Below are 72,089 nucleotides of genomic sequence, written 5' to 3' on the forward strand. Positions count from 1 at the left end.
GGCATAGAAAATGCAGTTCGAAGGCTAGCTGGCTTGACTTCAGGCTCCATCTGTGGTTTATGAATCAAACAAATAGAGACAAGCAATTAAACTAATCGCTCCCCAGCGGAGTCGCCATTTTTTTATCGGGAAATCTAGTGTCTATTCAGAGCTGCTAGTCCCACTAAGACGGGTAGCTATCTTAGAAACAAATAGATTAAAGTCACTTGTTTTTCCTTTACGAGAGAGAGATGAGAAAGAAGCAGAGAGTACCAACCTCAGTCTTCCGCTTGGCTCCTTGCTTGTTTCCTTTCTCCTTTGACAGAATCTCACCACTGCTTCCTTACTTGTCCCGCTTCAAAGAGCACTTGTAGATTCACAGCAACATAATACCATCAAATCATAGAGATCTATCACTGTAAAAAACATAGGATCATATATATATTTACCATACAAATGCATATATCAACACAATATTCAGAGATACACAAAGATATGGAGGAAAACTCAAATAGATTTATTAATAAAAGTAGTAGAAGAGAGAATTACAACCACTTGGTCTGACTTAGTGCCATCCTCCTAGCATGAAAGCCCTCTTCACCTCATACAAATCAAGATCACCCAACAATGTCTTCAAAGAGAAACCAACAACACTTCCTTGCAAATTACAAAATTCCATCCTTTGGATCTCTTGGATTAGGGATCCATATATAGATGTTTACAGGAGAGTGAGTTAGCTTCTGGATTTTGATTAGTGTCATTTCACTGATAGTTCTTGGTTCCACATGGAGATTTTAGATCCCTTACTCATCCCTGGGCGAACTCAAAGAGGCAAGTGTCAAATGAGCAGTTTCTAGAAGATTCTCTGGTTTCCACCTAGCAAACTGCTTGTGCCATTTTTTTTCTCTCGCTCATCGCACCCTATAGAAGGGATTTCCAGTATGCATCACACTTTTTTCATGTCGCAGGTGAGATGCATCGCACCTTTAGCACTGGGCAGTTTGTATGGTCCTACTTTGACCAGTTCTGAGTAGTTTTTCATGGAGAACATCTGGGAGATGATGTAATTAGTTGACCTTGCTCCTTTAGGGTATGAAACAACACTTTTGGGGACTTAGAAGCCCTTGGTTTATGGACATGTATGATTGGGGTTGTAGTGCCCAAATATGTCTATAATAGGGGGGGATGCTAGCCCCTGCTGCGCCCAACGCAACGAGGGGGGGCTTCGCCCCCGGCTTAGCTACAGGGGATAATCATGGAAAGAATATATCACAACCCAACATTCTTCAAATTGTTTTTTTCTTTCCATAGGTGGCCGCAGGAGAACTTAGTCATTGATCCAACCCTGAAACACCCATTGTTTATGTACACCAAGAAAGCTTCTCATTGCTAACAGACTTTGTCAATGCATTTACATTATTCTTCAAAGTTTCCACCTTTACCAACAACACCTTTTTGTCTTCTACCATATCCCTCACAAAGTGATATTGAACATCAATGTGCTTTGTCTTTGAATGATAAGCAGGGTTCTTTGCCAAGAAAATTTCACTTTGGTTGTCACAGTCTATCCTTATATCTCGCTGTAATAACCCTATGCTTGAACACAATCTCTGCAAACAAACTTCTTCCTTGCTTGCATGAGTGGCTACCATGTATTCTACCTCTGTAGTTGATAGTGCCACTACAGTTTGTCTCTTACTTATCCAAATGAATGCACCTCCAAATAAGTTAAACACATACCCACTTGTAGATCTTCTCTAATCCAGATCTCCAACCCAGTCTGCATCAACAAAACCATGGATGTCCAAAGCTATATCCAATTCTGGTCTTCCTTGGTAGCGCAAACCATAATCACTAGTTCCACGCAAATACTTGAAAACCTACTTCACTTTTGTCTAATGCTCCTTCGCTAGTTTTGACATAAACCTGCTCAATACTCCCACTCCATGTGCAATGTCTGGTATATTATAGACCATTTCATACATCAGGCTACCGATTGCACTTGCATATGGAACATGGGACATGTCCTCTTCCTCTTCTTGTGTCTTGGGACATTGTTCAACAGATAACTTTACACCTACAGGAATAGGAACCTTCACCTGTTTACTATCCTGCATATTAAACCTCTGTAGTATTGTCTCGACATACTTCATCTGGTTGAACTAGAGCTTCCTCTTTGCTCGGTCTGGTTTCATTTCCATGCCCAAAATATAATTTGCAGCACCAAGATATTTCATGTCAAATTTGGAGGACAATTTGGTCTTCAAATCCTGGATAATTTCTTTGTCATTTCCAACCAGTAGCATATCATCCACATACAAGACCAGATAAATAACATAGTCACCAATTAATTTAGAATACACACAGTGATATTCTTTTCTTTTGGTGAAGCCAAGTCCCCATATAAATGTATCAAATTTCTGATACCACATCCTTGGTGATTGTTGTAACCCATATAGAGAATTTTTTAACTTACATACCAGTTCTTTCTTACCATTCACTGCAAAGCCTTTAGGTTGCTTCATGTAGATCTCTTCTTCCAGATCCTCATGAAGAAATGTTGTCTTCACATCCATCTGTTCTACCTTAAAATCAAAAGTAGCAAAAACAGATAAAAGTAATCTAATAGAAGCTACCTTGGCAAGAGGAGAAAAAATATCACCAAAATAAATACCTGATACCTTGGAATAACCTTTTGCTACTGACTGAGCTCTGTATTTCTCCACCTTTCCTTCTGCATTCATCTTCTTCTTGAACACCGATTTGTTGCCAATGGGTTTCCTTCTAGCCGACAACTCCACCAGATCCCAAGCCTCATTTTTGTGCAAAGATTCCATTTCATCATCCATGGCCTCTTTCCAAAGTTTTCCATCCTTTGAATCTACTGCTTGCTTCACAGTTCTGAGATCATCATCAATAATAGATAAAGAAAATTTTGAATAGAAAACAGATGGACTATACCTTTTTGGCTACCTTCTTTCTCGGACTGATCTTCTCACAAACAGAGTTTGTGGCTCTTCATCTTCTCATTCCTCTTATGTTGTAGAGTCTGATTCTTCCTCCTTTAGCTCAAACTCTATCTTCTCATGTTCCTTTGGTAGGAATTCATGTTTAATAACATATTTCACCTCTCTAAACACCACATCCCGATTATACAGAACCTTCCTTGTTACTAGGTTCCAAAGCTTATAACCTTTTAAACCATCCTTATACGTAATAAAGATGCACTTTTCAGATTTATTATCCAAATTTTTTCTTTTCTCCTTTGCAACATGTACATATGCATCACATCCAAATACCCTCAGATGTGAAAGAGAAGGTTTCTTACCAGTCCATACTTCTTGTGGAGTCTTATACTCCAACATTGATGAAGGTGATCTGTTGACCAGGTAACATGCAGTCTCCATCACCTCTGCCAAGAATTCCTTTCCTAACCCGACACCACTGAACATGCTTCTTGCCCTTTCCATCATTGTCTTGTTCATTCACAAATCAATTTTTCTTAGGTGTCTATGGAGTAGTCCCCTGTCGTGCTATACCACACTTATTACAAAACTCTTCAAATTCATTCCTGCAAAAATCTCCACCGTTATCTGTGTTCAACATCTTTATATTCTTCTCTCTCTGGTTTTCCACCAGAGCCTTAAATTCTTTAAACCTGTCAAAGACTTTTTATTTATTCTTGAGGAAATATATCCAATTATTCCTTGAGAATTCATCTATAAATGATACATAGTACGTAGAATTACCCAATGATGGAACCGACATAGGTCCAAACACATCATTGTGAACAAGCTGTAATATTTGTTTCGCCCTCTTACCACTAGAGGGGAAACTCACTTGATTTTGCTTCCCATATACAAAATTTTCACATAAATCAAAATCCAGAGAGCTATTAGACATACCTTCTACCATATCTTTATCATGAAGTATTCGAAGGCCCTTCTCTCCAATATGTCCAAGCCTTTGATGCCATAACATGGTCTTTTCTCTAGGGACCACTATATTTTTTTCTCCACTTTCAGGAACCACAGAATTGTTGCACCCATCAATAACAATGCTACCTTGCAACTTGTACAGAGTTCCAATATGAACTCCCCGCATCAACAACAGTGCTACCTTGCAGCTTTTATAGAGTTCCAGTCTAAACTCCCTGCATCAATAACAGTGCTACCTTACAGCTTGTACAGAGTTCCAATCTGAGCTCCCTGCATCAATACCAATGCTCCTCGAACCATCTTGCAGGTATCTTTCTTAAACACTATTTTTACACCTGCACCATCCAACTTGTTTACAAAAATCATATTTATGGCTAATGTAGGAATATGTAGAACACCCGGAAGTGTTCTAATCCTTCCACCTTGCAACTTCAACTTGGATTCTCCGCGACTAATTATTCTAGCCTTCCTTTCATCCCCTAAGAAGACATCACCACCATTGTATTTATCATACTCATAGAACCACTCTCTATGAGGAGTGAAGTGAAAGGATGCACCTGAGTCAATCAACCATGCCTCATGATATACATGTCTACTTGAAGAAGAAGCCAAGTACACATTCCCACCTTCATCTGAGGTGGATTTTGCCTCTACAGAAGGAGCATCATTAGATCCATTTCGTTTCTCAGGAGCTTTAGATTTACAGTCCCTTTTGTAGTTCTCTTCGTTTCTGCATTTCCAGCACACCTTTACAGGTTTTCTTGGAGATTTAGATCTCCCACTCGAGGAGTTAAGTTTTTTATTATTTTTTTATTTATTATTTTTTATGGTACAGTCCTCGTACATACAAGGCATCATCATTTTGGCTCTCAATATTTTTCCCTCTCATCTCCTCCGTTAGCGAGTACAATACTATATCATCAAACTGCAACTGCATTGCTACTTATTGCAACAACCAGACTATCCCATGAATTTGGTAGAGAACACAACAAACTGATGCACTTATATTCATCTAAAATTTTAATACCAAAAGATAATAACTGGTTTACCACAATATTAAATGTGTTCAGATGCTTTGTCACCGAGTTTCCATATTTCATCCTCAGGTTATACAACTTTTTCTGTAGGAGAAATTTATTCACCAAAGACTTAGATTTGCACAAAGTCCCTAACTTATCCCACAAAGCCTTTACCGTAGCTCCCCCTGATACATTTAACAATATTGAATCTAATACATAATCATATTGTGATTTTTTCCTTCCGATCTAACTTCCATTCTTCATCGAACATTGTCATTGGTTTAGTACACCGATCTATTATGATCCGTTGATATTTATCCACCAATAGATCCTCCATCTTGAGTTTCCACAACACAAAACTTTGACCATTAAATTTATTGATCTTTATCTTTCGACTGCTCGCCATATTATTTCACCACAAGAATCGATCTCGCAAATCTCCAACTGAACAGGGTATACCATAAGCCCAAGAAAAACCCCTCAGCAGCAAAGGCATCCCCTTGAAGCTAAAACAACCCTGATACCAAATGTAGGTTTTAACCCTGTACAAAAATTACCTGCATACAAATGCTAAAAATAGAAAATAAACAATGGTGAGAGCATAACACAAACAAATACACATAGATATTTTCCCCTGGATCCCAAAAGCAAGACTACCAGATTGATTTTTCATTATGTTCCTTTTAATTTTACAATACATATATATATATACATGCCGAAGCATCCATAAACTCTAATCCATTAACCCTAGATTAGAACATAACCATAGTTCCCTTAACTGGATCTACAAAATACCACGGATTGAAAAACATCATGTGTTATAGACATTTTTGTGCCTTACAGCATTGAGCATGAAATGTCCATAATCTAAGGGATCCAAAGTCCCTAAACATGTTGTTCCTACCCCTAGAGGAACAAGGCTAACAAACCACAGCAATTCACAGAAGTTCTCCACCTGAAACTGCTCAAAAACAAGTCAATTCAGGATCATGTCAACTGCTCCACTGACCATCTGCGCTGAATGTCAATGGCTCCACTGGCTACCTACGCTGAATGTCAACTCCAACACTGGCTACCTGCGCTGAGCGAGATTGGACATGTGGCAGACTCATTCCTCAAGGTGTCAATGCCCAGGAAGCTTCCAAAATGACACTTGCCTCAGGGAATTCGACTGGTGATGAGTAAGAGGTTCCAAATCTCCAAGTGGAAGCAAGAACCTCCAAGTGGATTCAAGAACTGAGAGAGGGAGAGGACACTAGCCAGATCTCAAGCTGACTCATCCTCTCTCCAAAACATCTATATATAGATCTCTCCTCCATGAGATCTAGAGGTTGGAATTTTGTTATTGCAAAGAATTGCTGTTGGTTTGAGACTGGAATCATTGGGTGCTTAATGCTTTGAAGGGAGGTGAAGATAGGAATTCCATTCTACTGGGAAGGAGATGCTGGATTGGAGCCCTCTGGGTTGTATCTCTTCCTGAACCTTATTATTTATCAATAAAGCTATCTTGGTTTTCTCTTATATACTGGTGTATTTGTATGATTGCATTAGTGTATTTGATTTACTTCTAATCCTGAATCATTTATGAATATGAATATTTGCCTTTGTGTTGTGTTCTTCTGTTGTCGCAAGTAGTTGTTCTCCTGTCGCAAGTAGTTGTTCTCTTGTGATCTCACAGGAATCAAGTAGTTGTTCTCTTAGGCGAGCGAGGAGGCAAGTAGCTGTGAACACCCAAAGAGAAGAGGATCTAGATCGAGGGACAAACGGAAGACACCGGTAAGTCCATTGATCTCCCCTCTTTCACATTTCATAAAGGAAGAAACTAGAATAGATGTCTCTGTTTGTTGCTAAGGCACTGTCACACCTTAGGTGGATAGGATCGTCCTGCATAGGCATTTTTCCCCACAACAAATTGGCGACTCCACTGGGGAGATTTGTTTTAGTCATTTTATTTGTGTTTCTATCATTGTTTTCTTCATAGACTCAACAGCAACAATCGAACTGCTTCTGCAAAGTAGACTGTTGCTGCCTTGATCCTTCACTGGATTTTGTCTATGATCTAAACAATGGACTGACAAATGATTTGATGATCCTTTGTGATAGTCTTTAGTACCCTCTCAAAGCATCCCTTTGATTATACCTTGCTTGTGTTTCTGATTTGGCCTGAAACTGTTGATTTTTGAGCAATTTGTGACCCAGAACCCAGGAGAAACGAGAGTTTCTCCTTCAGCGCAACTGCTGTGAAGGCAGTCTGCATTTCAACGCAGGTCCCGTGAAGGCTACCTACGCTGAATGTCAAACCCACAGTGTTGAGGTTGCGCTGAACCAGTTTGGCCTTGTGCAGCTGGGGTTCTCTGCTCTCTGTTGCCCTGTTTTGATCTCTGTTTTTTGCAGCCTTTAACCAGCATAGGTACCAGTCTGATAACTCCTTTTCTTTGCTTGAATTCCGCCTCCTTTTGTACAAAAAGACTGTGAGTGTTTTTATGTGTTTGTGGCGTCATTTACAGTTTTCCTTTGCATGAGTGAAATAATCATCCTGTAGCCCTTGATTCAGATCTGATTGATTGTGATCTTAGGAGAGAGTTCATTGGCTGTTTGCAGTTGATTATACATTTGCTTTTGCTTATTGGTTTGAGTTTGTCTCTTTTAAGTGTCGAAACAAGTATTCATTTCAAAAGTCGAAAAGTGTTGTAATCTCTTCTACCCTTGTTGATTTCGAAAAAGTAAACTTGTTTGTACTTGTCATTTAAAAGCGAATTCAAAGTTGTACAAAAAGCTTTCTTTGTAGGCATCAATACTAAGAAAGCGGAAAACAAACACCTGCATTGTGCATTTGCATTTTGATAAGTTTGCATGTTTGATTTAGGAAAAGAGTGCATTAGAGTGTGCTGATTGGTCTTTGAGAAAAGATGGTGTCTTTCTTTTCCCTTAGTAGCTAGGATTTTCAAAGTTGAAAAGATAATAAAGCTTGCTTATCATCTTAGACTGCATTTAGGAATTGTACCATACATCTCGTGGTGATCCTGAAAGGCAAACTTCTAAAAAGATCAACTTAAAATAAACTGAATGAACCTAACAACGCTTTGCAACATAACGCACAACATAGAGGTCTAGGCTAGAGATGTGTTCCGGCGTCGTTAAGCCTAGTGACTGTCGATCTCGTGGAAGGTGGGTGATTCCTCCTGAGGGACGATAGCGCTAGTACGGATTGTGCTCCCACGTACCGTCGTGTATATACTGGGAGACCCCTATAGGCATATATCTTTTATCCTTAGGAAGCCGTGTCGGCCGCCCTACTGATCGCAATGCACTGAACACAGCATTCAGGAAGATCGACCGCCCGTACCTTAAAAAGTATTCTGCGGTTTTGCGAAAAGTTTGGCACACCCTCTGCCTAGAACTCCAGAGCAGTTTCTTTTGGCCTTTTTCAGACTCTATAACAGAAAAAGTCCATCCGAGCATTTGTCACTTCGGGCTCGTTAAAACATCGAAGGAGACTAGAGTCATCTTTAGCTTTTTCTCGACTCTTTAAAAGTGAAAAAGCAAGTTGTGTCTAAAGCGTCGTTAACAATTTATTTTAAACGAAACAATCACCCTTTATTCCCGCGTTGATCTTTAGGTTGAAAAGATGGAGCACACCAACCAAGGAATTCCCCTTGGTGGAAATCCTAGTCCCTTCTCCTCTTGGGGAGATGTTGGTGTGCCCCACATGGCCACATTGTCGCTTCCAGGACTGACAATTGGCCTACCAGTCTGGCTCTTTTCAACCAATGTCGTTTAGAACACCACGATTCCTGAACAGTCGAGTCAACAGTTAGATCAGACAAGAATTTCCCACCAGCCTTCCACTTCATCTTCCTCTCCTCCTTCCTCTTCGCTTGATGGAACTGGTAGAAAAAAAAACCGAGTTCCTAAGGAGAAGAAGGAGAAGAAGAAGAAAGAGAAGAAGAAGAAGGAGCCTAAGGCGACTGGGGGAAAACAAGTGTCATCTGACAAAAATCCACACACCACACTCGCAAGGCCTAAATCGCCATGCGTCATATGCAAGGGAGACCACTTCCATAGAGATTGTCCCTGTATCCCCCGAATACTAAGGGACTGGTCCCCCCGTTTGCACAATTCGGTAGCATCGACCTCTGATAGCCATGTCGATTGCTCACCGTCAACTAGTGGGAGTGAAGCCCCAGGACAGAGCGGGAAAGCTAAATTTCCCTGCAGACTGTGTGAAGGCGATCACGCCATCCACCGTTGTCCCTTCTTAGACGAGGCAAAAAGAGTTATGGAAGATCGCCCGATTTTACGAGCGCAACTTCCTCCTGGATATCAAAGACTCCTGCCAAGTCCCTCGCTAGTTGAGAACCTGGCTGACCCACCCAGGTGGTCAGCCGAAGCACCTGTCATTGAAGATGAACCGTCTGAATCCATACCTGACGAAAGTCTAAAGGATGAAACGGCAGTTGACCCAGTTTTGCCTTCAGAGGCTCTATCTTCGAATGATACCGTCACAGAGGAGAATAAAGATGACACCGTACAAATTCTCTTCATCAGCACTGACTCTGATGAACAAGGGGGCAATGCCACCATTCCTTTATCACAAGAAGGAAGTTCGTCAAAGTGATATCTGGCTGTATACTCGGTCCCACCACCAAGCAACCTGGTTGTGTCCTTCGACTGGAACCAACTAGGCAGACCCCGCTTGCCAGCTAGCATACCATTCAGAATTATTGTCCAAATATACAGAATGGTAATGGCTGGCACTATCATTGATGAAGGGGCATCTGTGAGTATCCTTTCCTCTATTGCTTGGAAAGCGCTTGGTTCGCCTGTGCTTTTGCCTGAAATGAGAAATCTATCACGCTTTGATAAAGGAACCAGTCGACCTTTAGGGATCCTCCCCAATGTGCCCATAACATTGAAAGGGAAGACTGTTCAAATGAATGTGATGGTCATTCAAGGACCCTTGGATTATAACCTACTCCTTGGACAAGACTATATATATTGCATGGGAGCCGTCGTCTCCTCACTCTTTAGAGTAATGTGTTTTCCGCATGAAGGAAGAATGGTCAAGCTCGTGGACCAACTTTCATTCCCTGGATCACGCATCGCAAATAGTCATATACCATACCTAAATGATCTATTCACGCAAGAAGTGTCTCAACCCACGGTCCGTCCTCCTGATGAGCGCGAGTAATCCAGGAGGATATGACTGGAATCCAGGGGGCATGCGTCCTGGTTTGCTTCGGCAGGAAAACTTTGGGTATATGGTAGGTTTCCGCGGAAGAATATGACTAGTCCGTACCTCGTCCGTCTAGGAAGAGGGTTGTTCTAGAATAAGATTCTTTTTTCAAAGTTATGTGAGTTGGCGGGCATCGTCACTCACCGTTGGTAGACATCGCCGAAGAAGTGTTTTATTCGTAGCCGCGAACAAAACAATCTTTGGGTAACCTGAAAGAGGTAGGCCTCTCTCGGCAAGACAAATGTTTTGGCGGAGGTGAAGTAGAGGTAACCTTGAAATCGTACTCTATGCCTGGGGGCATGCAAACCTTTTGGAGTGCTAGCAAGGGGCGGCTATTTTTTTTTTAAATTTTTAGGTCCTCCCTTTAAACCTGTAGGTCTAACCCTTTAAACTCGTAGGATTAGCCGTTTTCGAACTTGCATAATGAAAGGATCCGGGGCAAAGCTTGCGTGAGATGAAGCTCCATAAAAAATAGCATCTCCAATGAGACACTCTTATCATATGACTGGTATATACGAGCAGTTTTAGCATAAAGTTCATGCTCGTTAAAAAATAAACGCAAGATCCGAGCAATTTTAGCGCATAGTTCATGCTCGTTAAAAAATAATCATAAGTTTGAGCAGTGTTTTGGCGCATTCAATCTCTTTAAAAAATGAACCTATTCTGGTAAATAACCATTGTGTACGTAACCTTATCAGCCATTAAAGCCTTGGTCGTGTTTGCACCGTCATCTCCACTTTTCATTTGGCCGATCGTTCACCTCCATATGATTGTTTACCCATTTTGAGGAACAGCTGCGAAGAGTGATTTCACCTAGCCATCCTTGTGACACTGCCATGATTGGAAAATTCCAACATGTACCTGGAATCAGCTGCTAACCCTGTTCATCACTCGTTCCTCAAAAGACGAGTCTTCTTTAAGCTCTTTTCAACTGACTCGTAAAATATGAAAAGATTGCCGAGTTTTGGCCTTCCAACTCGTTAAAGCGACCGGAAGTGCTATCCCTCCTCTAGATTTTAATCTTTTTGGACCTGAGGGATTATTGCACAAAAAGATCGAGCGCTTGTTTGTTCGGCTCGTTAAAACTATCGAAAACTCATCCCTTCTGTATTGTTTTATACTTTTTCGGAGTTGAGGGATTAGATGACGAAAAAGGACTTTTGGAGTTAACTTTATGTACCTTTTCAGACTCTCTAAAAATGAAAAGGACCGAGTTATGTTTGTCGTTAGACAGGTTAAAATCACTAAATAGCGACAAACATGTCTTTAGACGAGAACGAGTTTCACTATCGCAGGTTATAGAACAAGCATATGTTATCCTCCTCAAGCTTGACAAAAATAAAGAGGTACTGGTCAGCAATGACTGGGGAAAAATTGGGAGAAAATCAGGAAAACTTTGATGGTAGCAAGTCGCTCTTGAACATGACACTTTTCCTCCGTACCACAAATCGGGTTGGGTTGTTTCATTCACCGGTCACATCACCATGGTCTCGCCATACCATCCATATTTGGGGTAATGCTACCAATCCATCACATCAGTGTCGCCATATGTTCAAGAGAAGTCGTTCAGAAAGAGTCAACCGGGTCCCATCCACTGCCATACATTATCCTTCATCCATTCATGACCGCCACCCTGAATCATATGTGACAGATCGTTTTCACCTACATTAAAATCATTAGCTCTGTTCTGTGTCACCGATGTGGGATTCATTAAGGCCCTCCTTTGACGAATCGGTTCTTGTCGACATCAGCTCATTATCCAAGTAGTTGATCTAGGAACAACACCTTCAGTACTTTGAAGCTTGCATGCCTCAATGGCAAGTTTCTCACTTCCGGCGACAGGTATAGATCAATGACCTTTGACCAGAAGATTTTTCGTGGTGTTCGACGCCAAGTCCTTTATTCACACCACGTGAATTGTACTGCAGTACCTTGAGGGTCATTATCATTATCGGTGATTCCTCTCGCGCTTGTTAACATTTTACCTCATTGACCGGTAATCAAGCGATGTCTTTCCATGTTTGACTTCAGCACAATTCTCACATGGATCGACTTGTACTTAGAGTGAAGATCGAACAAGTTTGAAGACCCCGGATCTAGTTTCATCCATCTGGGTTGCGATATATATTCAGGAAAGATAAAAACATTTGACATGTACATCATTGCAGCAGATGATCATCCTACCCAAAGGATGATAATTTCACCAAAATTATCAGTCTACCATCAGACGATCGTTTGTTCTATGTACAAAAATGAATTTATAAAGCTGAGCATGGGAATGCCCGCCTCAGCTAGATCATGAAAGCAGTATGAATCATAATGTATTGTATTGTATCTTATTACAGGTCTCCTCCCAGCAAATGGATGAACTTCGGACCCTCTTGGATAAAGTATTTCACCCGATAAACGGCCTCATACTTTAGGGGGCAACTGTTATAGACATTTTTGTGCCTTACAGCATTGAGCATGAAATAACCATAATCTAAGGGATCCAAAGTCCCTAAACATGTTGTTCCTACCCCTAGAGGAACAAGGCTAACCAACCACAGCAATTCACAGAAGTTCTCCACCTGAAACTGCTCAAAAACAAGTCAATTCAGGATCATGTCAACTGCTCCACTGACCATCTGTGCTGAATGTCAATGGCTCCACTGGCTACCTGCGATGAATGTCAACTCCAACACTAGCTACCTGTGCTGAGTGAGATTGGACATGTGGCAGACTCATTCCTCAAGGTGTCAATGCACAGGAACCTTCCAAAATGACACTTGCCTCAGGGAATTCGACTGGTGATGAGTAAGAGGTTCCAAATCTCCATGTGGAAGCAAGAACCTCCAAGTGGATTCAAGAACTGAGAGAGGGAGAGGACACTAGTCAGATCTCAAGCTGACTCATCCTCTCTCCAAAACATCTATATATAGATCTCTCCTCCATGAGATCTAGAGGCTGGAATTTTGTTATTGCAAAGAATTGCTGTTGGTTTGAGACTGGAATCATTGGGTGCTTAATGCTTTGAAGGGAGGTGAAGATAGGAATTCCATTCTGCTGGGAAGGAGATGCTAGATTGGAGCCCTCTATGTTGTTGGGAAAAGTATCCAATACGGAATGACCCTATCCCACTCTAAGGGTGATAGTACCTCAGCAAAAATCAAAGCAAAGCTATTCGAGATTACTTCTTTATGAGATGTAAGAGAGGGGAGAAAGAGATCCACTAACCGTTGTATTCTTCTAATGATTGATCCAATCTTCTCTCTTTGTTGCTTGCTCCCAGCTCCTTGCTCTTTCACTGGCCGAGCTACACCAAGATTCTGCAAAATGGCAAGAAAGGGAAACTACAAGAAGCATACATTCATAATTGATTCAAGGATTAGAATAAATCAAATACACAAGTATAGCAATACACCATTGAGACACATGCATATAGAAGAACCTCAAATGCTTTATTAATGGAAGAAGTAAAGTTCAGGAAGTAATACAACCATAAAAGGCCCAATCCAGCATCACCTCCCAGCAGAAAGAAATCTCCTCTTCACCTCCTTCAAGCAAATCACCCAATAGTTCTATACTCAAACCAACAGCACTTCCTTACATTCACAAGATTTCAGCCTCCCTAGACCTCATGAGAGAGCTCTATATATAGGAGTTTTGGAGAAAGGATGAGTCAGCTTGAGGTTGGCATGAAGCTGACTAGTGTCCTCTCCCACTTCAGTTATTCTTTAGTTCTTGAGTCCACTTGGAGGTTCTTGCTTCCACTTGGAGATCTAGACCCTCTTACTCATCACCAGTCGAATTCCCTGATCCAAGTGTCATTTTGGAAGCTTCCTGGGCATTGACACCTTGAGGAATGACTGTGCCACTTGGCCAAACTCGCCCAGCGCAGGTAGCCTTCTTTGCAGTTGACATTCAGCGCAGGTACACAGTGGAGCAGTTGACATTCAGCGCAGATGCTCAGTGGAGCTGTTGACATGATCCAGAATTAGCTTATTTTTGAGTGTTTTCAGGTGGAGAACTGATATTTAGTGCTGTGGTTTGCTGACCTTGTTCCTCTAGGGGTAGGAACAACATGTTTAGGGACTTTGGATCCCTTAGATTATTGGCATTTCATGCTTCATGCTGTAAGGCACAAAAATGTCTATAACAGTTGCCCCCTAAAGTATGAGGTCGTTTATCGGGTGAAATGCTTTATCAGGAGGATCCGAAGTTCATTCAATCGCTGAGAGGTGACCTGTAATAAAATACAATACAATACATTATTTTTCATTCTGCTTTCATGATCTAGCTGAGGCGGGCATTCCCATGCTCAGATTTATAAATTCATTTTGGTACATAGAACAGACGATCGTCTGATGGTAGACTGATAATTCTCTGCTGAAATTATCATCCTTTGAGTAGGATGATCATCTGCTGCAATGATGTACATGTCAAATGTCTTTATATCCTGAATATATATCGCAGCCCGGATGGATGAAACTAGATCCGGGGTCTTCAAACTCGTTCGATCTTCACTCTAAGTACAAGTCGATCCATGTGAGAATTGTGCTGAAGTCGAACATGGAAAGACATCGCTTGATTACCGGTCAATAATGTAAACCGTTAACAAGCGCGAGAGGAATCACCGATAATGATAATGACCCTCAAGGTACTGCAGTACAATTCACGTGGTGTGAATATGGGACTTGGCGTCGAACACCACGCAAAATCTTCTGGTCGAAGGTCATTGATGTATACCTGTCGCCGGAAGTGAGAAACTTGCCATTGAGGCATGCAAGCTTCAAAGTACTAAGGGGGGTGTTCCTAGATCAACTTCTTGGATAATGAGCTGAAGTCGACAAGAAGCGATCCGTCAAAGGAGGGCCTTAATGAATCCCACATCAGTGACACGGAACGGAGCTAATGATTTTAGTGGAGGTGAAAACAATCTGTGAAATATGATTCAGGGTGGCGATCATGGGTGGATGAAGGATAATGTATGGCAGTGGATGGGACACGGTTGACTCTTTCTGAACAACATCTCTTGAACATATAACGACACTGATGCGATGGATCGGTAGCATTACCCCAAATGTGGATGGTTTGGCGAAGACCATGGTGATGAGACCGGCGAATGAAACAACCCAACCCGATGTGATATGGAGGAAAAGTGTCATGTTCAAGAGCGACTTGCTACCATTAAAGCTTTGAGGTTCTCCCAATTTTTCCCCAGTCATTTCTGACCAGTACCTCTTTATTTTTGTCAAGCTTGAGGAGGATAACATATGCTTGTTCTATAACCTGCCCTTTGGGCAAGCCCATCGCTATGTTTTAACGAGCCTAGCGATAGGGAAACTCGTTCTCGTCTAAAGACAAGTTTGTCGCTATTTAATCATTTTAACGAGTCTAACGACAAGGAAAACTCGGTCCTTTTCATTTTTAGAGAGTCTGAAAAGGTACAGAAAGTTAACTCCAAAATTCCTTTTTCGTCATCTAATCCCTTAAGTCCGAAAAAGTATAAAACAATACAGAAGGGATGAGTTTTCGATAACTTTAACGAGCCGAATAAAACAAGCGCTCGACCTTTTTGTGTAATAATCCCTCAGGTCCAAAAAGATTAAAATCTAGAGGAGGGATAGCTCTTCCGGTCACTTTAACGAGCTGGAAGGCCAAAACTCGGCAAACTTTTCATATTTTGCGAGTCAGATGAAAAGAGCTCAAAGAAGACTCGTCTTTTGAGGAACGAGTGATAATCAGGGATAGCAGCAGATTCCAGGTACAGGTTGGAATTTTCCAATCACGGCAGTGTCACAAGGATGGCTAAGTGAAATCACTCTTCGCAGCTGTTCCTCAAAATAGGTAAACAATCATATGGAGGTGAACGATTGGCCAAATGGAATGGAGGTGGCAGGTGCAAACATGACCAAGGCTTTTTATGGCTAATAACTCTACGATCACAGAGATTATTTACCAGGGTATGTTCATTTTTTAATGAGCTTGAATGCTCAATCTTATGTTTATTTTTTAACGAGCATGAACTATGTGCTAAAACTGCTCGGATCTCGCTTTTCTATTTTTTAACGAGCATAAATTCCGCGGTAAAACTGCTCGAAATACCAGTCATAAGATAAGAATGTCTCCTGTGAGATAGCTATTTTTTATGGAGCTTTATCCCACGAAGCTATGCTCCTTCTCATCCTTTCTTTATGCAAGTTCGGAAATGGCTAATCCTACCAGTTTAAAGGGTTAGACCTACAGGTTTAAAGGGAGCACCTAAAAATTTAAAAAAATAAATAGTCGTCCCTTGCTTGCACTCCAAAAGGTTTGCATGCCCCCAGGTATAAAGTAAAATTTCAAGGCTGCCCCTACTTATCCGTGAAAACATTTGTTTTAAAGGGTGAGGCTTGCCTCTTTCTGGTTACCCAAAGATTGTTTTGTTAACACCATCAAACGAAAACATCTCCTCGGCACTGTCTACCGAAGTAGACAATGGTGAATGACCTTTGTCAAACAAGTAACCTTAACAAAAGAATCCTATTCTAGAACAACCCCTCTTCCATCCACGGACGGGGTACGAACTAGTCATATTCTTTCGCGGAAATTCTGCCTTATACCCAAGGTTTCCTCTGCCCGAAGCAGACCAGGATGCATGCCCCCTGGGTTCCAGTCCCATCTTTCCGAATCACTCGCACTCATCGGGAAGGAGGACTGGGGGTGGAGACATTTCTTGATTGAATAGACCATTCAGGGTTGGTATGTGACTATTTGCGATGCGTGATCCCGGAAATGAAAGTTGGTCTACGAGCTTGACCATTCTTCCTTCGTGTGGAAAACACATTACTCTAAAGAGTGAGGAGACTATAGCTCCCATGCAATATATATAGTCTCGTCCAAGGAGTAGGTTATAATCCAAGGGTCCTTGAACGACCATCACGTTCATTTGAACGGTCTTCCTTTTCAAAGTAACAGGCACATTGGGGAGGATCCCTAATGGTCGACTGGTTCCTTTATCAAAACCCGAGAGATTTCTTATCTCAGGCAAAAGCTCCGGGGAACCCAGTGCTTTCCAAGCAATAGAGGAAAGGATACTCACAGATGCCCCTTCATCAATGATAGTTCCAGCCATTACCATTCTATAAATTTGGACTATGATTCTGAATGGTACACTGGCTGGCAACCGGGGTCTGCCTAGTTGGTTCCAATCAAAGGACACAACCAGGTTGCTTGGCGGTGGGACCGAATACACGGCCGGATATGACCCTGACGATGTTCCTTCCTGCGATAAAGGAATGGGCGCATTTCCCTGATGCTCATCAGAGTCGGTGTTAATGAAAAGAATCTGGATGGTGTCATCCTTATTCTCTTCGGTGAGGGTGTCATTTGAAGATGAATCTTCAGTGACGGTGTCATTTGAAGATGAAACCTCTGAAGGCGGAACCGGGTCAACTGCCATTTCGACCTTTAGACTTTTATCTGGTCTGGATTCAGTAGGTTCATTCTCAATGACTAACGCTTCAGCTGACCACTTGAGCGGGCCAGCTGTATTTTCAACCAATGAAGGACTTGGCACGAGTTTTTTGTATCCAGGAGGAAGTCTCAACGGTGAAACCGGGCGATCTTCCAGAACTCTCTTTGCTTCGTCTAAGAAGGGACAACGGTGGATGGCGTGATCGCCTTCACACAGTCTGCAGGGGGATCTTGCTCCCCCTCTTTGTCTTGAACCTTCACTTTCGCTGGTTGACGGTAAGCATTCAACATGGCTATCAGAGGTTGATGCTCCCGAACTGTGCAAACAAGGGGACCAGTCCCTTAGTATCCGGGGAATACAGGGACAATCTCTATGGAAATGGTCTCCTCTACATATGACACATGGCGATTTAGGCCCGGTCTGTGCTGTGTGTGGATTTTTGTCAGATGTCTTTTGCTTGCCCCTAGTCGCCTTAGGCTCCTTCTTATTCTTCTCTCTCTTCTTCTTCTCCTTCTTCTCCATGGGAGCTTGGCTTTTGCCGGCTCTACCTTGCGAAGATGAAGGATTGGAGGAAGAGTTATAGGAAGTTGAAGGCTGGTGGGCAGCTCTAGACTGATCTAACTGTTGACTCGACTGTTCAGGAGCCATGGTGTTCTGAACTACATTGGTTGAGAATAGCCAAATAGGCAGGCCAATTTCCAGTCCTGGAAGCGACAATGTGGCCATGTGGGGCGCACCGACTTCTCCCCAAGAGGAGAAAGGACTAGGATTTCCATCATGTGGAATTCCTTGGTTGGGGCGTTCCATGTTCTCAACCTACAGATCAACGCAGGAATAGGAGGTGATTATGTTCCGTTTAAAATAAAATTTTATAACGACGCTTTAGACACAACTTGCTTTTTCACTTTTTAAGAGTCGAGAAAAAGCTAAAGATGACTCTAGTCTCCTTCGATGTTTTAACGAGCCCGAAGTGACAAATGCTCAGATGGACTTTTTCAGTTATGGAGTTTGAAAAAGGCCAAAAGAAACTGCTCTGGAGATCTAGGCAGAGGGTGTGCCAAACCTTTCACAAAACCACAGAATACGTTTTACGGTACGGGTGGTCGATCTTCGTGAATGCTGTGTTCACTGCATTGCGATCAGTAGGGCGGCCGACACGACTTCCTATGGATAAAGGCTTTGTTCCTATAGGGGTCTCCCAATATATATGCGACGGTACGTGGGAGCACAAGTCCGTATTGATACTTATCGCTTCACCGTGGAGGAATCACCCAACCACTCAACGCTAAGATATCACGTTTAACGACGCCGGAACACGTCTCTAGCTTAGACCTCTATGTGTTTGCGTTATGTTTCAATGCGTTGTTATGTAAATTAAATTTATTTTAAGGTTGATCTTGTTTAGCAGTTTGCCTTTATGGATCACCACGAGATGTATAGTAACACTCCTAAATGCAGTCTAAGATGATAAGCAAGCTTTTCAATCTTTCAACTTTGAAAATCTTAACTACTGAGGGAAAAGAAAGACATCATCTTTTCACACAGATCATAGAGCACACACTAATGCACTTTTTCCTAAATCAACATGCAAACTGTCAAAATGCACATGCACAATGCAGGTATTTCTTTTCTCTTTCTTAATGTTGGTGCAATACAAAAAGAAAGTTGTTGTATAACTTTGAATTCAATTTCAAGTGAAAGCAAACAAGCTTGTCCAAAATCAAAAGACACCTTAAGATTTACTTGTTTCAACACTAGAAATATATAAATTCAAACCATATGACGAAAGCAAAAGCTCAATCAGCTATGAACAGTAAACAAACTGACTCTTAAGATCAAAACGACACTTATCACAGGTCTAGATCTAAGAGGTCACAGCAAGACTAGTTCACTTTTCGTTATGGTAAACTGCAAATGATATAAGAAATACACAAAGAACAAATACAGTTTCTTTATACAACCGAGGCGGAATAGTGGCAAGGAAAGTTGGTTTCAGATAGGTACATTGACTGGTAACAGGCTGCAAAAACAAGGGTGAAAACAGGGCAATAAACAGGAGGGAACCCCAGTAGCACTAGGCAAAACTGGTTCAGCGCAGGTAGTACACTGGCAGTTTGACCTTCAGCGCAGGTAGCCCCTTCGGGAACTGCACTGAAATGCAGACTGCCTTCACAGTGCCTGCACTGAAGAGATAAACTTTCGTTTTTCTCAGTTTCCGGGTCACAGATTGCTAAAAAATTCACAGTTTTTGGCCAAATCAGAAGCTATCAGTCAAGTACACACTAAGGGATGAAAAGGAGGATGAAAAGCTATCACTAAGAGCTATTTAGAGTCCTTGTGGATCAGCTCTTCAAATCATAAACATGCCCAGCAACTGAGCTAGAGTAGCTGCCCTCTACTTTTCATTTGAGAGATCCAAATGCAGTTCGATTCGGTACTCCCTGTGTTTATGAAATGAATAGCAAAAAACACAAACAACCAACAAGATACGATCCCCAGTGGAGTCGCCAATTTGTTGTTGGGAAAAGTATCCAATACGGAATGACCCTATCCCACTCTAAGGGTGATAGTACCTCAGCAACAATCAAAGCAAAGCTATTCGAGATTACTTCTTTATGAGATGTAAGAGAGGGGAGAAAGAGATCCACTAACCGTTGTCTTCTGCTAATGATTGATCCAATCTTCTCTCTTTGCTGCTTGCTCCCAGCTCCTTGCTCTTTCACTGGCCGAGCTACACCAAGATCCTGCAAAATGGCAAGAGAGGGAAACTACAAGAAGCATACATTCATAATTGATTCAAGGATTAGAATAAATCAAATACACAAGTATAGCAATACACCATTGAGACACATGCATATAGAAGAACCTCAAATGCTTTATTAATGGAAGAAGTAAAGTTCAGGAAGTAATACAACCATAGAAGGCCCAATCCAGCATCACCTCCCAGCAAAAAGAAATCTCCTCTTCACCTCCTTCAAGCAAATCACCCAATAGTTCTATACTCAAACCAACAACACTTCCTTACATTCACAAGATTCCAGCCTCCCTAGACCTCATGAGAGAGCTCTATATATAGGAGTTTTGGAGAAAGGATGAGTCAGCTTGAGGTTGGCATGAAGCTGACTAGTGTCCTCTCCCACTTCAGTTATTCTTCAGTTCTTGAGTCCACTTGGAGGTTCTTTCTTCCACTTGGAGATCTAGACCCTCTTACTCATCACCAGTCGAATTCCCTGATCCAAGTGTCATTTTGGAAGCTTCCTGGGCATTGACACCTTGAGGAATGACTGTGCCACTTGGCCAAACTTGCCCAGCGCAGGTAGCCTTCTTTGCAGTTGACATTCAGCACAGGTACACAGTGGAGCAGTTGACATTCAGCACAGATGCTCAGTGGAGCTGTTGACATGATCCAGAATTAGCTTATTTTTGAGTGTTTTCAGGTGGAGAACTGATATTTAGTGTTGTGCTTTGCTGACCTTGTTCCTCTAGGGGTAGGAACAACATGTTTAGGGACTTTGGATCCCTTAGATTATTGACATTTCATGCTTCATGCTGTAAGGCACAAAAATGTCTATAACACTGTGGGTTGTATCTCTTCCTGAACCTTGTTATTTATCAATAAAGCTATCTTGGTTTTCTCCTATATACTGGTGTATTTGTATGATTGCATTAGTGTATTTGATTTACTTCTAATCCTGAATCATTTATGAATATGAATATTTGCCTTTGTGTTGTGTTCTTCTCTTGTCGCAAGTAACTGTTCTCTTGTCGCAAGTAGCTGTTCTCTTGTGATCTTGCAGGAATCAAGTAGTTGTTCTCTTGGGCGAGCGAGGAGGCAAGTAGCTGTGAACACCCAAAGAGAAGAGGATCTATATCGAGGGACAAACGGAAGACACCGGTAAGTCCATTGATCTCCCCTCTTTCACATTTCATAAAGGAAGAAACCAGAATAGTTGTCTCTGTTTGTTGCTAAGGCACTGTCACACCTTAGGTGGATAGGATCGTCTTGCATAGGCATTTTTCCCCACAACATCGTGCCCAAAACCATGTGAGAAATCCATGCACAAAACCATAGGTAGATTCGCCCACCTAACATAGGATCCAAAAAAAGATTTCATGGGGTACTTCCCTGAACCCTGTAGAGGGGGGCTACCGTGCCCATCAAACACCTGTACAAGGGGTAGTACTACCCCCCGACTTCACCACACACAATGAAGGGGGAGCTCTGCCCCCCCTCTAACCCCTTATCTTAGCTATTAGGGTTAGTCGTGGAAAGAATCTAACACAAACCAATAGGATATAACAATAGTAACATTTTAGTGCAAGATTTGTTGGTGTTTGTGCTAGATATTAGGCCTACAAGGCCTCCCAAGTAAAGTGAAGAAGTCTCTCTCTTTATCGAAGTTGAAAGGACTCTAATTCACCAAGGGAACCCTCCACACATGAGAAAACTAGGGCAACATAACAACATTACAATCATACACCCATATGTCAAGAAGGATCTCATTTGGTCAAAGGAGAAGTCTACTTGAGCAAGGGATAGAAGAGGAACATCTCATCTAGAAGGCTCACTCAATAAAGTTCTATCTCTAGACAAGAAATAAAGAACGAGGGCAAAGTGCCAGAAGGAGGAAGCCTATGTGCTAAGGAACAAAGTGAAAAAAAGAGGAGAGGACTTGACTTATGCTTGAAGGACATCCTAGTCAAGGGTATAGGGTTTGGGAGTGATTAATAAGAAGCTTCAATAAGAGAAACTTATCAAAGGGTTTTCCTCTCTAAGAGAGAGAGGTTTTGGCCTTGGCAGAGAGCCAACATTTGTGTTCTTGTATTTATGTTTTTGGTAGTAGTTTGATGAAACACACACACTAATAATATGAATAATATCAAGCTAAGATAATTTCAAAAGTTCTTGACAAATTTGTATCAAGCTTAAGAAGAATCACACTACACATAATTACCCTAGATTCGTCAACATGGTATCAGAGCTAAGGTGACACATCGAGGAAAGGGAAACTCAAGAACCCTCATCAAGGAAAGGCATCTACAAGGTTAAAGCATCAAGCCAAATCTACTCAAGGACAAGAAGGCCTACCATCTATCATTCATCAAGGAAGACTACAAAGCAAGAAGAGGAGCCTTACATAAAGGCACCTACAAAGCAGAGCAGATAAAAGAGGGACCTACATCATCTCTAAGTCAACAAGAAAAATATTATCATCAAGTCAAGTCCTCTTGGAGAAGAAAACTTGAAAAAATCAAGATCCTAGGAAGGCAAGCCATCAAGTCTTCAAGGAGAAAGAAAATCCACTACATCTCAAAATCTATCAAGTAAGTATATGCCCCCTTGTAAATATACATCAATGTATTTTTGCAAGGAAATCAACAAATTGGTAGGCACCAATAACTTTCTTGCATGGAAGAAGAGGTTTGGTTTACTTCTCAAGGAGAATGAACTCCTAGAACATGTCAAAGGGAATATCACTATCCTTGCTAAGGAAAAAAATCAAGCCTTGGCGAAGTATAATAAGTAAGAAACACAAACTCAAAGGATTCTAATAGAACCAATCAAAGACTCTCTAATTTATGTCCCCAAATTTGAAACATCAAAAATAATTTATGATAAGCTAGTAGAGCTATTTTTGGTATCCACGGGCAGAGAAGTGATATATCTAAGAAATAAGTTGTACAAGATGAGATATCAAAGGAAGGAATAACTCCCTACTTCATCAAGATCTTTGAAATGAGGGATCAACTTCAAGAGCTTGGGGAATTCATGTCTAATAGAGAAATGACAATTGTAGTACTCAATGCTCTACTTGAGGACTGGGGCAACTTCACATCGAGCATATATACCAAGAAGGAAGAAACTACACTCAATGAAATGTGGTCTCTATGCAAGACAAAGGAAACTAGACTTAAAGAAAAGGAATATGTGGAATCAAAGGAGAAAGCATTGATTACCATGGCCAAGAGAAAGGGAAAATTTAGCAAATTTGGTCCATAAGGAAAAAACAACAAAGACATGTGCGAAATCCAATGTTATAGATTCCAAGAATATGGACACTACAAAAGGAATCGTCCTAAGCTTAAGAAGGAAAACAACAACAAAAGAAAGAGGGAAGAAGCACACATGACTCAAGAGGTGAAAGAAGAAGAAAAGAAGCAAAAGAAGCAAAAGAAGGAAGATCCTCCAGATCTCTACTATGAATAAGTCAAACTCTTTACTTCAAGTATTCTTTCAAGATTTTGAGTAGGATATGAGCATGTAGGAATAACATAAAAATTGCATGGCTAGAAACATTTTCTAGAACTTAGAAGCATGAAGTACTAGAGTTCTAGATGCTCATGAAGAAGTAGCATTTATAATGACAACAAAATGCATGATTATAAATGTGTTCTAGAATATAAGAGCATGGTAGATATAGCTCAATATATGCATGTAGAAGGAGCATACCTAGTACAGGACTTCATCCATGATGAAATAAAATCAATCATGATTAAGAATCTTAGAAGACTTCAATCATCAAACAAAAAAGAAAAATTTTCAAGGAAAGGGTCTTATTTATGGGCCAAAATGTACCACCAACGACTAAGGGATCTCCCCGGTGTGAAGTCCCAATTAGACCTTGCACCATTTGGGATAGGAGCCCCATCCGATATGTGGGCCCGACTGCGACCATGAATGTTTTCTTCTCTTGTTTACCAAATGAGAAGTTGCCAGAGTGGGGTAGTAATGAAATGCTGCGGTAGTGAAACAAAATCAGCCCAAGGTTGACAAATAATAGAAAGAGGTGAAAACAATTCACATCAATGATAAGAAGAGATAAATGATGAGAGGGATTAGTGAGCTAAAACCCCACCATACATAATAAACAGGAACATGCTGAAGGTCAATTGCGAAGTAGTTCATAATAGGTCACCGACATGGCAAGGAACATGTAAACAAAAATTCGAAAGTGAAGCATACATGTAACCACTATGTATCAGTACATAACATCTTGCGTATATGAAAGCACACATACAAATATGGTGAGGTACTAGACAACTAATACAACCACCATGAGTAAGCATGGGAATCACTGCCAAAGATAAAAGAAAATGTCTTATTAATATGCTGCAACTTCAAATACATATCATGCAATTGGTCAATACCAAATAGTGGAACATGGGCTATTCATACCATTACCCAATGCTAAAACCCTAGCCCAATTTCAATTCCACTCTTCTAGATACCAAGAGATGAGTGGCCCTAGCTCTCAAACATAAACCATCTTCTATATTGGCCTCAACTCAAGTGATAAAGTCCTCTTCTATGAGGCATGAGGACACATTTAAAGAGGTTAGGTGATTGTTCACCTACCATGACCCTTGACGTTCCCACATGCCCTTTCGGCTACCCTCCCAACTCTTGAGATTCCCCACTTCTTTTTCAAGCCAAGAATGATTGTTACATGCACACATCAGTCCCAACATCATCGATGATATAATGGTGGGTGAAATTTACAATATGATGAAAAAGATAGGGTAGGGATGTAGAGGTTTATTGGAAACCCTAGAATGCTTAATGCCCATATCTCAGAATGATGCAGATGCTTGGTCCTAAAACTGACTTTTTTTCTTGCTACCATGGTTCGCTCTTATTCATTAATCTTCTAGTGATGTGCCTTTGATTTTACTGAAAGGCTCTTGGAACTTGGGAGGGCCCATATGGCCTGCTGAAGGAAACCTTAGTTGTGCAAGCTCCATGGGGAACCCTAATCCCTTTGTGTAGACCAACATTATGTGCCTTTCCTTCCACCACGCAGAGGTAAGATAGCCTGAAATCACCTATCTCATCCTTGTTTTGCACTATCACTTGTGGACTTTCCTTCAAAAATTCTCTTTCCCCTTTTCCTGCCATGGACTCCTTGGAGCTAGCTTGACTTCAATATCTGTTGTTGACCAAGATCATGCATTTCTACGACATTGATACCTCTGGTCCTTTTAGCAATCAATTTGACTTAAGTGTTAGCATAAATGGTAGGGATCTGCCTCTGCAACTTTGGTCCTAGACATGTGCACAATCATTAATTAAGCATCAAGAAAAAATTATTCTGACAAAATACAATTAATAATGAACGATAATTCTTAGCCTTGAAATTGTTTGTGATTTCTTGGTCACAAATTTGTGCATTTCTTTGCTCCATGTCATGGGATCAAGGTGGCAACAACAGTTTCTAGCTCCTTCGAGCCCATTTTTCAACATGCCTACCCCATCATATGTCACATAGTCACATCCAAGTATAGGTTTCATCTTTTATCTGCTTTCATTGAGGTCTAAGAATGCAATGGTGTGACCTGGGAAAAGTTGCGACTATCTGGAGGTGGCACAGTCATGTGTTGGCCATATCACACTTTTGTAAGCCTTCCTTGGTAATTTAAATGCAACCTGTGACTTTGGGAGGGAGAGCGATCTACAGGGTAGCCTAGTCATAATTTGTTGATATGGCACAACCTAGGATTATTTACCTAGAATAAACTACGACTGAGTCAACTAACTGAGCAGCAACCACGTTTGGGGAATGCAATCTGATCACAATCAACAGAGTCACACCATGAGTAGGTCGCATCCTCCAAGTTTTCGGGTGTGAACTAGAGATGCGACTTGGGAAAGTCGCATAGTCACCATCCAAAGCAAGTCGCACTCCCAATGCATTTGTTAGAACTGAGATTTCATGACCTGTTTGAGAGGGGATTGCTACCTTTGGGGCTATTGGTCGAGAGTCAGAGAGGTCACACTCTAGTGGTTGGGAAAATTTGTGAATTGACCACTTATGAGGATACCCAACTCGATCGAAGTCACGGGGTCACATCGAAGCTTGAAATTTGTTTGCTGGAGATCACTTCTATGATTTTCTCAGGCGTTTCTCTCCTATTCGTCTGAATCTAGCATTGCCATAAGCTTCCTGATTACATCATTATTTCTTCATTCCTGCGATTCCCATGGATATTTTTGCATGCATGGCAGTGTCACGTGACTTTATTATTTTAATGGCTTATTCGACCCTGAGTCTGATCCGCTTTCCACCACAACTGTATTTCCGACTACCATCCAATGTGATTGGATTATAGATTCTTCCATCCAAGGCATATGTATTTCCATAAATGGTCCCAGTGCTGGTGTTCCCCAAATAGCTACCAAAATTGTTCGAAAATTTGTTGTATACCATGAAATTCATGTATTTGAGGGCGGGTTAACAGTTTGGTGGTCCAATGAAGGCCATGTAGTTTTGAGTTCTAGCCCAGACAACTTAACCATTTGAGAGCATGGGAAGCCTTTGAACCAAAACAATAATGTGTTTTCTTTGTATAGGAGCAGTGAGATATAGGTAGGCGAGGTCCTGAATATCTAAAGGCATTCCATGTAATTCCATAGTTCAACTATAATAGTCGAATCGATCTCTTATGCTCTGGTGAACCTCTATCACATTGTGCTCAGTCACGATCTCCCTTTGCGGCTTGATATTCCCTTTGAAGAGTCAAATTTGGTGGTCAAATAAGACCTCCTAAATGCATAACATTTTCTTTTACAGGTATGGTTTGAGATTTATTCCAAATGCATCATTTGGGCCACCCATCATTGACTCCATCATCACCTTCTTGATGTCCTTGAGTGCGATGCATGTCCTTCCGTTGTTTTAATGGGAGGAATTTTAACAACTACCCCATAATGAGCACTTTCCTAACTCCTTGTATTAGTGCCTAGGTTGAGATAAAGATGATGGAAAAGTTGTTTCTACACACACACACACACACATATATATATATACAACAATCAACGTTATGCCCAATGTATATATGTATATTAACAAAACACTCTTCCATTCTTACATTTCCTTGTTGTCAAAACCCTTCAAGTTAACGTTTGACATTAGTTTTTTGGTAAACAGTTGCCTCGTTGGATATGTGCCTGAGCCACCTCCCCTTGATCCCTGCAGAGACGGTGAAACAAAACCAATCAATTTACGTAAACAACATAGACATGTATACATTTGCATGTGGAAGCATGGAACTTAATGAAAGTCATGGAAATAATTCATTAAAGAAACATGCATCCCAAGTATTCCAAATTAAGGTGTCATACATTGTATGGTTGAGTGAATCATGCTTTAATTTGGAAATCAGTTTGAAATTCAAGCACCTTAATAGGCTTACTAATTACAAGCAATCATGGTATTATATGAGGCCCAAGGTAATTTCCTACTCATAGGATAAACACCAAGAAATATCTGTTAACACGCATCTTAGAGAGTGAGGACTAACTCAGAACATGGTTGGACCATCAATCACACATTCCAGAGTTATAAGGATGTAAGGGAAAGCTATAATTCCCATAGACCCTAATTCATATGCTGAGGTGAAGGATTTGCTAAGGGCCCAAGGAAAATGCGTTGCTCCACGATGATACCATGTGATTCCGATGAGAGTATACCCCTAGAGGCATGCGAATTTGGTGACAATAGGGAGGGGATAACTCTTCTGAAAATCTAGGGTTTCTCCCAAACCCTAATATTGCCACTCTTATGGGAAGCCACCTTGAATGCATGCTTGTTCAAATATAGGACATCCACTGATTACAATGCGTATCATGTGAAGATTAGTTTTAAAATCATGAGAAACTCTTAACACATCAATGAGGCCATTAACCTTCGAAATCCTAATATGATCCTAAGGCCTATATCTGAGGCAATACATGATGCATGAAACATGAGTGGAAGCACCAAAGGGGTTGGATCGGAAAGGTTGTGAGGAGAGAAACTAGTTGGGCATCTTATCAAAACCCTAGTAGCTTGGGGAAAGTGGTGGGGTACTTTAAATTTTGAATATGCCCAAAAATTTGGGTGGTGTTGTAGCAGCTACAATAGGTCTTTAAGATCTTATGATGGAATATTCAAAATAAGGTTCATGAACCAAAGCAGATGTATCATTGGGAGTCCCATTCATCGGGTTCAAGAAAAGGATAATATGCATGCAAGCTAAGATGAAGTAAGAAGGACCACACCAAGGATAACATAATGAAGCTAAGATGATCAAAGGATAATCAAGATGTGGTATGTATGCATCGAAGTTTAGTCATGTTTTCATTGTATATTATTGAGTCATGGGAGTAGTTCTATAACATGATCAATTATGAAAAAATCTTTTCACCAAGGACATGCTCGAAGTCATGTACTACATTGCAATGACGGTGAACAAAAGGATATGCTCACATAAGGAGTATAAGATTGCTAACCAAGAAGCAAGAAGAAATACTGACTAAGCAAGCAATGAATAAGTTCTTTCATAAGGAGCATAAGGTGGTTGACCAATCTATCTAGAAGAAGCAAATGAAGAAAGAGATCAAACATGTGAAGAACACCATGATCACTGAGAATCACTATCTGACAAAAATACTTTGAAGATATATCGTGAAAGAAGGAAGCACAAATCTAACAAAGGAAGGAAGGAACCTTGAAATCTATGAAGGCCTTAGAGATATGAAAGATGTAGATAATTTATTCTACTCTACAAAGATGTCGTGATGAAGTAGCCATTCTACAAAAGAAAAAACAATGTTAAAGCAATATCAGGATAAAGTCATGATGGGCTACTAGGTCGAAGAATGTAAACAAGAAAGTACAACAAAGCATCCATGAGAAGTGTATTCCAAATGGAAAGATGAAAAAGGAGTATCTAGATGACAAGAAAACCTAATGTATGACAAGAAATCCACTTTCCACGAAGGAAGCAATGTCATGACAAACCAGGAAGGAAAGTGATCAACGGATGGTGCCCTACCTATAAGAAGTTCAAACAAGGACTTCATGATATCAAAGAAAGGAAGGAGATCAAGTAGTTGGAGGACCCACGAAAAAGAAGTTTTTTATGATTGAAAGAGTCCATAGTTAAGAGGGAACTCTGATAAGTACCTTATCAAGAGTGAGTTTTGGATCACCCCTGGTTACAAAGGAGTGACAATTGTGTTTTTTCATTTCATGTGTCATGCACTAGACCAAGACTAATAACTGTAAGTCTAGATAAATGCCATGAATGGAAATGTAGACACAAGATAGACACAACATTCTTGTCTTCAATTGGGAAGAAAGAATGGGAGGGTTGGGTAATCATCTGGCATCCGATACTCATTGAGGATTTGTAGGGCATCCAAGACAAGAGTAGGCAAGAGGAATGATATTCTTTGAGGGATGGGAACCCAAATAAGAATAGTCCTAGAAGGTTATACTCAAGAACACCTGGGTGGGTATGTACCTTGAGAGACAATGACTAAGGTGTCTATAATTCATTGGTCTTGCCAAAATTATTCTATGATCTATTGATGGATAGAGCTGTCAGTCAAGGCCTTGCTGCGTAAATAATTTTGGTTATTATGATGCTATAATAAATGGGTTTCAAATATGTACACCTTGTAATGTTGTATGAATACCTCCCTAGTTAAGAGGAGTGTTGAAGGAAGTATAACTAGGTCCGGTCTTCATAAATGTAAGTTTGACTTTTGTATTTATTGAAGAAAAGAAAAATTAATTTCATAATATTTGTCAATGAGTTTCTTGCTCATTGTATTAGGTCAAGCACATGTTTAAGTGCTTCTAGGAAGTCAAGAGTTAATGTATTTATGTAAGACCCTTTGAGGGCATGTTACATTATTAATAAAATAATATAAAGGTCAAAGGAATACCTCCAAGAAAAGTCCAAGTCCTCTCCATGCAACAATGCCATCCAAATGAAGCAAAACAAAGAAAATAATGAAGATATGGTCAAGTCGTCTTGAAGACGAAATGCCAGCCTAGAGGATGGACAACCCTCTATAAATAGATGTTGTCCACTCCCTCATAAAGCGTATAACGCAAGCTATGAAATCAGTGAAGGTGGAAGTCAATAAAGTGAAGGGAAAAGGCAAGTCTAAGGGTATCCAAGACAAGCGAAGAAAGGAGGAAGAAGGCTGAAGTTTAGGGATTGTTTATAGGGCTAGAAACTATCACACATGTAAGGATAAGAAGGATAGATGGTGGATTAACAAAAGTAACATTTCAGTGCAAGATTCGCTAGTGTTTGGGCTAGCTATTAGGCCTACAAGGCCTCCCAAGTCAAGCAAAGAAGTCTCTCTCTTTAGAAAAGGTGAAAGAACCCTAATTCACTAATGGTACCCTCTACACGTGAGAAAACTAGGGCAGCAGAACACCAATACAGTCATACATCCATATCTCGAGAATGATCTCGTTTGGTCAAAGAAGAAGTATAATTGAGTAAGGGTTAGAAGAGGAACATCTTATCTAGAAGGCTCACTCAAGGAAGGTCTATCTCTAGACAAGAAACAAAGAAGGAGGACAAAGTGATGGGAAGCAAAGTGCCGGAAGGAGGAAGCCTATGTGTCGGGGAACAAAGTGAAAAAAAGAGGAGAGGACTTGACTTGTGATTGAAGGACATCATAGTCAAGGGTCTAGGGTTTGACAATCCTCAATAAGAAGAATCAATAAGAGAAACTTATCAAAGGGTTTTCTTCTCTAAGAGAGAGAGGTTTTGGCCTTGGCAGAGAGCCAACTTTTGTGTTCTTGTCTTTATGTTTCTGCTAGTAGTTTGATGAAACACACACACACTAATAATAAGAAGAAGATCAAGCTAAGATAATTTCAAAATTGTTTCACAAATTGTTATCAAGCTTAAGAAGAATTACGCTATAACTAATTACCCTAGATTCTTCAACAGAAATCACAAAGCACTGAAAGCACAAACCTTGCAACATGCACCATGACTTGATCCCGATGGGTTTCCACTACTTCGAAGGGAAATCTCAACCCAAGCCTTCTTCAACATTTCATAGAAATCTATTTTTCCATGCAATCCCCTGCATCATATTTCCATAAACACATACTTGTTAATGCATAAATAAACATATCAATATACCAATTACCTTACCTTGTTGTACTAAACACATTGTCGTGTAACTAAAAACATACACATATCATCTCTCAGGGGACTCCAATTCCTCGATGATTCTAGCCATAAATGGAAACCAACTCTTACACCTCTCAAATACATGTTCCAGAATATAGCACAAATCCACATAATGTCAGACAAAATCAAGATTAAGAAGACTTCATGTATTCATGTAAAGCATTCATTAATTTGGAATTGAGGTTTCCAATCATAGCCAAAGGAATTCTCACCCATTTCCTCTCTTTTACCTTTTTCATTACTACAATTAAGTCTTATTATGTGTTGTCACATTACCCAACTGTTAGTTATATAAATAAATTAACTGTTACCTTATCATGCTAATACCAAGCATGTTTCCTTGCAACTGTTCACACATGTCAGCACATGTTCCAAAGATCAAGACAACATATCTATTAATTTGAAATCAACATTTACCAAGACTAACAACCACTTCATAATCTACAATCAAATCATAGTCATAAATCATAATACTACCACTAGCACCCACTTGCACTCAATTACATATCATCTATCTTAGCACATAATGTGTTAGTACAACCATCTTAAACAAGATCATTCTTCATACAATTTTATAGAAACATACTTATATCATGAAATTGATGAGAGATTCAAAAAGCCTGTAAACATACCATGTTAGCTAAACCAAATAGATGACATAATCAAACTCATACCTTAATGTATCTGAGGGGAAGTTATTACATCATGATACATATAACATCAAGATCTTAACTACAATGACCATAATCGTCATGTGTATGACCACAATGCATATAAAAAAATTAACTACCATGCATGACTATCCAATGCATGTGCATATGACCACATTGATCAACTAACATCTAACATGCATGTAACTACAACCACAATAAAATGACAAGAACGTACTTAACCATAATGCTTATAACAACCATTAACCAACATACCTACATGCCAAACATGCAAACTTGTATGATGGTCTGATCTTACATCGAGGTCCAGTGTTGTAACCTTACTCTAACGATCTACATCTCTTACTCCATTTCATCCTACATATCAACATCATATCATAATAACAACAACATGATGACATAAGCATGCATCACAGACACATTGACAATCAAATATGTATACACATCAACCACATCTACCCTAAGTTCTAATGCTACAAGATATCTCTAATACCACACTATAACCATCCCTCCAACTTTTACTCAATTTCATTGGTCTTCCAAGGTAAACATGAGACAAAGAGTGGTTCCTACAAAACGACCTCAAACCGATAACTCCCAACACCCCTCAGGGATACAGGACACTCGTGGGCCAAAGTACCACCCTAGGTGATCAAACCTTAAGTTGAGGTTGTATTTATGAGAACTTAACCCCTAAAAACATGCATGACAAGGCATCCATGTGGTTATAAGCCTCACACTACAAGAAAAAAAAATCTTGGGTGTGGTTGTGACCCAACTTGCTCAATTTTGAGGTTGTGGTTCTGAGATCTAAGCCACAATTCCAGGCCAGCCTCTAGACGACTACCCAAAACTGCTCGAGGCTTGTCAAAGTGATAGATGGCATAATTTCAATTCTATTCATACAAAACTTATATAAGAACTTGAGCTAACCATGCCTAACCATGACAGTCATTTTGTCAAACATATGGTTAACATGTAAGTTATAGGTCATGAATGCATATCTCATGATAGGAGTGTAAAACTTATATGAGAATCACCAGAAAGGTCTAATTCCCTCTCATAATAGTTTCAATATCATTTTTTAGTCCATGAATTCATCATCCATTCATACATTCATCAAAACATGTCAAGAGTTGTAGACAATATACATCATATAACTTGCATATAAGCAAAAAATAACTAGCATAAAAACCAATAAATAACCAACATATGAACCATGGAAACTCAGTCATAATGTCACCATCATAAGCAATACATATGCTCATAGATCACAATAGAAAATATCTCATATTAACATATGAAAATGCCAACTAAGTCAAGGACTTCCACATACCACCTAACCACAGATTGGGCTGAACCAAATATGACTTTTATCCAATCACCCCCGCAACATAATTTAAGCATGAATGTGGGATCTCATTGAATAAGCCAAATAAAACCAAACTAGGGCTTCTATAGGCCAAACCACCACAACCCTCAAGTAGTGATTCCACCTCAAGGTCAAACATCACTAAGACCAACACGATCTATCTCTACACAAGTTATTGAGTTCTCCAGGAACTAGTAAGTCAATGCACAACCTTTCGTGGCTCTAGTGCATTTCTCCAAACCAACTCTAGGTACTAAAAAATCAACCCACCAAGGGATCTAGAGAGTTTGTTCCAACCTAGGCTCCAGGAAAAATAACTCTACTCATGTTTTTCTAGGGCTTCCAAAGCATTTATTCCAACCCACAACCATAAGGAATTATGAGCACCCACCAAAGAAACTATCAAGTGGAAAAACCCATGTTGAAGAATCTAGGGCACATGTAGTTAGTGAGATTCTTCTTGACTTGATAATTATTTGTGAGGCTTTTTAATTTTATTATTAGAAAAATATTCTCGTTGAAATTATTAGAGTGTTTGTTTCTTATTTCATCAAATAGCTATCAAAAACAAAGAGACAAGAAGACAAGATGTTGGTGTTCTTCCAAGGAAAAAACTTCTCCCTCTTGGAGAGGAAAACCATCACATAATTCTTCTTATAGAGATTCCAATAGACGAACACCAACACCATGACCCTTGACTATCTATGTCACTCCAAGACCAAGACACCAATCCTCTTCTTTGTCACTATTGAAATCTTCTTCATCACTGTTGCTTCACTAAGGTCACCATTAGAGTAGTACCATTGTTGCACCTTCATCTAGATGATTGCTTCCATTTTACTAAGATCATCACTATGTCAACTAGATCTTTATACCGGCCTTGTCTTAATCGAGATCAAAACAATGTTGAAAAATCTAGGGAAATTGGTATTAATGTGATTCTTCTATATTTGATAACATTTTGTGAAGTGGTTTGACAATTTATCTTAGCTTGATCTTCTTCTTATTATTAGTGTGTGTGTTTGCTTCATCAAAATGCTACCAAAACATAGAGACAAGAACACAAGATATTTAGCTTTCTTCATGGGCTAAATCCTCTCCCTCTTGGAGAGGAAAACCCTCACAAAATACTTCTTATAGATATTCTAATTGACGAACACCAAGACCTTCACCGTTGACCTATTATGCCACTCCAAGACCATGGTTCCAATCCTCTTCTTGTCACTGCTAATATCATCATCATTGCTCCACCATTGAGACCATCACTACTACACCATAGAGACCTTCATTACTGTTGCACTAGGACTACTCCTTCATTGAGATCTTCATCTCTACTGCACCAATGCTACATATTCATCGAGGTATTTGTTATAACAATGAGATCTTCATTATGAGGTACATATATGATATTTGAACTGAGTTTTTCCTCATGATTGCAACTATGCTGAGGTCGTGACTTACTTTCGATTATATGCCACATCGAGATCCTCCTCATGAGACGATAACTATGTAACTATGAGATAACATGGATAATCCACATCACACATGATTGTGTTAGGTATTCCGAAAAAGAGATCATGATGTCCATCCGAGAAACATAGGACTGTTGTCCTCATATGATATTCTGAGCCACTTAATTTATCTGAAATACTGTCCCACTGGATTTTATCCAATATGTCTGCTCCCTTGTACCTTGTACAAGATTTTAGAGGTTCGAGATACTATTATTCTGTAGTGGAAATTACAGTCTTGGTTCTTCTCCGAATCATGTCAAAAAAATGTGAGTTTCTGCACCTCCGAAGTTGCAGAGATCTGAAATTATCTTACTATAATTCTAAACTTTACACACCTATTTATAGTGGTTTGAACTTGTATTTGAGCCGACATGACCAAGTTAAGTGTTGTGTCATTTATATGAGACGACATGTAAGCTTTTAGTTGTTTAATTCATTTTTGCATACTGACATGATGTTATCTTCATCATTTTTCTTGTAGACTTCTTTATTGAAGAATGATGCTTGTCTTGGAGGGCTTCTTGACACTACTTAACCAATGCACATTAAATAAAAGCTCATAAAGAGATTTTTAACATAGTCTTGACTCTTTGACTTTCCTATACCTATGGAATGAGAAAGAAACCCACTCATATAATTATATAAAAATAATATATTTTTTTCTTGACAAGTACAAAGAGCAAAATTAGATTGAAAAATATCGAACCTAGTTACACTTTTATTCAACACTCCCTCTTAACTAGGGAGGTATTTACAACAGTACTTGGTTATTCTCAATCTGAATATTTTCTCATAAGAAGAATCAAATTGGTAATTCCATTTGTATAACATCATATCAATCAACATTGTCATAGTGGAAGGCCTTGACTAACAAATCCATTTCTCCATGAGACCATGAGCTACAATGCTGGTGATACCAATGATTTATAGACACATTCATCATTTTCTCTCAAGGTACATACCCACTCGGGTGTTCACTGAGTATGACCTTCTAGGACTATTCTTATCTTGTGTTCACAACCCTCAAAGAATATCAATCCTCTTGCTTACTCTTATCTTGGATGCCCTACATATCCTCAAAGAGTATAAGATGCCAGATGTTTACCCAATCTTCCCATTCTTTCTTCCTAAGTGAAGATAGGAGTGTTGTGTCTATCATGTGTTTACTTTTCCATTCATGGCCTTCATCCAGAATTATGGATGCTTGTCCCGGTCTAGTGCATGACACATGATATGGAAAAACATAATTGTCACTCCTTTGTAATCAGGGGTGATCTTAATTCAAACACCCTCTTGATCAGGGACCTATCAGAGCTCACTCTTATCTAGGGACTCTTCTATATATCAACAACTTTTACTTTGTGGGTCCTTCAATTGCTTGATCAAATTCTCTCATTGACGTCATGAAATTTAGTTGAGCTTCTTCCTTGTAGAGAAACAACCATCAATCACTTTTCTTTTTATTCCGTCATGTCAGTACTTTCTTCATGGAAAGTGGAATTCTTGGTGCATATCTAGAACCTTCTTAATATGGCTACTTCTTCCTCATCATGTTTCTTTCAGGAATTTCCATCCACCACATGAATGCTAGTTGTACTTGTACTTGCAACTCTTGTGCCAATAGCCATGCATGAACTCATCCAGATATTATTCAAGAAATAAAAACATAACATTAAATCAAATTGTACCTTTCGAGATGGCTCTTCATCATGAAATATTCCTATAGGTATCAAAATCCTGCATACATGTTGACAGATCTCCCAAAAATATCCATTGTCAAGGGTCTTCATATTTTTTAGACTTTCATCAGAGTCTTCATATCTTTCTAGGAGATTTCCTAGTCAAATATTCTTGGTATTTTGGGTGTTGATCGCGTTCATCATGGTTGCATATCTCACAATCTCTTCCTTCCTCATAGATTCCATTTCCAAGAGATTTCAAATATATTTTCTTAGTCAACTACCTTATACTTCATATGAGGACATATTATGTTGATTTCATCTAGTGTGACTTATGCCTTCCTGCATTGTTTCAGAGGAGAAAATCCTTTTTCTCTTGATCATGCTACTCAATATAGAAGTAATGATCCATGCTAACTACAACCATATGACATGACATCATAATACTAAATAAAAGCGTACATACCTCATTTTACCTTTAGGTCATCTAGGCTTCTTCCAACAACTTCCTTGTTTGAAAAGATCTTGAATCCCTTGATTTGCTTCACGTCATCACACCATCATCCCATGAATTCCACAAGTTGGAGTTATTGATGAAACACTTGCTTCCTCCTTAGATTATTGAACCCTCTGATGAGGATTCCACCAAAGAACTTTGAACATCTTTCATATCTCCATCTGGAAGATGTTTCCTTTTTACTTGATGTATGATGAGCCTTTTCTTGGATGATATATGTCTTTCATTCAATGTTCAATGAGATTCCCAAGAGCTATATCCTTCACGTTTGACTGCCATGGGTTTTTTCCATTTTGTCCTTCATGATTCCCATGGTGATATCACTAGCTCTTGCTTATAATGCTTCCATGATGCCATGATTCATCTTATTATCACAATCACAAGATCTAGGAGCTTATAATAGGACCTTTTTGTGAGGGATACTATCTTACTCATAGGAGAGATTTGTTACTCCCTCTTTCCTTTGCCATTTTCTTCAGCTTCGTCCATTATCCAATGATATGAGCTTCCAAAATATTTATATAGCATTGAATTTTAACTATAATTGAATTTATGAAGAAGAAAAAGATAATAAAATGTATTTTATAAAACTTGCATCATGGGTTTCATGAGCAAGAAGTTTTTATTATAGGTCAAAGACTTCTTCTTGATGTGTTTAGGGGTTTTTCATCTTGTCATAAATATAATTTAGAGTCATGTATATGAAGTGTTGCTACTTTTGTAAAATAAGTCAATGTAAAATATCTCCTAGAAGACAAGCACAATCATCCATATGTAGGTCTCAACATATGCAGAAAGAAGATTCATGTGAGCTCCAGTGGATATATTATATATCAGTTCATGTCGGCTCAAATAAATAGACACAACTTTTCGTTGGTATATGTTGGATCAAATATAAATGCCTAACTACTATATATAGGTGTATACCCTCGTTGTTTAGATAATATAGAGCACACATATCCTCTCAGATTTTTAGGTCAACTATAGGAGTTCTATTATTAGTTTTTTAAAATCTATCTCTAACACAAGAGCTTAGGTTTCAAATTTTATCTTTAATACATGAATCTCATATCATAATACAAAAATACAGTTCTGGGTATGTGCCAAATTTGAAAATTTGGAAGTTCTCCATGGTAGCTTGATGATGATATTCATGCTCGGCATACTCGGTGATTCTATTCAGTGCTTGCTTTACATGATGAGGCAGGTGATACATGGTGTTGTACAATGATGATAGAAGAATTAGTAAAGGATGGTTGTGTCTTGATATAGGAGAGGCTCCATGGTTCAAATGTAAATTTCAAGGTCAGTGTAATCATTTGTGAAGAATCTATAAGAAGATATTTGCGGGCTTTCCCCTCAAGAGGAGGGGTTTTTAGCCCTCGCTTGGAGCCTAACTATTGTGTCACTGCCTTATTGGGTTGATTGCTATTTTGATGTATCAAATATGACCAATAATAAGGAAAAAAGATAATGTTAAGTACATAAGTAGCAATAAATGAAATAGAATTTGAATTAAATGTTACCCTACTTAATTCTAAACATGTTGAAGAATCTAGGGAAAGTGGGATTAATGTGATTCTTCTATACTTGATAAAAATTTGTCAAGTGATTTTACAATTTATCTTAGCTTGATATTCTTCTTATTATTAGTGTATGTGTGTGTGTGTGTTTGCTTCATCAAACTTCTACCAAAAAAAGTGACAAGAACACAAGATGTTTGGCTTTCTGCTAGGGCTAAAACCTCTCCCTCTTGGAGAGGAAAACCCACACAAAATTATTCTTATAGAGATTCTAATTAACGAACACCAGGACCTTGACCCTTGACTTATTATGCCACTCCAAGACCAAGACACCAATCCTCTTCTTTTTCACTATATAGATCATCATCATTACTCTACCATTGAGGCCATCACTTCTTCACACCACAAATACCTTCATTAAACCTGCACCACAACTACACCTTCATTGAGATATTCATCACTGTCGCACAAATGCTACATCTTCACCGAGGTATTTTTTATAATGATGAGATCTTCATTTTAAGGTATATATATGATAGTTGAACTGAGTTTTCCATCATGATTTCAACTATGCCAAGGTCATGACTATGTTTAGCATATATGCCACATTGAGATCCTCGTCACGAGGCTATAACTATGTAACTATTAGATCATATGGATACTCCACATCACACATGACTATGTTAGGTATACTGAGACAGAGATCATGAGGTCCATCGGAGAAGCATATGACTAATGTCCTCATTTGATATTCTGAGCGACTTCTTTTATCTAAAATATTGTCCCACTTCACTTTATCCGAGATGTCTGCTCCCCTATACCTTGTCTGAGATTTCAGAGGTCCGAGATACTATTCTAATTTCTCCTACAGTGCGGATTATAGTCTTGGTTCTTCACCCAATCATCTCAAAAAAATGTGAGTTCCTGCACCTCCAAAGTTGAAAAGATATTTGAAATTTTGTGACTATAATTTGAACTTTACACACCTATTTGTAGTGGATTGACCCTGTATTTGACCCGACAAGACCAAGTGAACTATTGTGTAATTTATATGAGCTGACATATCATATTTTAGTTGTTTAATTCATTTTTTCATGCCGACATTATGTTCTCTTCATCGTTTTTCTTGTAGTCTTCTTTGTTGAAGAATGGTGCTTGTCTTGGAGGGCTTCTTGATATGAGGATGAGCCATGTACATTACGTAAATGCTAATAAAGAGATCTTTAACATAATCTTGGCTCTTTGACTTTCCTAGACCTATGGAATGAGCAAGAAACTCATTCATATAATTATATAGAAATAATATTTATTTTTCTTCACAAGTACAAAGATCAAAATTACATTGAAAAGTACCAAATGTAGTTACACTTTTCTTCAACAATCCCTCTTAACTAGGGAGGTATTTATATTGGTACTTGGTTATTCTCAATCTGAATAGTTTCTCATAAGAAGAATCGGATTGTTAATTCCATCTTTATAACATCATATCAATCAACATTGTCATATTGCAAGATCTTGACTAACAACTCCATCTCTCCACGATACCATAAGCTACAATGTTTGCGAGACCAATGATTTATAGACACCTTCATCATTGTCTCTCAAGGTACATACACACCTGGGTGTTCACTGAGTATGACCTTCTAGGTATATTCTTATATTGGGTTCCCATCCCTCAAAGAATATCGATCGTCTTGCCTACTCTTATCTTGGGTGCCCTACACATCCTCAAAGAGTATTGGATGTCAGATGTGTTAAAATTAGCAACCAGGGCAAAACTTCATGTGGGTCATCTTATTCATGGCTGATAACATTTTTATTAGATTCCTCCATCAAGAGGTGTAGGATTGATATAAATATCATCCGATTCCGATAAGTATTCCTACATATATGAATTTATTTTGATTATGGAATTATTATTAAGCCGACCTACAACTCATGTAGGCTCAGAAGCCCAACAGTTGCATCTATTCACCCACCAATGTTGTGTATAAATATAAGAGGACTTTTCCTCATTTGGAATCACTCATCTCATCACATATCTCTCTCTACTACGCATAAATGATTCTCTTCTCTACTGCGCTGAAATGGGTCTCTCTCACACATGTGAAGCCGGAAGCTATAGAATTTGAAGTTGCAACTATAGAAGTAAATATTGACTTGCGTGGCCAAGAAGATCTCCTCTTTGGAACTGCACTGTAGGTTCATCTTAACCTCCTTTAAAAGCCGCAACTTTTGGTGGTGGAATGAAGTCAATCCGACGAACGGTTTGCAAGATATCGACTGCCCTAGTTTGAAGGTGGAAACTGTTGAAACTGAAGCTGCAACTGCAGAAGTAAAGATTGACTTGCGTGGCATAGAAGATCTGCTCATCTGAACTACATTGTAGGTTCATCTGAACCTCCTCTGGAAGCCGAAACTTTTGGTGGTGGAATGAAGTCAATTCGACGGTCGGTTTGTGAGATATGGTCTGCCCTAGTTTGATAATGAAGCCGCTAATGCTGATGCTACTAGTCTAGGGTTTGCAACTGCTGATATGAATCAGATTTATTGTACTATTTCTCTCTACTGAATTATTGAAGATAAAAGAAGATTTGATCAAAGGGTTTCCCCACACATTGTGGGGTTTGTCCCTAGCTAGCTGCCACATCTTGTGTCTCTTGTCTTGGCTTGTTTTATGTCGATCATTTAATGTTTTATCTACACTTTACTTTATGTAGATGTGATTGCTAATCGGTGGAATATAATAAGAAAAAGAAGTAAACTGTTATAAGCATAGAACATACCATAACTTAACATGGTATCAGAGCTGAGGTGAAGACAAAGCCCGAGCAAGAGCAAGAGCAATCATCGAAGAGAATATTGGCAAGGCTATCCTAAAAGAACTATGGGGTACTCAACACTCTTTCCTACTGAAGACAAGCTCCGTGAGAAAGCTGACTATCACGGATGGAAGATGTCTATCGATCTAACCCTTGAGAATCAAGGAGTGTTGGATCATGTGAGAGGCAATATTGTTGAGCCTCCATCAAATGCATCCGTTGCTGCCTAGAACAAATGAAAAAATGGAGAAGTAGAAACAATAGAAGATCATCCGGGACTCTATCGACAAGCACTTGGTGGCCTACATCTCTGAACTGGACACCTCCAAGGAAATCTACAATAGACTGGTGAGTTTATTTAAATTTAATGATGCAAATCAAGTTTTGTTTCTTAGAAATAAGCTGAGGGAAATCAAGAAGGTTAAAGATGAAAGTATGCAAGCATACTTCTTAAGAATCACCGAGATCAAGAACACTCTCCTATCTATTGGGGAAACTATTACTGACAGAGAAATGGCACTCACAACTCTTGGAGGATTTCCATTTGAATAGTATGTGTTCTCGACTACTCTTTTGAACTATAATGTAATTCTTGGTTACGAGGAATTAATTTCTAGATGCATTCAAGAAGAAACAAGGGAAGAAGTGCAAGAAATGCCCATGCCTAAAGGTCCTCCTGCTCCCTTTTCTTCTCATGCAAAGAAAAGAAATAATTCCAGGACTAAATCAAAAGGAAAGGCTGGACCTAAGGCTAGAAGAAAATGACGATGTTACATTTGCGATAAAGCAAGTCACTATGTATGGGATCATGAGATCATGGACATAAAGGGCAACATGAGATCATGGACATATATGATAGCATGATGATGATGCACACTAGTTTGAGAAACATTATGATGGATAAAATCATGGACATGGGAAGCATGATGATAATCATGATTAGAGAAGCATGGTACAGTATGCAGTGGTGCAACTCGAAATCCCTATGATGGCAATCAAAGGAATGACAAATTCAACATCAAAGGTAATAGGAGAGCTGGGAATCAAGGAAGAGGACAAACATTCAAGAAGGCTAGAAATTCTAGGGTGTATTAAATGCACCTGACCTCAAAAGGAACCTAGTGTCCATCTTGGCAATGGAAGACAGAGGATACAAGGTAACCTTAAGCAATGGCAAGGTATGTATATGGAAAAATGATGTTAAAGATGCCTTTACTCTTGGGTTTAGTGTTGATTCATTATATCAGGTCGATGGAAGTCCGCTAGGTGTCATGTCTTGTGACACAACTCTTTAGTCTGAACTTTGGCATCGGAGGTTTGCCCACCCTCATTACAAAATTCTACCCGATGTAAGACACATGGTAACAGGGATTCCCGAATTCCAAGTAGATAAAGAAGGTGTATGTCCGGGATGTGCCAAAGGAAAGCTTAAAAGGGGACCATTCCCCTCAAGCCAAAGCAAGACCTCCGATATATTACAATTGGTTTACTCAGGCATACCTGCGGTTGGCATTAAGAGGAAGACTACTACACCACATACTCTTGAGCAGAATGGTGTGGTGGGAAAGAAGAACCACACGATGATGGAAGATGTCCGGTCCATGCTACATGATCAAAGACTTCCAAAGTTTCTATGGGTTGAAACTACAATCATCGCCGTATATGTACAAAATCGATGCCCTCATCAAGCATTGGGTTCCTAAAATCCTAAAGAAATGTTCACCACCGGTCAAAGGGAAGTCATGATTAGTCATGATGTCACCTTTGACAAAAATATGGCTCTCAGCAAGGTGGACAATCTGCTGACTTTGAGTAGCTCTCAAGAAGCTGACACTAGGGAACCGAAAGAAAAGGATGACGAATCAATGCCTGATGTAGAAGAACCCATGGATCTGATTGATCCTCATCCACATGAGCCTTCCTCTTCTAGAAAGAGGCCTTCATGGCTTAGGGGGATACTTGATGATGCTGAAGGACATGCTGCACGCTAAGGAACCTTCCATCAAAGTAAGAAACTTAACAGGTATCAGGGATACCTGACCATCATGAGCACGATCATACAAAATGAACCTTCATCATTCTCAGATGTCATCAAGCATTAACTATGGAAGGATGCTATGACCATAGAATATGAGTCTATTATGGAGGATGACGTCTGGGAAGTAGTTCCCAGACCCTGGACAAGACAATTGTTTCTTCAAAATGGCTTTAATGGATAAAGCATGCAGCAAATGGAAGTATGGAAAAGTATAAGGTTCATTTTTGTTGCTCATGGTTTATCCTAGAAGGGAGGTATAGACTATGATATTTGAACCTATTGCCAGATATACGACCATCCGCTTGATCATAGCCCTTTTGGCTTCACAAGGATGGAACCTACATCAGATGGATGTTAAGACCGCGTTCTTGCATGGTTCTATCAAAGAAGAGGTCTATGTGGAGCAACCTAAAGGATTTGAGATTTATGATTAAAAATCTCATGTATGCAGGTTGAAGAAGGCTCTCTATGGGCTGAAGCAAGCACCTCGAGCATGGTATGAGAGGATAGATAGCTACTTGATGAAGTTGGGATTCACTAGGAGTGAAGCTGATCCTAACCTTTACTTTAAGGTTGAAGACGACAAGCCTCTCATACGGGTGTTGTATGTGGATGACCTCTTTCTAACAGGCGCAAACCCTCTCATTCACAAATGTAAGAGGGATATGGCTTCTGAATTTGAAATGAAGGACCAAGGACTTGAAGTGTGGCAGAAGCCAAGGGAAATTTTCCTATCTCAAGGAAAATATGTGGTAAATATATTGGAAAGATTCGATATGATGGACTGCAAGCCTATGACTACCTCGAGGATCTTAACTTTTAGAAGTTATATGGTAGTGATGTCAGACCAAACTTTGGAAATTCCTCTGAGTTTCAAAAACTCATTTGCATTGATGTTCTTGGTGAACCTCTGTCCGAACATATGTTTTACAGTTAGCATTGTGAGCTCATATTTGGTTGAGCCTCACTGGATTGATGCCAGGAATCTTCTGAGATGTCTTCAGGACACAATCTCTCGTGGATTAAGATACACTGCCGGAGATGTGAGACTACTTGGATATACTGATGTTGATTGGGTAGGTAGTGTGGTGGACCGTAAGAGCACTTTCGGGTACTGTTTCACCTTGGGATCTGCTTCGATATCCTGGATGAGCAGGAAACATAAGTCGGTGGCTTTGAGCACCGCCGAAGCAAGATATATTGTTGCTAGCATAACCTCGTGTGAGGCAGTCTGGTTGCGAAAGCTCTTCAGTGAGCTATTTAGATTTACATTGGATACCACTGTGATTCTTTGTAACAACCAGAGGTGGGATTCGATTATTGAGGAATCCCGTATTCGTCAATTGCTCTAGTAGATAGACATCATCTGGGATATGGTAAGTCGATGAGCAAGGAAGCTCCATCACATTAAGATGATGTACAAGTTGATACACCTTGTTAAAATCCAGAGGAAAGATCTAATCTGTGATTTTCCCAACGAACTTGGAGTCGGCAAGAAACCCTTGTACAAGGGTCCTGCATGTTTCATACATTGAGCTTTAGGAGCTCTGAGGGCTTGCGGTTCCTACTCAAACAACATATGACCACAGGGTGACTCACCCGCCTGGTGTTGCACACTGGAACAAGATGATTCGCTGTCTTGTGGGACAAGATGATTCTCTCTCTTGTGGAATAGGATGATTCGCTCTCCTATCTAGCAAGATGATTAGTTCTCCTGTGAGGCCTGGTTTGATGTGTTCTCCATGGCAGCCTGGATTGATGTGTTCTCCACGGCGATTGTAGCAGGATTGATGTGTTCTCTTGTGAGGACAGGATTGATTAGTTCTCTTGTCGAGGCATCTTACCCATGCAGTCTAGGACTCATGGGAAGTACCTCTCATCTGATCAATGAGCAGGGAAATGAATTTAGGGACCATAGTAGTACCGATGGATGCATTGTTGTATCTACTGTACTCCCTATGCTAGGATGACATCCATTGATCTAGGATCAATGATACTGGTCTGGGACCAGTGGTAGGAGTTGTACCATACTATGACGCTGACTTCGGGTCAGTTGAGACTAGTCTAGGACCAGTGGTACATACTCCGAGACTGACTTCGTGTCAGTGCAGTACTGGTCTAGGACCAGTGAGAGTGGTACATACTATGACGCTGACTTCGGGTCAGTTGAGACTGGTCTGCGACTAGTGGTACACTCTCTATGACTGCGATACTTGTATGGGACCAGTGGTAGGAGTTGTACCATACTATGACACTAACTTCGGGTTGGTTGAGACTGGTCTGGGACCAGTGGTACATACTCCGAGACTGACTTCTTGTCAGTGCAGTACTGGTCTAGGACCAGTGAGAGTGGTACATACTATGATGCTGACTTTGGGTCGGTTGAGACTGGTCTGGGACTAGGGGTACACTCTCTGAGACTGCGATACTGGTATAGGACCAGTGGTAGGAGTGGTACTTACTATGAAGCTGACTTTGCGTCAGCTGAGACTGGTCTGGGACTAGTGGTACGGACTCTGAGACTGACTTTGAGTCAGTGGAGGATGATACTGATCTAGGACCAGTGGAGTTGTACTCACTATGACGCTGAGTTCGGGTTGGTTGAGACTGGTCTGGGACCAATGGTACATACTCTGAGACTAACTTTGAGTCAGTATGATACATCCTCGATCATTTCTTCTTCTTCATAAATCGGACAAAAGCAGATCAGAACAAAACAATGCAAGAGTAGAGCAGAACAAAGCAAACAGTATAGATCAGTCCAGGGCAGAACAAGACAAATCAGAACAGGCAGAATAGAGTAGAGCAGGGCAAGGGTCAGGCTGTACAGGGCAGTGCATTTGATGGATGAATAGTAACGACCGATAGACAGATTGCAGATGAAGTTCTCCATGGTTGAGAGGGAGTGTTAAAATTGGCAACCAGGGAAAAACTTCATGTGGGTCATCTTATTCATGGCTTATAATATTTTTATTAGATTCCTCTCGTCGACAGGTGTAGGATTGATATAAAGATCATCCGATTCCGATAAGTATTCATGGAGATATGAATCTATTTTGATTATGGAATTATTATCAAGCCGACCTAGAACTCATGTAGGCTCAGAAGCCCAACAGTCGCATCTATTCACCTACCAACGTTGTGTATAAATATAAGAGGAATTTTCCTCATTTGGACTCACTCATCTCATCACATCTCTCTCTCTCTCTACTACGCAGAAATGAGTCTCTTCTCTACTGCGCTGAAATGGGTCTCTCTCTCACACATGTGAAGCCGGAAGCTATAGAATTTGAAGCTGCAACTGCAGAAGTAAAGATTGACTTGCGTGGCCTATAATATCTCCTCTTTGGAATTGCGCTATAGGTTCATCTGAACCTCCTTTGAAAGCCGCAACTTTTGGTGGTGTAATGAAGTCAATCCAATCAACGGTTTGCAAGATATCGACTGCCCTAGTTTGAAGCCGGAAACTGCTGAAACTGAAGCTGCAACTGCAGAAGTAAAGATTGACTTGCGTGGCCTAGAAGATCTCCTCATCTGAACTGCACTGTAGGTTCATCTGAACCTCCTCTGGAAGCTGAAACTTTTGGTGGTGGAATGAAGTCAATCCGACAGTCGGTTTGTGAGATATGGTCTACCCTAGTTTGATAATGAAGCCGCTAATGCTGATGTTGCTGATCTAGGGTTTGTTGCTGCTGATATGAATCAGATTTATTGTACTATTTCTCTCTGCTGAGTTATTGAAGATAAAAGAAGATTTGATCAAAAGGTTTCCCCACACATTGTGGGGTTTGTCCCTGGCTAGCCACCACATCTTGTGTCTCTTGCCTTGGCTTGTTTTCTGTCGATCGTTTAATGTTCTATCTACACTTTACTTTATGTACATGTGATTGCTAATCGGTGGAATATAATAAGAAAAAGAACTAAACTATTATAAGCATAGAACATACCATAACTTAACAAGATTATTACCCAATCCTTCCATTTTTTCTTCCCAAGTGAATTTAAGAATGTTGTGTCTATCATGTGTTTACATTTCCATTTGTGGCCTTCATCTAGACCCATGGTTGTTAGTCCTGGTGTAGTGCATGACACATGACATGGAAAAACACAATTGTCACTCCTTTGTAATGAGGGGTGATCTTAATTCAAAATCCCTCTTGGTTAGGGACCTATCAGAGCTCCCTCTTAGCTAGCGACTCTTCTATATATCAACAACTTTTTCTTTTTAGGTCCTTTAGTTCCTTGATCAACTTCTCTCCTTGATGTCATGAAATTTAGTTAATCTTCTTCGTTGTAGGGCAACAAATATCGATCACTTTCCTTCTTATTCCGTCATGTCATTCCTTTATTCGTGGAAAGTGGCCTTCTTGGTACATAAGTGGAGCCTTATTCATATGGATACTTCTTCTTCATCATGTTTCTTTCAGGAATTTCCATCCACCACATGAATGTTAGTTGTACTTGTACTTACAAATCTTATGCCAGTAGCCCTGCATGAACCCATCCAGATATTATTCAAGAAATCAAAACATAATACTAAATTAAATTTTACCTTTCGATATGGCTCTTTGTGATGACATCTTCCTGTAGGTATCAACATCTTGCATACATGTGACAAATCTCCAAAAGACCTTTTTCAAGGGACATTCATCAGAGCCTTCATATCTTTCTAGGAGATTTACTAATTAAATCTTCTTGGTCTTTTGGATGTTGATCACCTTCATCATGGTTGTTTAACTTACAATCTCTTCTTTCCTCACACATTCAATTTCCAGGAGATTTCAAATACAGTTTCTTAGTCAACTACCTCATACTTCATATGAGGACATATTATATTGATTTCATCTAGTGTGACTTATGCTTTCTTGCATTATTTCAGAGGACTAAATACAAGCATACATACCTCATTTTACCTTTAGGTCATCTAGGCTTCTTCCAACAACTTCTGTGTTTGAGAAGGTCTTCAATCCCTTGATCTGCTTCATGTCATCACACCATCATCCCATGAATTCTATAAGTTGGAGTTCCCGATGAAACACTTGGTTCCCTTCTATATTAGTGAACCCTCTCAAAGAGGATTCCATCAGAGAACTTTGAGGATATTGCATATCCCCATCTGGGAGATGTTTCCTTTTTTCCGTGATGTATGATGAGCCTTGTCTTGGATGACATATGTCTTTCCTTCAATGTTCAATGAGATTCCAAAGATTTATATCCTTCACGTTTGACTGCCATGGGTTTTTTACATTTTGTCCTTCATGATTCCCATGGTGATGTCATGAGCTATTGCTTCTAATGCTTATATGATTCCATGATGCATCTTATTATCATAATCAAAAGATCTAGGAGCTTATGACAGGACTTTTTTGTGAGGGATACTATATTAATCATAAGAGAGTTTTGTTACTCCCTCTTTCCTTCACCCTTTTATTTAGCTTCCTCCATTATCCAGTGATATGAGCTTCCAAAATCTTTCTATAGCATTGAATCTTAACTATACTTGAATTTGTGAAGAAAAAGATAATAAAATGTATTCTGTAAAACTTGCATCATGGGTTTCATGAGCAAGAAGTTTTTATTACAAGTCAAAGACTTCTTCTTGATGTCTTTAGGGGTTTTTTATCTTGTCATAAATATAATTTAGAGTCATGTATATGAAGTGTTGTTATAGTTGTAAAAGAATTCAATGTAAAATATCTCCTAGAAGTCAAGCACAGTTATCCATAAGTCAGCCTCAACGTATGCATAAAGAAGCTTCATGTTGGCTCCAATGAATATATATATATATGGCAGTTCATGTCAGCTCAAATAAATAGACACAACTGTTCATTCGTATATTTCGGCTCAAATATAGATGGCTAACTACTATATATAGGCATATACCCTCGCTATCTAGAGAAGACAAAGCACACATATCTTATGAGATTTTCAGGTCAACTACAGGAGCTTGACCATTAGTTTTTTGGACTATATCTCTAATACAGAAGCTCAAGTTTTAGAATGTATCTTTAATACAAGAAGCTCAGATCATAACGTAGAGAGACATAGTTTCATATCACACTAAGGTTTCAGATCATAATGCAGAGAGAATTTTTTTCATATCACACTAAGATTTCATATCATAATGTAGAAACATAGTTCTGGGTATGTGCCATAGTGTGACAATTCATAAGTCCTCCATAGTAGTTCGATGATGACGATCATGCTTAGTCTACTCAGTGATGATATTCAGTGTCTGCTTTAAATGATGAGGTTGGTGATACATGGTGTTGCACAGTGATGATAGAAGAATCAGTGAAGGATGACTATGTCTTGATCTAGGAGAGGCTTTATGGGTCAAATGTAACTATGAAGGTCAGTGTACTCATTTGCGAAGAATCTATAAGAAAATATTTATAGTTTTTCCCCTCAAGAGGAGGGGTTTTTAGCCCTAGCTTGGAGCCTAACTATTATTTCATTGTCTTATTAGTTTGATTGATATTTTGATGTATACAACATGAAAAATAATAAGGAACAAAGATAATGTTAAGAAGTACACAAGAAGTAATCGATGAAAGAGAATTTGAGTTAAACGTTACCCTACCTAATTCTCATTGAAGGAGATCATTCAAGAAAGCATCAAGGTGAAGATTTCATCTTCACATGACTAGTATCCTTTTATTCTATATTCAAGTTTTGTTAAAGGAATTCACGATTGTGAGGACATGTATGAATTTTATGGGCTATCAAGATTCCTTGCATGAAGAAGGAGAATAGACGTAGTCCTCTAAGTAGCTAAAGTCATCAAAAGGTCTCCTCTGAATTTATAAAAAGGGATATTTATGAAAGATTCCATCACATAGTAAAAATTGGAGACATCAAAGTGATGTACATGATAAACACATTCTGGTGGGTGTTTCTTTTAATAATTATGCCTATTGGTTTTTCATAATTTTAATATTTTGTTAAGTAAATATGCCTATTGCTATTTCTGTTTTAAAATTTTAAAATGAAGTGGATTAGGATTTAATTTTTAAATAATATTTTTATTTTTTGATATTTTTATAGTGAAAAAATGAGATAAAAAAATGTTATAAAAATAAATATTCTGGATATTTGAAATGTTATAAAAATAAATATTTTGGGTATTTGAAATTGATAAATTATGGTATTGGAATTATGGTTACCGTGTTTAATCTTTACTTTTTAAGTTAGAGGCTCATTTTATAGTAGGATGATGTGTAATTTATTTTTGACTTATTGAGTTTAGAGACTCATTTTATAGCAAGATGATGTGTCATTTCTCTAGTTCTTAATCTTAACATTTGTCCCTGAAAAAATAATATATATATTTCTTTAAATTTAAAGAAACATTTTATACAACTTCAATAATGCCGCTAGCATTATAATGATAGATTCACTGTTGATATTATAATATTTCATTATTATTCTCAATCATAAATAAAATACTTTAAGGGAAGCTAAATTGGCAATGGTCATGTTATAAAGTATTAGCAAACTATGAGATTGAAAGTTCAAAACCTCAATTAGTTAAACCAAAAAAGTTATAAAATATTTTAATATTCATGTGAAGAAACACAATTTTATATCATTTAAATACATGCAATTATATATATATATATCTATATCACCTTTTAATATGTGAGGAAGATATCAAAAACTAAATAAATAATGTTAGACACAATAAAATACTTAAAAGAAACAAATAAGTGAAAGTAAAATTATTCAATTTCTTTAGGAAGATGTGTAGTTCATTTAATTTTTAATATTAAATTAATATGTGGCATTTAAACAATGTTATTATTAATAATAAAATTTCATTTAGGTAACGAATAAATTATTTCAATATAAAGTTAACTAATGTTGATGTGTATTTAAAAATATATTAATATTAAACAGATCATTGTAATGTTAACATTATGGCTCGAATTCCTACTGAATTTCTATTAATACAAAAAGGGTATTACATGATCGTCCAGCATTCCATACAATATGACTCACAAAATTAGGGGAATGAAAGAGTCATCCCCAAAATAATAGCTAATAGTAACTCAGTTAAGATATATTGACTGCCATAATTGATAGACATTCCCTAGTTAAAACGTTTATTGGGGTTACATTAGAACAAAAAGCATGCCGAGAAAAAATAATTATACTGCACGAATACAACACTTGAAAACATACTAAGAATAATAGTTGAAACAATGAGAACATTCATAACCCAACCAAGAGGTGTAGTGTTGTCAACTTCCAAGGATCGTGCACTGCATGCCAAAATAGTGATAAACACAAACAAATATGCCAAGAGAGAAATCCTCCAGTAACCTTTTCTTTTATTGCTACGCATTGGTTGGTCATGCACCTCGAAGCAACACACAACCCACCATGACCAAACACAAATGTACCCACCAGAATACAACTCCACACAACTAAGTGCTATTATAGACACATATAATTGCCATTGTGGGAGCACAATAGAGAACCCACGAATATCATAGCTAAGGAGAAGCATACTGCCAACCCAAAAAGAAGTGTACATGAAGAAAAATTGAAACTTCGTACACCATATTGCATCAATAACTTGAATGTCCAAATAAAATCTTTTATAGTGTTGGTACAAAAATATCTAAATGTTAGCTAATAACATAGTAATTGAAAATCTAATCCTAGTCAGAGGAGATAATGGTCAGGTCTTGAACACTGCTCATAAGAGCATTAGTTGGATCCCCAAGAGGGTCAGTCAAGTCACCAGAGGCAGAATAAGATACTAGAAAATTCTCCACCCTCGAGAATCTAGAATCCATGTTATTGAGGCAGAAATAGATATTATGTAGCATTTGATTGACATATTCTAACCCATAAAATAAACTATATTATTTAACCTATTTATCTTTAAAATCAAATGAAGGCATGTATCCACATGTTGATGAAAATCTAAAGAGTAAAATAAAGATATCCTCTTCTTTCTAAATATACTAGGTTCCAAGACCCTTTTCATATTTTCCACTAACCTCTAAAGCTCAAAATTTGGATGGTAGGGTCTGTCATCAGTTTCCATTGTGTCTAGTAGAATAATATCCATCCCAACCTCAAGAAAAACAATGTCAAAGAAAGTTCCCAGATAATCGAATGAAAAATGCATGGTTCTCTTAACCCAAAATTTTCCCAAGCCACCCCTCTTACTCATCATACGCTCACGAGGGGACATAATGAATATGACTAAAAAATTTATAAGACATGAATGCAATCCTCATTTAGCAAAAGAAAAATTTGGAAAAACAACAATCCCTTGCAATGTTGGCATCAAAACCAATAAATCATCCCCCGAACACCACAGTATAGGACCGAACTTGAAAAAGTAACCTAACTGAGGGCATACCAATAACATAGAGCACAAAATATCCAGGGAAAAATTGAATAGAGAGGGAACCCAGTACACAAAGACACAAGAGGATAACTCACAACACTGAGCAACTCACACAATTTTGTAGCTAACCAAGATAACAATGGGTCTCCAAACATATAATGCGAGACAAAAGATACCCAAAGGAGAAATGAAATAACATCAAACAAATCCAACATCTAGACACCACTACCCCAAAATTGAAATAGAATTTAATTATTAATGAAATTGAAGAAGGCTACACACCAACCAAAACCCCATAACACACATTAGAAATGTAGAAAATTTACGTACCAAGCACTAACCTCACTAGTTAAAAACACAAGCTAAAATAAACCCGAAAAACAACAACTAGAGATGATGGCTAGAGTGTAGGACGAAATACCTCTCTGTAACTAAGCATCTCTTCTAGGCTACACCAAGAGAGCAACTGAAATAGAAAGAATCAGCCTCACCCATATGCAAATTAGTCACACCAATCAACAGAACCAAACTATAGCAAGGGGAGGTAGACTAGGACACCACCTCACCTCCTTTCCCACGAGTAACATACATCTGCTACCCCAGAGGATTAAACCAACATTTAAAATCCTTGATGTCATATTACATCACCAACGTCATTATATAACCATTTTCCATGCCATAGCGAGAAAAGAGACACTTGGAGAGAGGGTGCTTCTTACAAGGAGACCACATTAATACTCAATCTAACTCCCCCATCAAGGGATTTTAATTACCATGTTAAATAAAAGATTACAATGTCAATTATGTATATATTTTATATGGATTTAAAATCAAAAGTCTTTATGTATTATTTAAATAAATTGTCAAAAAAATATTATGGTTAACACGTCTTAAGTATTTCTCCTATTTTATATATAGGCCTATTTTAGTCAATTTTGTAAATGTAACAAAGATTTGTTGGATTTTCTTGTTTAACTTATATAGTCTATACAATCTAAGTGTCTAAGATAATTTTCAAGGTATCCATTTATATGTTCGAAAATTCTCTCTCTCTCTCCCTTTTTCAACTGCACTCTAAAATAGGGTTGCACCTCAAGTTATTTGATCCCTCACAACACTTGTTAGATCCATGGTTAAGATGGATCTAAGATGGATCTATACTATTGAATAAATTCTAATATTTATATTTCTAGTTATAGTAATAATTTTTAATTGATGTCACATGGTTTTGATTTGTATATCTTAATGATTTTCACCTTTGTATAGTATATATTTTGCTCACAATGAAATATATATCAAGAAAAAGGTTGTTTGTTATAACATGTGACACACTAAAAAAAATTCACAATTAAACAAAATTAGGACACACGTTAATTTTCATAATATGTGACTTCCTTATAAAATTTTCTCCTATAGGATGCAATGCATTGATGTGAGTTTGTGAATCTGTTGGCATTATGATTCAAGTGTTGTCCTTGATGGCAACTCACTCAGAGGTTGGTACAGGTGCTCAGAGACTGGTACAGGTGATGGCAACTTATCTAGTGGACAAATCTCAGTACAGCAGGACAAGAAAGAGATATACGCAGGTTCAGCAAGGAGAATCAGCGTGTACACGCAGGTTGGCTTTAGTAAAAGCACGTACATGTGAAAACGTACCTTTGGTCAGTGGCAGTTAGTCCTTGGAAGTTGTGCCTATGGTTTTGGACCATGGCGTCTCGACGGACGTGTTGATCCCTAGTTTTGAGGTTGATGGTATTGTGTTACTATGGTTTTGGCTCTTGGTATTGAGCAAGGCCTAAGGCTATATAAGGAGAAGATCACTAGGCCAAAGTGTGCAAGAGTGTGCAAGTGTGAGTGATGAAGATCGGAGAAAGTGTGTGATCCAAGTGTTGGTTATGGGTTGGTGATCTGAACCAAGGTTTCACCCATGTGGAGGATGATGAATGATGGAACGAGATCTCAAGGCTTGGAATGATTATCTTCATATGGTTTGACTCTGGATAGACTAGATCTACTGACGCATGTTTATTATTATGATCTGGGTATGCTTTGATGTCTGATATAGCTGCAGAGTTTTAAGGTTGAATTTATAGATCTGTACGCGAGTTGGTTTTGGTAAAAGAGCGTATACACGCAGGTTGGGGTCATCCAAGTAGCGTATACAATGTGAAGTATGATATTTGAATATGGAGCTGGATCTGGTTGTTGCTATGATTGTCTGGTTATTGTTGACAGGGTTACAGTGATTCAGAATTGGGTGTTTCAGTGATTGATGATGCAGGTTGTACTACAATGATGATTGTCTTATGGATCCAGTATGAAAATGTATGAAACGTGGTCCCGGGAAGATCGTAGGCCGGCACCTACGTACTGGTAAACATATCAGCCAGTACAAGAGCCAAGGGGGTTGTAGCTCCCTTCCAGGAGCAGCTGGAAAACGAGTGAAGGTTGTAGCTTTCTGTAGGGTTGGCACCTACGTACTAGTAAATGGATCGGCTAGTACAAGAGCTAAGAGGGTTGTAGCCCTCTGCAGGTTGTAGCCTGCGTGCTGGTAAAGGACTGCACCAGTACATTGTAAAAGAAGTTCTCATTAAAGAAGAAAGAGACAAATTGCAGCAGTATTATTTCCAACAGAATCAAGATGTGACATATCACAGGGAAAATTTTCTTGTCATTTTTTTGTTTCACATCGAAGATATTTTTGTGATAATGTGACTTAATGTTCTAATTTCTTTCCAAAAATTTATGTGGCATTTTAATGTACAAAATATCATCTTATTTTTCTCATCACATTTTGTATCGACACAAATTATTCTATCATGTGACATTGTACATCACTAGAAGTTTTTCCTTGGAAATAAAGGAAGATGTAGAAAACTTCAAAATTTTCCTAAAAGCTCTTCTTTCCTTGTATATAAAGGAAAAGTTGGAAAATTTTCTCCAAAATTTAAACTATTCTATCACATTACCCAAAAGTTTCATCTTGTGCCATATCACACTTAAGGATTATTTCTACAAAATGATATATCTCAGAATTTGTTTAGTCACACAACACAAAAGTTATATCCTTCATGAAATATCACATCTCTCCAAGCAATAACAATGTTTCCTCCCATGTGGTATTTTTCATGGATAATATTTTGACTTGTGAAGAAATATGTATCTCAAGGATTGTGTAATCACCCCACCTCCCATATTTACACAATATCATTGGCCTAGTAGGGTAAACATGAGACAAAGAGTTACTATGACATGACCCAACCTTCAAGCTCCATTTAAGGAAGTGAGGCCTACAAAATGACCTCAAAATGAAAACTCACAATATGCGTTAGGGCTAAAGGACACTCAGGGGCCAACGAACCCCCAAGTGACCAAACACTGAGATGGGGCTATATTTATCACAACTTAACACCCAACTGCATGCATGAAAAGGTCTCCACATGTTTATAGGCCTTCAAACACATGCATAACATTTCCTGAGTGCGGTTGTGACCTAACTTACCTAGTTCAAAGAGTGCAGTCCCGAGATCTGAGCCACAATTCCAGGCTAGCCTCTAGACCATTGCCTGGAATTTCCTGAGACTTCTCAGATTAATAGATGACATAATGACAATGTTATTTATACAAAAATTTAAAAATGGGTTGACCTAACCAAGCCTAATATTTATAGTCATTTCGTCAAACATATGGGAAACATGTAAGCTACAAGTCATGAATAATATCTAGTCATAGGAGTATAAAACTTGTAAGAGAATGACCAAGAAGGTCTACTGTGCTCTCACAATACCTGAAATAACATTTTTATTCCATGCATTCATCAACCATTCATACATTCATCACAACATGTCAAGATCCATAAACAATATACATCATATAACCATCCTATAACCATGAAACAACCAACACAGAATCCAACATATAAACCATGGAAAAATAGACATAATGTCACCATAATAATCAACACATATGCTCATAGGTCACAATAGAAAATATTTCTTATTAACATATAAAAATGCGAACCAAGTTAGGAACTTCCACGTACCACCCAACCATATATTGGGTTGAACCAAATATTTCCTTTAGCCAGTCACCCCCACACTATATTCTAAGCATGAATGTGTGACCTCATGGAATAAACCAAAAAAAAAAAACCAAGGCTTCTAGGGGCCAAACTACCTCAAACCTCAACCAATGATCCCACCTCACAGTCAGACATCATTAACATCAACAAGATCGTTCTCTACCCAAGTTGTCTTGGGTTGCAGGAACTAGTAACTCAACCCATAGCCTTTCAGGGCTTTAGGGAAATTTTCCAACCATGATCCAGGGACTACTAACTTAACCCACTAAGGGCTCCATAGCATTTGTCCCAACTTTTGGCTCTAGGAATAGTAACTCAACCCAAGTTGTTCCAAGGCTTCTAAAGCGTTTTTTCCAACCCACAACTATAATGAATTATGAGCACCAACCAAAAAAAAATCAAATGAAAAAACCCACAACACCATGGCTATCCAGGAAATTGCAAGGAAAGGATAAAGCCATCATCAATCCATGAAATCCTCCATGCCAATGACAACACATAAGCATAAAATCACATGCATATACCATGCATCCAAAAATCTGCAAGGAAATCATGCATGCAACCTGTTACTTGCAAATCAATCTGTTTGTAGATACTAATCCACCTATTTCCTTGCGCTTGCCTATTTTCCTTTTCCTTCCTTCTCCAAATCCAATGTATTCCAAAATGCTCTGAGAATGGTCCAATAATACTCTAGGTGCATAAGAGTATGAGAGAATGAGAGAATATAAGGGAGCTCCCAAACTGAACTGACAAAAGTCTGGGAACTGATCCTTAGAAGCCTTTTATCATTCATGCCTCTATTTTCTTCATTTTCATTCAGTTTACCTCTCATGCAAATTTGTGTCTCTTCACCTTCCTTTTATCCTATTTTCCTTTATTTCCATAATTAAAAGCCAATTATTTCAATTTTGCCTTTTCCAAATTCCTTAGCCATTAATAAAACAAACATGATACCCACTAGTATGTTTTTGCCACCATTCAACTTGGAATTAGTGTCTTGTGGCCTTGTTCTTATATTTTTTACATGGAAAATCTACTAGGGGTTGTTACAAACCCCTTCCCCTTGGGGGAACATTGTCCTCGGTGTTAAATGAAACATATTATCAACAAACTACTTAAAAAAAAATACTGCCTATGCAGCTTCATAACACAACTCCTTGCAATATTTACAACATACCAACCATGGAAAACATAATAACGATATCATTTATTAGAGCTTCATAAGACAACTCATTACAGTATTTACAATAACAACCACATATATACTCATGCAAATTATCTTCAATCAACAAATAATCATACTATCTATGGATCTTTATAACCACGACGTGATAAAATATTTACAACAATATGCAAATATATATATATGCTCATTTTCTCTAACCATCATATAAAAGGATACAATGCCCTCATCAACAACATGGGAATCCATATGCTCGCACCTCCACTCTCAAAAGTAGTTCTAGGATTCACCTCCTTCCTAGAAGTCCAAAATCCTCTACCAAAGTCAAACTTGTATCCTATTTCTAGCGCGATGATCCTTGCGCTACCTGTCTGTTGTGACCACCAACAACCCCCCTCCTTCTTTAGTATTAGCAATAACGCTAAAGAAGTGGGGACCCTTAGTAATAAAAATCCAAAAAGATTTTTGTAAAGTTGTTGTATTTATACTCCTAAAAATTGCATCGCACGAAGAAGAGTCAAGCATTCCTTTATGAGCACCTTAAAACAACTGCGAAGAAGCGGCGTGAAATTCATCACATCGCATACGTTGAGAAGCGCCCATAAATGACTAATATTAAGAAAATCTCCGATGACTGATATGTGATATCGCATATCGCAACGTCGCCTAAGCAGCACACGAATAACTTGACGAATTGCTACGATATCTGCGATCTGCGATGCCGCGATCTACGATGTCGCAATACTGTGATAACTACGATCTGCGAGTCGCAGAAATCACCCATCGCAAATTTTCCTCAGCCCAGCACCGAAGGAAATCTTTTTCTAAACCAAAAATTGAGCGTGCGGCTTAAATAAAATTAATGAATGTACATCAAGGTATTCATGAAGGACAGTTTTGTGTTTTTCAAAGAGTCAGTTCATTGTGGGTGTCATGATTTTACACATTCATAGAACATGAAGTTTTCATGTCAAAATTTATTATCATTACTTTGCGTGAACTGCAAACAATGTAAACTTTGAAACGGGAACTGATATTGTTACCTGTTTCGTAGAGATAGCTAAAAAGTGACCTGATTTTGAAAATGGGTGATGCAGAACGCACATGTTTTTTCTAGAGCATAGTTTTTGGCACTTTAGTTTTTTTTATGTACATCACGTTTTAGAATGGTAGTGATTTTCATACTGATTTTAAAAAGTGAGCATTTTGCATCACACTCCTTTTTTAAAAGCCCTGTTTTTTGGCTTTAAATTTTTTAATGTATAAAATGTAAATAATTATTTAGTAAATTTGATAATTTTTGAAGTGGTCATTTTCTTCACATTTTCTTGTTTTTTATTATAATTTAAAAAAAAAATATTCGTGAGGTTTTTACTGTTTTGCATTTTTAAATTAGAAGGTCGATATTTAGACTTTTCGATATTCTACATATTTATACATCCTTAATTAAATTTTCAATCAACACGAAATAATTGTTTCTAAAAAACAATATTTTTTAACAATGGACATAAAAATAACCATTTTTAACATAAATATAACTAAAAAACTATACGTTTTGATAATTTTTTGTTAGAATTGACATGTCAAAATCACAATTTTTATACGATAATTTTAACTAAAAATGGTTAAATAATAGCTTTTTCTATGAATTTCATGTCAAAAAAATAATAAAAATCACTTTTTTTTTTTCAAAAAATAATGATTAACTTAAAAATCAATGCAAAAATCACATATTACCAATATTGAACGTATAACAACCATAATTGAGTGTTTATTCTTCTCATAAAATGTCAAAGTCAAAACATTGCAAAGCTTGATTTACAAGCATAACTTAAATTTAATCAACAATGTCACGTTATCCAAACTCTTCGTCCTCTAGAGTTTCATCATTGTCCTCTTCCACAATATTTTCTATTTCATTTTGCTCATTTTCCTCTTCTAATGGGTCTTTGATGTCTGCGAAACTCCCAATGTATGTCTTTCCAAACATTCCATGTAATGGTGGTTGGGGTTCCTTTGCCTTTTTTGCCACATGTGATTCACTAAAGTCCCCTTTCTTCAACCCAATTTCTTGCATTGCATCTAGAAGAAATTGAAGAGCATTAATTCTTTGCTGAATGAAATTGCACTGTACTGGATCTTTTTCAATTGCAATGCAATTTCTTCTTTTTTGAAGGCAACATGCTAGTGTTGTACCTAATTTTCAAGCACAAAAGAAATAATGAACTAAATTAGTACAATGACATATTAATTAAAAAAATAACATATTTAAATTCAATTCCATATAATAAAACTTACCTGAGCCAGAAAATAAATCCAAAACCCAATCTCCTTCATTTGAAAAAATGTCTATAAGATAGTTAATCAATAATTGTGGTTTCTGATAAATGTTAACTATCTCTCCTTTTGCTTCTTTGTCTTCATATGTTAGTTTTCTCACAACAGCATCATAACTCAGTATTTGGCTATGACTCTTTTTGTCTACCCGATTAAAAATCATAGACATATGGCTATCATCTTTTGCCCAACTATCAATATGAATGAACTCACAATCATTTATAAATTGTTGATCTTCATTGTGAAGAAGATTTGGCTTTTCCCTGTAACATGAAATAGTAAAAGTTAAATTAACTTGTACATAAATAAATTTTTCAACATTAATCAAATATACATTTTAAACATATTACCATGTAAGCTGCATCCTTGAATTTGTTTTCCCCTTGAAGCTTGACAATATCATTGCCAATTGTGTGTCTGAATGAAATGTCACAAATCTCCATAATGGTGATGGCGTGACTTCTACAAATCCCGCAACCACTTTACTAAAAGCTTGATAAGTATAAGGGTCACTATCATAGTCAATGTTTGGAATATTGAAACCATGGGGAATATCTGCAATGACTAGGGCATAATCCCTTTTAGGTATGAGTTTAGCAATGTCTTCACAGTCGCCTTGTATTACTTGATATTGAATAGTGTCTAGCCCATTCCAAATGAAATGATTAAGAGTTGGATCAAGTTGAATATCCTTAATACGTTGCTTCCTCAGTCTTTCGATATTTATCTTTTCGATAAAGGTTTTGAAACTATCTGGCACTCCATTATCATCCTTCCTCATCTTTTATAAAATAAACAAATATATGTGTAAGTTATAAATTTAAAATAGTACACAGGTGAATAAAAATGAATGTATAAATCAAGATACCTTTTTAAATGCAAGATAAAAAAAATTTAATGTTGATGTAGAACTTGAATCTGGATAGTTGCGTACGACATCATCCCAACTATCTTCATTCAACAATCTAACCATTTGTTCTTGAATTTTCATGTAAACTTTGTGACTGCATAGATAAAGTAAAAAAAAGTTAATATAATGATATGTATAACAAATACTACCAAGAACAACATGTTTTATTTAAAATATAATTATAATCTAGAAATAAATAAGAATATTTCAAGAAACTTCTTTTGAAATTCTTCAGACATTTCCTCCAATGATAATTCCCCTAACCTCACACGAGATAATATTGTTTTGACAATTTTCTCATCTTTCACTCCTTGCATCGCCCTCCAAGGTGTGATAGTCATATCGTCTGGAAGATGCTTCATTTCAGGAGCTAATTTACTATTGCCACATATGAATGGCTTAGACTTTTTGACCTTCTGGTTTTTAATGGCAATGTCTTCCCACATGCCAAAAATCTCATCAATCAACCTCCAAACATCTCCAGTTCTAAATGCCAATTGGAAAATGTTATCAACACCTCTGAATAAATCACTATGTTTGTTGCCCTTTCCACCTTTTGAATTGGTTTTCTCTTCAATTTGATATCCTATTTCCATACAACATTCCTTTCGGAACTCTGCAGTAACTTTTGTCCTATCCCCACCACATTTTTCTTCTAATTCACTATGAATAAATCTAACCCTTTGGATGAAAGTCATAGACATCCTATATTCATTATCTGAATTATGATCCCATGCCACTAACTTTGCTTCTGTATCAGATAAACCAGCGTAAATGATACATTTCATTGTTTCAAAATGTGGGTTATTAGGATATTCCTCCATCAATTGTCTTTGAGCTTCTACAGAATGGTTCCCCCCAAGCACATAATAATTGTATTCAAAACATTTTGACTTATCAAATGCTTCTTTGTTGGGAACTTGAAGTGGATCAACAAGAAGCACATAACTGACCACATGAGCATATGGATTGTACCTCATCAATGTCTTCAAGTTGTGAACATGCAGATGATGTGGCTTTCTAACTTGATATTGACATTGTCCTTCACTTGCTTTATAGGTTTGCCTGACATTAAGCTGAAATGTGCGACCACCATCAATTAAGTTTCTCTTTGTCAAATTCTCTCGAATGACATTTTGTTTTGTTTTGATAATGCCATCTTCTAAATCAGCTCTTGGTGTAATGATTTCTCTGCTTTCTTTTGAAGTTTCACTAGGTTCTTGACTGCTGGTAATGACTGCTTCAAAATCATCAACTCTACTTTTCTTGGTCATAACATTCCCACCAGAGTTATTCTTGGGCATTGTTACTTTTGGATTTTTATGGCTCTTCTCAGTTCCAATGTCATCTTCAGTAATGACAACATATGTTTCATCGTCAATTTCAACTTCATCGTTCTCAAAAGTAACTTGTTTACCCTTGCTAGATTTATCCACCAGAGACCTTTTTTTCTGATTCTTTGGATGTAGTTTTGTAGCATTATCAATTACTTCATTTTTCCTTTTTTCCATATTTTCTTCTGACACTGAGTAAAAACTGCTGACAACTTTCATGATATCATTCTCAATGAAATGAATGCCTCCCAACCTAATTGAACAACTTTCAACGAAATTCTGCCAAACAAAATATCATATGTCAATAAAAAACAAAGTTAAAAACTATAGTGAGACACTTTAAAAAATGCAAAATAAAAATATAAATAATAATACTTACGATGTTTTATGTCATCTCATTTACGATATGACTACACAACTTTGTAGATACCTCGTTCGTGTCATACAATGAATATGATAGTTGGTATTTAACCCTTTCATGTGACTTGGGAGCTTTTGTAAGTACGTAAACAACTTCAGTGTTCGGTACCGAACACATATCTACGACTCTTCCCATCACCTCAAAAATTCCACTATCATTCGATATATCGATATATAGATATATATTCACATTTGCACTTTCTCTTTCTTTCACATACCACATTCTTGATGGAAATTTCACCTCTTTCGAATTCTTCCAGTCTGAAATCATATTCTTATCACTTGACGCACTTGATAGATTTGTAGCCATGAGCTCAGGTGGAGTTCGTTCACCAACGTTTCTTTTAGATGCACCTTTATGAGTCTTTGGTCCAGAAAGATTCACTAAAATTCTCTTTGATGCCATTTTCCTGAAAAATAGAAACACATAAATCAGTAAATAATAAAAACATATTGACTTAAACTAACAACGAAAACATATCATAAATTTTAATCAACAATCGTCCCCCGCCCGACGACCTCACCCACCCGCCCGCCTCACCCGAACCCCCCTCCGCTTGGGCCCCCAGGCCTATGGTAGTCTTCCAACCGTGTCCGGCGAGGTGTGGCACCACCGTATACTTTCTTTTTAATAATACTTGCACACATGGACTACGCCTTCCCACATTAATATACTTAATTCTTCTTTCTCAATTAAGTAAAATGCGTTAATCTTCATACATGTGCATAACCAATATGCAATGAAACTGTGAACATAACAATTGTACACAATTATATAGGGAGGGGCAACTCCCGAACGAGTCCGCCCAATAATAATATATTATGAACACTTTCAATAATACATCACACAAGTGTGCCCGGCTAGAATCCAAGGTCAACACTTAGAATTATTTACAACAAGGCAAGACAACCTTTTTACAATCCAATCCCAACCTCTCTTGGTAGGAGCGTGCTTACCCGAGCCACCAGAACTCCTCCAATTCGATCCCGCACCAAACTGCCTTTTACCGTGTACCGTTGTCCCACAAACAGTCCCTTGGTAAAAATGCACACTTCTCTTATGCGCATGAGAGATCCGCACTTCTTGTTGCGTCGTCTTTACCTCTAGATCGAATGTAGAGAGAGAGCGAAGTGCTTGATGCCAAATGAGGCTCTGCGCACTTGTATTTATACACTAGCCTGCCATAAGGTGAAGGGGTGTCATCTCCAAAACCGACCCCCTATTTTAATTTTACAAACCCCTGCCTTAACATTTTCGTAGGTCGACCTTTGCCCATGGCAAGGCCTCCCCTACGCCAAGTATAAGGCTTCGGCCTTCCTTTACATTTCGCATTATTTTCCAAGTGTTCCAATGAACGTCGCATTGCTCTCGCACTGTTCGTCGCATTGCTGTTCACTGTTCGTCTCATTGCTGGGTCGCCCGCCCGGGTCGCCTAGCCCATCGTGCACGGGTCGCCCGCCGGGGCGCCTGCCCATCGCCCGCGGGTCGCCCGCCAGGGTCGCCCGTTTACCGTGTCTGCCAACTCGCCGCGTTCGTCTGCCAGGTCCCCGTGCACCTCCGCGCCCGCACCAGCTCGTCGCGCTGTCTTCCAGGTCGTCGTGCTCGCCCGCGCCCACGCCAGCTCGTCGCACTGTTTCACCGGGTCGCCATGCACACCCGAGCCCGCTCCAGCTCGTCTGCCCATCAGGTCGTCGTTCACGCCTGTGCCCACTCTAGCTCGTCTGCCCACCGGGTCGCCGTGCATGCCCGCGCCCGCTCAAGCTCGTCCGCCCGCTGGGTCGCCATGCACGCCTGCGCCTGTTCCAGCTCGTCCGCCCGTCGTGCCCGGGTCGCCCAGGGGTCGCCCGCCCGGGTTGCCCACGGGTTGATTTGTTGTCCAATCGCCAAGTGAAGAGGTTTCACCCGTCGTGCTCTTGCCCAAGTTGTGAGGGCATTACACTCTCCTCCACCCGAAAACGTTGTTGTCCCGACAACACACCATCCTGACAACTCTTTGCCAAGATCGTTATCAGCCATGATGTAGACCCCTCCATATACGGCAAACATCACTGCAACATATTTAAGGTCTCATCTCCATCATGTCATCTCCATGTGCAAACTGCCCATGTATATCAACAAGTGTTGCACATCCTAGCCATGTGCCAACACCCATCTCCACGATCCCATGCTCAGGTCCATGGAAACCCCATCTTTCTACAGCATGTCATGATCATCATACCTGCTCAACCATGTTTGAGGGCTCACTGCCATGAGCAGCTTAACAATGAGCCCCATCTTCTATGTCATCTAAGAAGATGTGGAGGGAGAAGAGCCTGAAGGCTCTCCCTCACTAATCAGCTCAATCCATCTGTCAGGATCCTCAACCTCCATTCTTTGTAGATATGCTTCCCGATCTTCCTTCTGGATATTTGGCCCCACATATATCTCATCATCATCGTCCTCCACCAGCTCTAGCCTTCTTGACAAGTCCAAGATGCTATCCGAAAGTGATCGGATGACCAATGACTGCTCCGCAAGCTTTGCCTCCACCTTAGACAACCGCTTGTCCACTTTCTCCTTGTCCTCCATTTGCATTCCTCCTAACTTATGATCAGGTTTTGTAACACCAATGGTTGGAACACCAATGGGCACATCTTCCCTTCCATCATAAATGAAGAGTTTCCTCAAATGTGGTACAACCATAGCCTCAAACTGTTTCATGAACTCCATCCCTAATACTGCCTCATAGTCATCAATCCGCACTATAGTGAAGTCCACCTTTCCGGTCCATCCACCAAGCGTAGTGTCCACCTTTTCGGCCATACCAAGGATTGCCATCGGAGGAGAATTCACTGTCTTCATTTGTGCCTTCACTGGTACAAATTTCAGCCCAAGTCTCCTTGCAGTATCTTCACTCATAAAGTTATGTGAAGCCCCACTATCGACCATAGTGAGTACATCGGCATCACCAATCTTCATCTGAACATACTCCAACCTGTTTCTTTCTGGATCTCTTCTAGAAACTACTTCTGTAGTAGCAGCGGCACCAAGTATCTGCATCATCCCTACAGAAGCATTGTCATCCTCATCAAGTTGTGTAACAGCGGCCAACTTTGGTTTAGAGGGGCAATTCTTCACCACATGTGGCCCTGCACATATCCAACACTTCAAAGGCTTTTTTTCTTTCGGGCTATCATCTGATTTCGGAGCATCCTCCCTCTTTTTTTCTTTTCGCTTGTCGGACTTCTTTTTCTCATTAGAAGTCTCATCGTAGTGGTCCACCAACCTGTCAACCGCAGCAAAAGCTTCTTCAAGTGTTCTAATCTTCTTCCTCTTCACCTCATTGCGTGCCCAAGGCTTCAACCCAATAATAAAGTTGAACACCTTGTCCCTTTCCGCCATGTCGGGAAGTTCCAGAGCTGCACTTGAGAACTCTCGCTGGTATGCTTGTAGGCTTCCGGTTTGTTTGATGAACTTGATCTTAATCCTTGCTTCCCATGTTTCATCCTGAGGATTGAAATGGATCTGCAAAGCTTTCTTCATATCATCCCACAAAGTGATGTCATCAGCATTACCATTGATAATTTGATCCACCCTCCTTCGCCACCACATCTTGGCATCATTTGTCAGGAATTGAGTGGCCACCTTGACTTGTGTCTCCCCATCAGGTAGACTCAACCGTTCCAAGTACTGCTCCATGTCCCACAAGAAGTTTCCAAGAGTCTTTGCACTCCTTGTACCATCATAAGATTCCGGTTCTTCGACTTTCACATGAGGCACTCCTCCACCTGAGTTATGTCTCATGGCCCTCTTCAATACCGCAATCTCGTCCTTGGCTTGATCGAGATTTTTATTTACCTTGTCAAGAGTTCCTTTCAAGTTCACGATCTCTGCAAGGCCCTGATCTCTTGATTCTTTGACCTCCTTGACCCTTACTTCAAGTTGTGTACACATAAGATCGGTGTACTCATACTGTGTCTTGAGCTCATCATGTTGTGCACGAAGTTCTTCAAGCTCTTCCCTGACCTTTGAGATGGCTTCTCGCTCTTTAGCAAGCGAGTCCACATCTTGGTTCCATGAATTCTCCAAAATCTCCATTCTTTCAACCACCTTCTCCATGAACCCAAGAGTAGTATCCTTCACGGTGTCCTTCATTGTATGACTAGACCCAGTTTGAGAGTTAGTTGCCATCTTCTTCCGTGACCTAGTCTCAACCATTCATTGGCTTCCCTAAGTCACCTGTAAGATCATGCAGATTCACCTTCAATTTCAACCAAGACAATCTTGTCTAAGTCTTCACGAGAAACCCTGCTCTGATACCACCTGTCACGCCCCCAGGCCTACGGTAGTCTTCCAACCGTGTCCGGCGAGGTGCGGCACCACCATGTACTTTGTTTTTAATAATACTTCCACACATGGACTACGCCTTCCCACATTAATATACTTAATTCTTCTTTCTCAATTAAGTAAAATGCGTTAATCTTCATACATGTTCATAACCAATATGCAATGAAACCGTGAACATAACAATTGTACACAATTATATAGGGAGGGGAAACTCTCGAACGAGTCCGCCCAATAATAATATATTATGAACACTTTCAATAATACATCACACAAGTGTGCCCGGCTAGAATCCAAGGCCAACACTTAGAATTATTTATAACAAGCAAGACAACCTTTTTACAATCCAATGCCAACCTCTCTTGGTAGGAGCGTGCTCACTCGAGCCACCAGAACTCCTCCAATTCGATCCCGCACCAAACTACCTTTTACCGTGTACCGTTGTCCCACAAACAGTCCCTTGGTAAAACTGCACACTTCTCTTATGCGCATGAGAGATGCGCACTTCTTGCTGCGTCCTCTTTACCTCTAGATCGAATGTAGAGAGAGAGCGAAGTGCTTGATGCCAAATGAGGCTCTGCGCAGTTGTATTTATAGACTAGCCTGCCATAAGGTGAAGGGGTTTCATCTCCAAAACCGACCCCATATTTTAATTTTACAAACCCCTGCCTTAACATTTTCGTAGGTCGGCCTTTGCCCATGACAAGGCCTCCCCTACGCCAAGTATAAGGCTTCGGCCTTCCTTTACATTTCGCATTATTTGCCAAGTGTTCCAATGAACGTCGCATTGTTGTTGCACTGTTCGTTGCATTGCTGTTCACTGTTCGTCGCATTGCCGGGTCGCCCTGCCCATCGTACACGGGTCGCCCGCCAGGGCGCCCGCCCATCGCTCGTGGGTCGCCCGCTCGGGTCGCCCGTTTACCGTGTCTGCCAACTCGCCGCGTTCGTCTGCCGGGTCCCCGTGCACCTCCGCGACCGCACCAGCTCGTCGCGCTATCTTCTGGGTCGTCGTGCCTGCCCGCGTCCACGCCAGCTCGTCACACTGTTTCACTGGGTCGCCGTGCACGCCCGCGCCCGCTCCAGCTTGTCTGCCCGCCGGGTCGTCATGCACGCCCGCGCCCGCTCTAGCTCGTCTGCCCACCGGGTCGCCGTGCACGCCCGCGCCCGCTCCAGCTCGTCTGCCCGCCGGGTCGCCGTGCACGCCCGCGCCCGCTCCAGCTCGTCCGCCCGCCGGGTCGCCGTTCATGCCCGCGCCTGTTCCAGCTCGTTCGCCCGTCGTGCCCAGGTCGCCCATGGGTTGATTTTTTGTCCAATCGCCGAGTGAAGAGGTTTTGCCCGTCACGCTCTTGCCCAAGTTGCGAGGGCGTTACACTACCTGCCGGGCGAGGGCGCGGGCAGCCCGGGTGGCGCCTGCACGAGGGTGCCCTCCCTCGTGCAGGCGCCACCTGGGCCACCCACACCCATGCCCGGTACGCAGGGTAGCCCTGCCTGCCGGGCGAGGGCGCAGGCGGCCAGGGTGGCGCCTGCACGAGGACGCCCCCCCTCGTGCAGGCACCACCGGGGCCGCCCGCGCCCTCGCCCAGCAGGCAGGGCGACCCTGCCTGCCGGGCGAGGGCGCAGGTGGCGCCTGCACGAGGGCGCCCCGCCTCGTGCAGGCGCCACCCGGGCCGCCCGCGCCCTCGCCCGGCAGGCAGGGAGATTCCTAGAATCGCCCTGCCTGCCGGCGAGGGCGCGGGCAGCCCGGCAGGCACTTGCACGAGGGTGCCCAATGTCGTGCAGGCGCCACCCGGGCCGCCCGCGCCCTCGCCCGGCAGGGCGATTCCGGGAATCGCCCTGCCTGCTGAGCGAGGGCGCGGGCGGCCCGGGTGGTGCCTGCACGATGGCGCCCCCCCACGTGCAGGAGCCACCCAGGCTGCCGCGCCCTCGCCCGGTAGGCAGGGCGATTCCGGGAATCGCCCTGCCTGCCGGGCAAGGGGGGCGGCCAGGGTGGCGCCTGCACGGGGGCGCCCTCCCTCGTGCAGGCACCACCCAGGCCGCCCGCGCCCTTGCCCGGCAGGCAGGGTCGCCCTGCCTGCCGGGCGAGGGCGCGGGCGGCCCGGGGTGCCGCCCAACCTCGTGCAAGCGCCACCCAAGCCGCCTGCGCCCTCGCCCGACACGCAGGGCGACCCTGCCTGCTGGGCGAGGGCGCAGGCAGCCTGGGTGGCGCCTGCACGAGGGCGCCCAACCTCGTACACACGCCACCCGGGCGGCCCGCGCCCTCGCCCGGCAGGCAGGGCGATTCCGGTAATCGCCCTGCCTACCGGACAAGGCCACAGCCGGCCTGGGTGGCGCCTGCACGAGTGCGCCCCCCCTCGTGCAGGCGCCACCTGGGCCGTCCGTGCCCTCGCCCGCGACCCTGCCTGCCGGGCAAGGGCGGGGGCGGCCCAGGTGGCACCTGCATGAGGGCGCCCAACCTCGTGCAAGTGCCACTCGGCCCGCCCGCGCCCTCGCCCGGTAGGCAAGCCGACCCTGCCTGCCAGGCGAGGGCGCGGGTGGCCCGGGTGGCGATTGCACGAGGGCGCCCCTCCTCGTGCAGGCGCCACCTGGGCCGCCCGCGCCGTCGCCCGGCAGGCAGGGCGATTCCTGCCTGCCGGGCGAGGGCGTGGGCGGCTCGGGTGGCGCCTACAAGGGGGGCGCCCTCCCTTGTGCAGGCGCCACCCGAGCCGCCCGCAGCCTCGCCCGGCTGGTAGGGAGATTCCGGGAATCGCCCTGCCTACCGGGCGAGGGTGCGGGCGGCCCGGGTGGCGCGTGCACGAGGGCGCCCCTCTTGCCACCCGATTCCGGGAATCGCCCTGCCTGCCGGGCGATGGCGCGAGCGGCCCGGGTGGCGCCTGCGGGAGGAAGCTTGTCACGCCCCCAGGCCTACGGTAGTCTTCCAACCATGTCCGGCGAGGTGCAGCACCACCATACACTTTCTTTTTAACAATACTCGTGCACATGGACTATGCCTTTCCACGTTAACATACTTAGTTTGTTTTTCTCAACCGAGTAAAAATGCATTAACCTTTATACTTAATGAAGCCCATACACATTCATTAACCAATATGCAATTAAGCCAAGAACATAACAATTGCACACAAGTATAAAGGGAGGGGCAACTCCCGAACAAGTCTGCCCGATAAGAATATATTATGATAATCTTCAATATTACATCAACAAGTGTGCTTGGCAAAGTCCAAGCCAACACTTAGCAATATTTACAACAAGGCATAAGACAACCTTCTACATACACATTTGTGCACCTTTGCCCAAGAGCGGGTACCCACACGGGTCACCAAGATGCTCACACAATCCTACACAAATTCCATGTACAGAACCTCCTCAACCGTGATAAACCTTCACATAATCCAATCCAAAACATGCGAGACTTTCTTATCTTTCATGTGCATGAGGAATGCACATATCCTTAAGACCTTCGCACTTTTTCTTGTCCTTATGCGAAGACACTCCAAGAGAAGTTCGATGCCTCAAATGAAGTTTCATCATCTCATACTTATATGCTTCATCGTATGTGTTAGTGGGGTATGTAGCCCCATGGCCGACCCCCATATTATCACACATATGCCCATACATAAGTCATGTTGGCCTACTACCATGTGTAAAGCGCACACACATGGGTATAAACATTCGTTCCATTCCATTAATACATACGCTCTCTTTATATGTTTTAAGGGGGGTGCATCACTCACGGCTGACCCCATTATTTACATATAAGCCCACGTATATATATATTATGCTTTATTCTTTTTATCATTCGCTTATATTTATATGTTACTTAACACATGCGTATAAGCCTCCATAATACATGTTTTATGTGCATTAATATATGAACTCATCACTTAGCCATATTCGGCCTAAGTGCCTTTCGTCACATATTTTGTCACACAGTTTGTCGCATTGCTGCCCGGTCGCTGTGAAGGGCCGCCCGCCCAGGTCGCCCTTCCTTCGCACTCGCTGTCCGCTGCTCGAACCGCGCCCGCCTATGTTGTATCGCGCCCGCCTTTGTCGAACCGTGCCCGCGTCCAACCATGCTGTCCACCGCATCGTTTGTCGCTCGGGCCGCCCGCCCATCGGGCGCGGGTCGCCCACGGGTCGCCCGCCCATCGTGCGCGGGTCGCCCACGGGTCGCCCGTTAAACCATCGCACTGGCTCGTCGGGTGGCCGCACCCGCATATCAACTCGCTGCCCATCCGCAGCTCGGGTGACCGCACCTCAGTTTGCCGTGCCTAATCGCCAGCTCTGGTGACTGCACCTCAGCTCGCCGTGCCTAACCGCCGGCTCATCGGCTCGCCAGGTGACCGCACCTGCAGCTCGGCTCGTCGTGCCCATCGCACATCAACTCGTCAGGCCGCC

Source organism: Pinus tabuliformis, chromosome 1_1 (assembly GCF_031772625.1).
Source record: "Pinus tabuliformis cultivar Carrire ecotype Pingquan chromosome 1_1, CPIR1, whole genome shotgun sequence".
NCBI classification, from domain to species: Eukaryota; Viridiplantae; Streptophyta; class Pinopsida; order Pinales; family Pinaceae; genus Pinus; species Pinus tabuliformis.